Source organism: Abrus precatorius, unplaced genomic scaffold (assembly GCF_003935025.1).
Source record: "Abrus precatorius isolate BTA unplaced genomic scaffold, Abrus_2018 Scaffold9, whole genome shotgun sequence".
Taxonomy (NCBI): Eukaryota; Viridiplantae; Streptophyta; class Magnoliopsida; order Fabales; family Fabaceae; genus Abrus; species Abrus precatorius.
The window spans coordinates 14,721,824-14,793,912 of record NW_020874439.1 but is presented as its reverse complement, the minus strand read 5'-3'; the positions used below and the strand labels follow the sequence as shown (position 1 = coordinate 14,793,912).

General features: G+C 35.1%; 2 protein-coding genes and 1 non-coding gene across 3 annotated transcripts; all 3 read left to right on the top strand.

Annotated features, from left to right (window-relative positions):
• Positions 1 to 27,087: 27,087 nt before the first annotated feature.
• Positions 27,088 to 27,706, top strand: LOC113850872. The gene is made up of 2 exons (XM_027481395.1): positions 27,088 to 27,330; positions 27,434 to 27,706. Exons 1-2 carry the CDS (start codon positions 27,088 to 27,090, stop codon positions 27,704 to 27,706), a joined length of 516 nt encoding a protein of 171 aa, XP_027337196.1.
• A 25,626-nt stretch (positions 27,707 to 53,332) lies between these two features.
• Positions 53,333 to 54,741, top strand: LOC113850871. Its single transcript, XM_027481394.1, has 3 exons — positions 53,333 to 53,574; positions 53,665 to 53,853; positions 54,000 to 54,741. The coding sequence occupies exons 1-3, from the start codon at positions 53,333 to 53,335 to the stop codon at positions 54,739 to 54,741; spliced, it is 1,173 nt and encodes a 390-aa protein (XP_027337195.1).
• Positions 54,742 to 71,693: 16,952 nt separating this feature from the next.
• LOC113851655 lies at positions 71,694 to 71,800 on the top strand. Its single transcript, XR_003502227.1, has one exon. It is a non-coding gene; the product is annotated as a small nucleolar RNA R71 (small nucleolar RNA).
• The last annotated feature ends 289 nt before the right edge of the window (positions 71,801 to 72,089 follow it).

Here is a 72,089-nt window from a genome sequence, read left to right as displayed (position 1 = left end):
GTGATCATTCCAGTCTTCCAAAACACCATATAAGCCTCTGCGTGGCTACCCTTGTGCAGAAAAGTGATAATGCACAGAAGGCGGGAAAAAAATTATAAATTGCAGAAACGCTCATATTTTTGGATATTTTGTTCATTTTTCATTTTCATTAGTTTTCTGGTGTTGAGAGAGTCTGAGAGAGAGAGTGGGGACGAGCACCAACCTTCAAATCTTGAGGAATCGGATTGGAGATTGGCTTGAAGATTCTTCTTCGTTCATCTTCATCTTCTTCTCTTTCTTTCTCTTCTCATTTTGTAATGGTTGCTTGAACTCTTCATAGTTAGGGATTGTGAATCCAAAATGAATGTGTTGAATCGATTTTAGATCTGAACTTTGAGTATTGGATTGGATTGAGTATTTGATTCTGCTGTTCATGTAGTGATTGAATGAAAATTCGGTTAACTGATCTCAGAGGAACTTTTATCAATGGAAATTGAACTTGTTTCTCATATATGAATCAAGTACCAGGATTATTGATTTCTTAGGGATAAGATATCTTGATTTTGCAATCTTCTGGTTTCTAATGCTTAATGCAACATTCAATTGAATCAGATCTAAGGAATTAGAATGATTTAATTAAATGTTAGATTCATTGAGTTAAGGAATTAACCTTTGATTAATACAACGTGAAACTGATTGTCATTCCATCTAAATACTTGAAAGTTTAGAGCTTTATTGAATTGACACTGAAGTTTTGGTGAAACAAATCCCTAGCTACATTTCTTACCTCTGTCAAACACACATTTTCATGTTCCTTGTTCTGTTTTCTCTTCTGTGTTTAATATCAATTACTTTTCTTTCCAAACTTCATCTGAAATTTGTGAAGCTCAACTAATTGTGGACTTGTGAAGTGATAATTGAGAACTTTATTCCTAGAGGATGATATTTGGGACTCAAACACAGTTCTAATAATTTTATAACTTGCTACAATAACACTAGTACACTTGCTAGTCAAAATTACTTCTGTTTAGAAGGTGACAGGACTTAAATTCTAAAATTTGACATTAGAGTCATTTACAAACTTTGGTCAACACAAATTATAATTAGATAAAACAATACAATTTCTCAAATAACTTTAGTCCCTACAGAGCAGTCTTTTTTCCAATACCCTTAGATTATGATCCTAAGACGGACCTAACACCTTTGTCTCTTCACTTTCATCACCTAAAAATATTAGTAAGGGTGAGCACCTCCTGCCCCACTAAATCTTTGGTTAACAAGAGCAAGATAATTACATGTTTATATACATAATGCTAGAAATATTATTTTACACCGGTTTGTATCAGTAATAACATCGGTCACCAAATCACCATCACAAAAGGGCACATAGGACAAACAATCAGTTATGTTTACCACTTCAGATTATGCATCTTCCTACTAATTTGCACGTCACAATACATGTATTATACCACGTCAATCGATATGTCACAACACATGTGTCTTAATCGCACCTGTCAATGTATTACAACACATGTTCCATAACAACATCAACCGATATGTTACAATGCATATATAACAATTGTACAATCTCTGTACTACTTCATACACATCTCATTTTTACATTTATTTCACATTTATATTCAATGCCCCTGGGATCCCTTGAGAACTTCACAACTTAGATAGCCGCTGGTTAGCCGCAGCAACACGCATACACGTGTGCCTCTCCAGCACATTTTAGCAAGGTATAGTCAGGAGTCTCGTCAGAAAATGAGTGTGTGGCCTATGAATGCTTTAACTTTCAACAAATTAGTGTGCACTCGTTCACACTGAGCATTCACCACCCTCATTTCCTCAAGATTTTTCAAATCTTCTCTGGACTTTATATCCCTAGTTTATCTCTGAGCTATCTAAACTTATCACCAATATTTCTCATTTTTTTTTCACACCCTTTTATAGGGCAACGTATCATAATACGTGAGTTTTGACCAAATAACTTGGTGTATTACAATACATATATTATGAGTACACCCCTTGGGTCATACTGCAATACCGCTATTGCAATCACATTTATTTATCTATCATGACTCCCGTATTATAATCACTTTTTTCAGCATTTCATTTAATTCATTCACACGTGCGCTCACTGCACTTAGCCACGCTCACTGTGGCACTATAATCACGTCATATAGACAACTTTTCCTTTATTCAAGAATATTCAAACACTCTTATTAATAACATGGTTTCACTTATTTGACATACCCAATTATCAAACAACATAAATATATCATACTTCACCAATTACCATCAATTAATCTCAACATGCCTCAAACATCACAACATTCGACAATTCACGGAACCACCAACCAACTCATCCATTCACAATACTCTAACATTTTTTATTACAATCTAGTTTAACCAATATCTACATACCACAATCATCAACGAATACTCGACACAAAAAATCCTCAAGTAGTTCATACACCACACAGATTAATATAATGTGATCCTAAGGTCTAGCATAATTCATTATTCCAAAAGTATCAAATAGCATATTCTAACCACTCCTATCCATGTCTAGTTAGTAAAATCCTAATGTTCCTTGAAGACCTTTTCATTCAAAGCCTTTATTACAATTTACATTTATATTGTTATTAAGTAGTTATGGATTCTCCATTTTGAACTACCCAAGAGATATTAGAGTTTGAGATTTACTCCCCTTATCTTGGAAAGAAGACCCTTCATAAAATCTACGATAAAATAGCTCCCCACATGGATTTTTGTCCCTCTAAGCGTCCTAAACTCAATTTCAACCTTCAATCTAGCTTCCAAATAACTTTCACGAACCCTAAACTCTTCAAAGGATTTGTTAAAGTTGTTTGAGTATATGATGATGATGATGTGTATTAGATGGTGGTGTGAATGCATGATGTGGACATATATATATATAGTAATTAAAATATTATTACAAAATATGAGGTGTTACAGGAATAAGTATAGTTTTGATTGTTATCATCTCAAATATATAACAATTATTTAATTTTAATTTTTAAAACTTGTATTTAAATGAATGATTATAATATTTTTATTAAAAAATTATTTATATCTTAAATCATTTTTAAATAAATAAAATTAGATAAATTTATATATTTATTATTAATTAATTTTATATTTTAGTAAAAAATTTATTTATAAAAATAAATAAAATTTTATTTAAAATTTGCAATAAACAAGTCATAAATAAGTTAATAAGCTAAATTCAAAATTTAATATTTTTTATTAAGTCAAGATCAAGATTTGCAATTTTAAAGAAGCATTCCCTTGAGAATCTCCTCGCATTGCAGCAGGGCCGTTTAGAATTTTTTTAAGCCTTAAACAAAATTTTTAAGAATTTAATATAAAATGTTAAATAATTTTTTCTATAAACTTAAATGAGTAATAAAATAGCTCAAATAATTGATATTTATATATTATTTTTAATAATTTTTAATGTATATATAGACATTTTTGCCGTGATAAAATAAAATAAAATCAAAATTACGTAGATATCCTATAATAAAAAGAATTACACAAATGTCTTGTTTAGCAATTAAAAGAAGACGATTTAAATTGATTTCTTTTAAAATTAAAAAATAATTTGAATCAATTTTAGTTTATTGTACACTGCGCTATATTCACTTTTGTCGAAGTCGATTCTAATCGACTGCGATTGTTTTCTTTTTTTTTTCTATGTCGACTTGAATTGACTTCAATGTAAAAGGGACGTCTATTTGAATCAACTTTGATGGAGAAAAATGTTCAACTTTAATCGACATTTAGGCAATGTGATCTGGTGGTTGAATGTAATCAAACCATAACATCAGCATTTGATATGACAGGTGAATTTAGTTAACATTATTTAGATGTATAAAGTTCATTAAAATAAATAAACAAAATAAAGAATCAACAATTAAAACTTTTGAAATATAATTAACATTCATTAAATTTAAATTTATTCTAATTCACCAAGTTATAATCTAAATGTTTAGTTGCCTTAAACTATAATTGTTTAATTTATTGTAATAAATAGTAAAAATCCTAATATAAAATACAATAACACAATTATAACTCACAATTGATTAAATCCAACTAAATATTTAATGATAGATTAAATTAAAAATTAAGATAAAATTAAATAAATTTTTTGAACATTTACGCAATATTTTACTCAACAAAATTAAGTTAATTTAAATTATTATTTATCTTAATTGTAATTGCATTGTGCTTTTTTCTCTTCCTTTCTTTCTACAAATTCTTCTCATAAATATTTCTTCCTTCGAGGTAGTTATGACGAGTAGGTAGCACGTTCAAATTGATTGAAGTTGAACCTCTCCAAGTCGACTTTCTCTTTACTCTACAATAAAATCAATTTAAATTAACTTCTCCTCTATACTAAAGTTGATTCAAGTTGACTTCTTCTCTACATTTAAATTGATTTAAGTTAACTTCCTTTCTAAACTAAAGTTGATTTAAATTGACTTTCACATAGTAAAAAAAAAAAATCACAGTAAATTAAAATCAGCTTATATAGAAACAAATACGGTGCAGTACATAGCAAACTAAAATCGATTCAAATTATTTTTTATTTTCAAAAGAAATCAATTTAAATTATTTTTCATTAAATAAAACATAAGACATTTATGTAATTTTTTTCATTATTAAGATATTTATGTAATTTTAATTTAATTTAATTTAATTTTATTATGATAAAACAACTGTATATATACAAATACTATAATCTAAAATTTACTATTTATTTATTTTAAATAAAAATATAATTGGACTTTTCAATTCCCGCGTGATCCAATTTCTTAATTTATCCTTTTACGAAATACTACTACTTGTGTTGGCACAATAGCTATTCGTCGTTTTGCGTGCCTACGATGAAGTCGCATAGCATTGTAAAGAGTCGTAAATGCGACGTTTGTTTTGAGTTTTCAAGAGTGGAGGCAGAATCCATTTAAGTTCCCAACAGAACTTGCTTGCTACGGAGGAGTTACGGTCTCATAATGATGACAACTTCTGAAATTGACCTTCACTACATTTCTTCCTTCGCCTGCGCCTTCGATTAAGTCGAAGCATTGTCTACGTGGCGCGCACTTGTTAGTCATCAGTTACAAAAATAAAAAAGAATAAACAAAGTCAGCGTACAGATCATCAAATTTATAATAATACATACAATCCTTTAACTTTTTAAAGGATAACTTTGGTTTTTTATTTGATTTTCTTTTAACCATTAATGAAGTTATAATATTTAAACTTGGTCAGCATGCATTTTTCTTTCAATTTTTTAAACAGAGTTTATTTTATTTTCTTCAAGTTAAATTCACGTACATTTTACTCCTTCAATTTAACGAATGTGATAACATATGTCATGACAAAAATAATTAAACAAAAATAAATTGAATGTATTACTTTTAAGCTTAATTGTATTTTCTTTTTCTATAAATGAATTTAATTTTTATAATTTTAATTATTTACATTTAATTTTTTAAATATTCAAATTAAGTCTTACACTCTTAAATTTTATTTAATAATAAAAAATAATGAAAGTATGATATTTTATTAATTTATGTAAATAAATAAAGAAAAACTATGCAAAATATTTAAATAAAAATATAATATAAAATATAATAAAGGTATTAACTTTTAGATGAATAATTTAATTTAAACATTTGAAAAATTAGAGAAACTAAATATAAGCAATTAAAATTAAGAGACTAATTCTTTTTTTATAATAAAGTAGACTTCGCTTATTTAGAGTTTGGGTTTGGGGTCTCTTCGCTAAGGTTTTGTTGCAAGGAGAACCTGCCGTTCCTACCATCATCATGTTTATCTGACGAAACGTTAAGAAGAAGAAGATATAAAGATTTAGAATATTAAGAACATGCTGGTTTCTATTTTTATAAAGAGTTTTTTCTTTTGAAAAATAAAAATATACTTATATTTTGTTTTTAAAAAGAGATTTAAAAAGAAGAAGAAACAAGCATGCTCTAAGAATAAAAGAATAAAAGGATCCCCCGGGTATGTCAATGAATCTTGAATCTAATGAAATTTCACTCTTAATTAAAATAGGTGATTTTTTTTACTTTGATAGTATAGAAACTAAATCATAGAAAAATCAATTTTAACTTCAAAAAGTATGGATCTTGTTCTAAATTATAAGGAAATCCTTTCTTCTACCATGGATGACCTAAATATATCAAATGAAGTATATTATTTGAATCATAATGTAGATAATAACATGTTTGTGGTTGACCTTAAAATTTCTTTGGATAACTATAAATTTTAGTGTTTTTAATCAAACTTCACTCTAATAGTCAAACTTCTAGAAAAAAAAAAAAGTTGTACGTTTAAAATACCTAAGGCAGAAAATTTAAAACTTATAAGAAAAAATTAGAGAGGTGAATTTGTGAATGCTTGAGATCTTAATAATGATGTTTTCTTGGTCAAATTTTTTATTATGACTAAATTATAGACTAACTTTGTTTGAGAGACCTTGATTAGTGTTAGATTATTATATCTTCGTTCAAAGATAGAGACCTATATTTAGGCCTAGAGATCAATCTTTTAGAAAGGTAATTGTTAGAGTTATAATTCTAAACCTACCTATTGAACTTTATAGTATCAATTTTTTATGGCAAATTGATCCAATGCTTTAAACCATGCTTAAAATTGATTCGTATACAATTGTTCAATCTATGGATAGATATGGTAGAATTTATATTGAAATTGATCTTAGGAAGAAATTAATCATGCCTTTTAAGGTGTTGAGTTAGTGTTTCAATGTTGAATATGAAGTCATGCATTTAATTTATTTTTCTTATGAAAGATATAGGCATAGGATAGAGAACTATTTAGAAGTCAATCCACAAGAAAGGGTTGAGATTAATAAAACTCAAGAAGTAGTAAAAAATAAGAAGGATGATTGTCATGTTGTAGATAATAAGTATGATTACATGGAGAGTGATAAAATTTTCTCTAATACTAATGTTGTTGGAGATCAAGTTATATTTGGTCCTTGGATACTAGTTTAAAGGCCCCAAATGAAAAAGAATAAGTCAGAATAAGGTTCAAGGCATGTCCAATAATGAATAATCTATTAATAGGAAGGGTTAAAGTTGGAGGTTTGATGTTCTAAATAGTGCTTTAGGTGAGGAAGAAGATGGAAAGAAAGTTCAAGTTGAAAGGATCTAATTTTAGAATGATAATAAAAATATTTAGACTAAACCTTCTTACACTCAGGCTCATAAATTAGTTAGTAAAGCTCAAATAGCTTCTAAGAAGTTTGAAAATTCTAAAAATTGATTAAGACCAAATTGCATCCCATAATAACTTTTTCATAAGACAATAAAGATAGACTTTTATCTATAACTAATTTGAATAATGACTCGTCTACAAAAAAAACTCCTTTCTAGATAAGCAGAAAAATATTGAAATGGATATCATATGCCTCACATGACACCTTTAATTTTAGTTTCAAGATACATAATAATTTATGTTGAAATAGAAGAATAAAATAAATTTCATTCAAAATATGTAATATAAAAATGTGAGAAAATTTAAACTTTTCCATGAATAAATCCTTTCACAAACTAACCAAGGTAATAAAATGAGAAAAAGATAAATTGTAACTTAATAATTACATTATAGTGAAACATTTAAGGAATATAGATATACTAAATTTCATTTATATATAAATAATAAATTTTACAATTGTCGACAAAATACAATAGGACTTAGAACATATATTTACAATATCAAAATATAGACTACGTCCTATGGGTAGTCCGCATCTGCACCCAACATACTGAGGACTGAGTCTTAGTCCTCGTTGCTGTGTCAGCCCTCTATCTCAGGTAGCTTTGGCGTCAGGTCCTCATCCTCCTTGAGGTCACTAGAATTAGCTATGACCTCAACACTTGTTATCTGCTTGAAAGTATACTGGGCAAGTCTTTCAAGAAAGTCATGATCGTGGAAAGTGTTAAACATTATCTATAATTCTTGAAGGCCTAACAGTCCCTCGGTAGATATAGAGACTAAGAGTGTGTCGAATCCATAATCTATTTAGTGTGTATATATGTGACAATGTGGATATGTGCAATTGAAGTATACTATGATGTGAATACATGTGTGTATGCATGATGGAAGTGAATGCTGTTTGTGCATTGAGATTTGAATGTGTTGGACTGATTGGAAATAGGTTAAGTATATGTTGTAGAAGCATTCTCGTTGTAGCGAGAAGGCCTTGGGTGAATGGCGTAAATCTGTCGCGTTCTCGCTGTAGCGAGAAGGCAACAAAGAAGGGTGCATTTTGTGTTGCAGTCTCGCTGTAGCGAGAGGGCCTCCCTATAGCAAGATTCTATAGAAATCAGAGTGCAGTTTCCTCTGAGATTTTTGCTATAGTGAGATGAGGTGTCACTGCAGCGAGGGAAGCGAGGGAACCTCACTGCAGCGAGAGAATCACGACCAGAGGGGTATTTGAAGGGTTTAGGATTTATGAAATGCATTCCCACTCTTCTCTCTTTATCTCTTTTTCGATTCCCATCCCTATTTCACCTATTAAATTGCCTCCAAAGCTGTTTGGGAGCTAGATTGAGGGTTGTAATCACGTTTGGAGCATTTGGAGGTAAGTGTGAGGGTTAGGGTTTATGTTTTTCCATCCTTTCTCGGTTCTTTCCAGTTTCTCATGGATTCCCTCCATTTATTTAGGTCGAGATACTGTGTGGGAGACGTTTTCTACCATTTGATTATATTAGGTCTTCGATTTGAGGTAAGAGGGGGACTCTACCCTATCTTTTTATGGTTGAAATTCGTTGTATGATTATGTTTGCAAATGTGATTGATATTGTGTACAATGTATGATGAAATGATTTGATTGGGGTAAAGTTAGAATAGAAATTGTGTGGTTGGATATAATGTGGTTGAACATGGGTGGATATGCCCTTGATTGAGAATGTGGGTGAATGTGTGCATTTACATGCCATTGATTGATGTTGAATAATGTGAATGGTTGGAAATATTTGTGAATGGCATGTTGACTGAGAATGTGGATATGTTAGATTATGTTGAGAAATTATGAATGGTTCAATGATACACTGGGAGTGTGGAAGATGGGGGCGGTAGAAATACTTTTGAGAAGAGAGGGTGGTGGTGACATCAACAGTGAGCGTGGGTGGACCACAGGGTACGTACTCTTCTCCTGACTCAGCCTCTTAACCTTTGCCAAGGGGCCTATGACCGCACACAATGTATCTGTGAGGCAGGAGTTATCCGACGACCATCTATGGTGTTAATTGAGTAAGTCCCTGAGGTTAAGGGCATCAATAATCTATGATTGAGAATGAAATGATGGAATTAATGCCTTGTACTTGTTGATACATGATTTAAAATATGTTAGAAATTGTGTGGAATGGGCAAGGTGAGACTTTATGCTTATTTATGTGTGTGAGAGTGTAGAGTACTCACCCTTACATTTATGTTAGATATAGTTGATATAGTATGTAACACCCCTCACTTTGCTGATATGTTTGGATAATTCTTGTGTTTTGTTCATTTGCTCATTCTTTAAAATTCCAACTTGCTAGTGTTGGAATAACTAGCAAAGTGCAAAAAATTGCTCGATTAATTCTTTTGAGCTTTGATATGATTTTGTGATTGTTCTACTTATTGTGATTCTAAGTGATTGCACGCTATTCATGTGACTCCATTATCAACCAATTTGTCTAGTTATCGAATTTTGAGAGGAGAGAAATGAGCCAAAAGAGGCCATATTCTATTTTCATGTAAAAATGCATTATGGACAAAATTGAGATTGCACTACAATGCTTCATCATTTTCAGTTATTGCTACCCAAACCAGACGTGCAAAACTTCCATCCAAAGCCTAACTCTCTTTTTATTGAATTTTAGTGCAAATCTTAGTTAGTGGCCTAGGAAAGCTTGAGATTTTCTTTAATCATTTTAGCCACCACAATCATTACACAAAATCTTACCAAATCTGACCTTATCCACTTAATTTACATGCAATGTAATCATTAAGGTGTCGCCTCACTTGCAACATAATTCTTGAAAATGTTTGGCTAGGAAGTCCTTTTAATGTTACCATGTTGGCCTACACCATGGTTACGCAAATTAGCAAAATCTTTGGAAAATTGCACCATGAAAACATGTCTTGTTCAAATCACTTCAAATTCCCCATCATCCAATCAAAACACATGCATGGCTGCACAAAATCTTACCCTTGGCTTCTCGTGCCACTTTTTAGAAAGTGAGCCCCAAAATCATGTACTTCATTTTTTTGTTGCATGCAATTCATTCTAAGTAAAGCAAAGACATTTTCTCATTCACTCTCAAGGAAACTGAGGGCCTCCCTCCCAAAACCGACAAGCTTTCTCTCATTTTCACTCTACATTCCTGATAAGTGTCATATTTTAGTATTTGTCAGTATATATTTTGACACTTATTTAATTCTTTTTCACATAGTCAGTACTTAATTCCATGCAATTTATATTTTAATGTATTTAAGTTCATGTCATTTAAATTTAGCAACTTTAGCCTTACTTTTGTCAAATAATAGAAGATATTTGATCCACTTTTATTGTGTGAATTTTCTTGAAGGAAAAGGCTTGATAAGGTGTTCACATTTACATTGTGTCTTCAAAACACCATTTATATGCCTTATTTTGAGCGTTTTTACCATTTCTTATTGAGAGAAATGATTTGGGCTTGTTTTGCATGAATGTTGTACTTTTTTATTTTTAACCAATCTGACCTCTATCATCTCTTTTAGCCATAACTTTTTCTACAGATATTATGTTTGGTTGATTCCACTTGCACTGAATTCTACACATTTGGGGCTTTAAAATACATTTATGATTTACTGGATTTAGAGTTTTTTTTTTTCTATTTTTTATGATTTTTTGAAGATGAGTTAGATTTGCTGAAGTCATCCAGAATTTCAAGTCTTGCTTAAGCAAGGTCGCTTAACCAAAAATTGTAGAATTTACAGAAGACTTTTTGTTGGTTTTCTCGCTTATACGACCTCGCCTAGGCGAGAATTGACACGCTTGAGTGAGAAATTCTGCAATCAGGCTATTTTCGCTTAAGCAAGAATTCACTGATTGCACTACAAAAATAGAAGATTCAACTTGAAAAGAGGGAGTTGAAGTGGGCTTTGAAGCCCTAACACATCATTGACCTAATTTTGGGAGTGCAGAGCAAGAGGAGAAGCATGGTGAACCAGCTACATCATTAGGGAACCAATTTCTATCTCTTTCCCATGTATTTCCTTGTTGTTTTGTATCTATGAACAGCTAGAACTTTAGGGCATGGTGGTGAATCCACATTTTATTGAATTTTTGCTTACATTTTTGTTGTTCTTTAATAGAAAAAATAGACTTAGAAAGTGTAAATAACATTGTGATGAATCCATACTTTATAGATATTTTGTCTGGTTTTTTATAGAGTTTTAATAGGAAAAATAGACTTGGAGATTGTAAATAACATAAAAACCTCATTTAGGTCAAATATTATAGCTTTCCTAATTTTTGTCTTATTTCTGCTAAATTTTGTGAATATATTTTGCAATTTTGATCATTTGAATAATTGTGCAGGGAATTCTAGACAAATTTCATGAATTTTTGGCTCTTGGGGAAAATATGAACTGAGAGTAATCACTCTCAGGTACCATAGTGATCACTCTAGGGAGATGATTCCAAGGGATAGGCCAGAGTAATCACTTTCAGAAGCAGCACTGATCACTACAGAGCTAAAGAGAATCAAAGTGCCTGCGCGTAAACACTCTAAGAATTGAGAGTGATCACTCCAGAAAGCTCTAGAATCACAGAGCCTTGTGCGTAATCACTCGCAGAAGTGAGAGTGATCACTACAGATACGAAAAAAGCCTGAGGAATGCTATGCGTGATCACTCTTATTTGCAAGAGTGATCACTATGAGGTCGCGTTAGACTTAGTATATATAGCTTTTTAGAAATTAGGGTATGAGCTTTTACACACTTTAAGATTTCTTACCAATTTAGGAATGCTTGGAGAGCCTAGGTCGGCCTTGGGTGATAGCCAACGGTCCAACCTAGGGTTTGATTTCCATTTTCTTCTTACTTCTCTTTGATTTTTCATCTTGATGTTATTGATTTCTCTTTAATTTTACTTTGTAATGGTGAGACCCATCCTCATGGAGGGCTAAACCTTTGTAATCCTTAGTAAGTTCATATGGATTCTTGAATTCCTTGGTTTTTGAATGTTAATATTGTTCTTTTCTTCCATGAATTTCTTCCTCACAAACTCTTGAATTGAATTAATGGTTGAATGAGGGGAGCATTGCGTAATGAACCCTAATTCATTTTAAGGAAATTCTAAATTTGAATTGCTTAATTCTTGTCTAAGTCCAAGATTGCGTAATCAAGGAATGAGAGATTGGAGTTCATTGGATTGCTTAATTCATATGAAAACATAAGGTTGATTTTCGCTTGTTAAATCAACCTAATTCTGGAAGGAGAGGAAGAGTATTAAATCTTGAGAGGAATAGGGATAGAGTTTATATGAATGAACTAGGGGTTACTACATTTTATCAATTGAACTTTGCAATTTAATTTTCTGCTTAAGTTGATTGAACTTGAAACCACAAAACCCCTCTTCTTACTTGCTTTTTGAATACATTGCACACTACATGTTTGATATATGGTTACTCATCCAATGATTCATGGGAGATGATCTAGGTTAGTACCTTAGTATTACATTAATTTCTGTTTATATTTTGATGAGGATTCATGACAAATCTTTCAATCATCAAATTGGCGCCGTTGCCAGGGAATCATTGGTGCTTGATTAGATATTAAACATGCTATGTGTTTTGTTTTGTTTTTATGTTCTGCATGTTAGTGTGTTTGTTTCATTTTGATTTTTACATTGTGGTAGGATAAACATAATTCTAAATGTGTAGTTGCTTTGTCATATGAATGTTGTTGCATTTTTCTGTAGACTTTTCGCTACACAATTCTGCATAATTCTTGCATTTTTGCTGCATAAACTTCTGCATTTTTTTCCTTTAAATTTTGCAATTTTGCATTTCATTTTGTCTTTAGTTTTCTGCACTTTGCTTGTTGCATTCTGCATTTTTCTGCATTTGTTTTCTACTCTATTTTTTTATTATATTTTTAGTTTTCTGCTGCATAATTCTCTGCTACATCATTTTTTGCACTTTTGCATTCTGCATTAATTTCTGCACTTGCATTATGTTTCTGCATAATTTTTCTGTTTTGATATTCTGCATTCTGCATAATCCTACATATGTTATGTAACTGTTCTATTTCTAGTCTATTTCAAATTTTTGCATACTATTTCTACATGTATTTTTCTGCACAATTTCATCAAATTCTGCATTATTTTCTGCTGCAACATTTTTTTTTTTTTGTATTTTTTTTCTGCATCACTTTGCTGCATATTATTTCTGCATAATTTTGTAGCTTTTTAGCTAGACTCTTTTCATTTTGATTTAAATATTATGGATGAGAAAACTTTGAGAGAACTTGCTTCACCTGATGTATCTTTTCAGACATTATGCATCCAATATCCTAATATAGATACACCTTGTGTGCTTAAGTCTGGATTGATTCATTTGTTGCCTAAGTTTCATGGTCTTACAAGTGAGGATCCATTTAAACACCTCAAAGAATTCCACATTATTTGTACCACCATGGGACCAGCTGGAGTTCCTGAGGATCATATAAAGCTGAAAGCATTTCTATTCTCATTGCAAGATACAGCCAAGGATTGGTTCTACTATTTACCACCTGGATCAGTCACTAGCTGGGATGGTCTAGGAAGAATGTTTTTAGAAAAATATTTCCCTGCATCTAGAGTGACTTCAATCAGAAAAGAAATTTGTGGTATAAGGCAAATGGACAAAGAGAGTTTGTATGAGTATTAGGAGAGATTCAAGAGGCTTTGTGTAAGTTGTCCACATCGTCAAATTAATGAGCACCTTCTTATCCAATACTTCTATGAAGGTCTTATATCCATGGATAGACAGATGATTGATGCAGCCAGTGGAGGAGCCTTGGTAGATAAATCTCCTATTGCAGCAAGGCAATTAATTGAAAATATGGCTTCTAATAATCAGCAGTTCAATACCAGAAGCAATCCAGTGGCCTTAACTAAAGGAGTTTATGAGATGGAAAATACTGATGCTGTTGATCATAGAAAATTAGAGGACAAGCTAGATGATTTAGCTTCTTTGATCAAGCAGTTAGCATTGTCACCAAGGGCTGCAAGGTTATGTGAGATATGTGCTTCACATGAACACCCCATTGATTCCTGTCCTACATTGTATGAACCTTCAGGTTGGATGAGTCACCCGAACTTGAAATGGGGGAATTTTACACAGCAACAACAACAACATCATCAACCTCAACCACAAACTACTGTACCTTGCAAGAGTGAGCCTTCATTGGAAGAATTGATGAGGGAAATGGTAGTTAATGATCTGAATTTTCAACAGAGAACAGAAGCAACCATTCAAAACTTGGAAAATCAGATTAGACAATTGGCTTCTACTTTGAACCATTTGCAATCTCAAGGTTCTGGTAATCTATCTGCACAACCACCTGTCAATCCAGAGGATGCTAATGCCAACACCTTGAGATTAGAAAAGACCATTCAAGACTCGTAAGAGCAGTAACCAACTAATGAAGATCTTAATGCTACTGCTCTAGCAAGTGATTGCAACAAAAATAGTAGCCCAGCAAGTGCAGATTCTGCTCCTACTCCTTGTGCTACTTCTGCTAATGCAGCAGAAAATTTTGAGCAACTTGCTCCTCAATCATTTCATTCGGTTTGCCATATTGATTTGTTGAATAATTTAGTTGATGATAATTTGGCTGAGTTTTCTAAATTTTTAGATTGTATTAATTATTCTAACTTAGCCAATTATCCTGATTCCTTTACTTGTAATGTATGTAATGATTCTGCAAAATGTAGCTTTTGTGCCGAAATTGATACATATGTGTATGGTGATTTTGATGCAGCTATTGCAGATTCTAAGAAAGTAAATCATGATGCAGCCATTGCAAGTTCTAAGGAAATGAATGATGATGTATTTGAACCTTCAAAAAATTCAGAATATACTGATTTGACTGCAACAATTACCTATATATCTGACTTTGTTGAAGTGCAAGTTGCAGATTTAGCTCCAATTTTTTTATTGCCTCCTTCTCTAAAGTTGCCTCCTGCATATGAGTTGAAGCCATTTCCTGAGCAATTGAAGTATGGATATTACATCATTATATATCCAAGAGTGTAGCAGCCAAAGTATAGCAAGAGTACAAAATATTCTGAACATCAAGGCAATCAAGAATATGAAGAGAAGCTTATTGAGTTTATAAAGCAGCTGGAAGTCCCTCCACAATTATTTCTTCCATGTTCCCAATTAAATGAAGTGCTACAAATTTATGAGAAAAAAGAGGAATATCTAGGGATACAACTGAAACCGCTACCAACAAAAGTATCTCCTAGAATCAAAGATCATAAGGCGTTAAGCTAGTGACGTTAAAAGAGCACTGTGTGAGAGAAAGAGATTGAAATTCATGGACCCAAGTTTGCTTATATTCAAGAAAAGATCAAGTGCAACAAGAAAATGACCACTCTTAGCACTTAAGGTAGTCACTTTATAAAGGAAAATGAGAGTGAACATCAATTTGACCCCTAAATTGTGAGCCATCATCCATGAAAAGGGAGTGATCTCTTTGCCTTTGTTTCATATGTTTTTAGTCTAATTTCACTGCACAGTAATAAAAACAAAAAACAAAAAACAAAAATATTTTCATTATCTTTCTTTTTTAATTTAGTCTAGTTTTTTAATTCCAATTTTATACTCTGATTGCACTTTCCATTCAACTTATGATCATTCTCTGTTTTGTACCTATTTATCATTCCTACCATACTGAACATATTTCTTGTTAGGAGAACTGTACTCACATGTTGCTAAGAAATTATCACCTTTGCCTTGGTAGAGAATTGGGCCTTAAATTTCTTTTATGTGTGCACTATTACATGTATTTTTGCATCTATCTTCTAAAACTTTCCCTTCTTCTTAATTGAATATGCATTGTATATTTTTTCATCTAGATGATTGAGACCTTCTTTGTACACACTCTTGCACCTAATTTTCCTTGTTCCACTTTTCTTTTTTTTTTTTTTTGCCAAACTTAGTCTGCAAACATATCTCCTTACCTTAAGAGAGGTATTTCTTTTAAGTTGCATCAAGAGTGAATGCAAGAAACTAAGTTTGGGGTGCTGATTATTACTGTAGTTGCCTGAGGACAAGCAAAATCTTAAGTTTGGGGTGGTGAACATCATACATGTTAATAATACATGTAAAAAAAAAAATTAATGTTTGAAATTGAAGAAGAGAATGATTGTCAAAGTCCATAAAAAAATTGATGATGAATGAATGAAAAAGAAAGAAAAAAAAAATACAACAAGGGCCTTGAGTTGAAAAGAATTCCACATAAGGCAAAATAATGAAAAAATGGTGAAAGAATGCTTGAATCTCATTTGCTACATCATTTAATTCATTCCACTCTAAGTTGTTGTATTCACTCACTCAAAAGAATTCCCCTCTCTTAAAAACTCACTTAAGCTTTTGTCCTTCCTTGATAAAAAATTGAACCTAATCTAACCGCATTTGTGACTAACAATGCCCTTATTATAGGTGGTTCATTGTATCTAGACAAAGGAGATTGAGAATATGGGCAAGCATATGGTAGGGTGAGGTAAAATGCATGAATTGAGAGAAACATTTAGCCTGAAACATTAATGAGTGAAGAGTGAAACACTATATTGTGAGAATTGCATAAAACCTTGCTGGATTTTTGTTTCACTTTAGTGGGACTTTGCATGAAAATAATTGATATGAGAGTTATTGCTTTGTTGAATGAATCCATGATTTTGGAAGTGCCAATTGGAGTGTAAGATCGGAATGGAAATCTTTGCAAAAATTTCTTGGATAAATCCAACCCTTTACATTCAATTTTCTTGAGTTTTGATTTGCTTGAGGATAAGCAAAAGTTTAAGTTTGGGGTTGTGATGAATCCATACTTTATAGATATTTTGTCTATTTTTTATAGAGTTTTAATAGGAAAAATAGACTTGGAGATTGTAAATAAAATAAAAATCTCATTTAGGTCAAATATTATAGCTTTCCTAATTTTTGTGTTATTTCTGCTAAATTTTGTGAATATATTTTGCAATTTTGATCATTTGAATAATTCTAGGAGGAGAGGAAGAGTATTAAATCTTGAGAGGAATAGGGATAGATTTTATATGAATGAACTATGGGTTACTACATTTTATCGATTGAATTGCAATTTAATTTTTTGGTTAAGTTGATTGAACTTGAAATCACAAAACCCCCTTTTTACTTGCTTTCTGAATACATTGCACACTACATGTTTGATATATGGTTACTCATCCAATGATTCATGGGAGACGATCTAGGTTAGCACCCTAGTATTACATTAATTTCTGTTTATATTTTGATGAGGATTTGCGACAAATCTTTCGATCATCACATGAAAATCTCATTTAGGTCAAATATCATAGGTTTCTTAATTTTTGATTAATTTACATTGATTTATATAGATTTATTTTGCAATTTTGATCATTTGAATAATTGTATAGGAGTTTCTAAACTTATTCTATGAATTTTTGGCTTTTGAGAAAATACGAGGTGAAAGTAACTACTTTTAAGTACTATAGTATTCACTGCAGCAAGCCATTTCCAAAGGGCAGGCCAAAGTAACTACTATCACATACAATAGTAGACACTATATAGAGCCAAGAAAGTTGCAGGCCTGCACGTGTCTACTATACTTTCATTTACTATAGTAGCTACGCGCGCTATGCGTAGCCACTATCACTTGCACTAGTAACTACTAAAGAAAGAATGCAAAGGCTTGGGAGTTGCGCGTGGCTACTATCATTATGATAGTAGTTACTATGGAGGATGTCAACTTCACTATAAATAGATTTTTGAAAATTAGGGTGGGGGACCTTTTGACACTTTAGATTTTTTACCAAATTAGGATACTTTGCAGAGTTTAGGTTATCCCTGGGTGACAGCTAAGGGTTCAACCTAGGGTTTGGTTTCATTCTTTACTAATTTCTCTTTGATTTCTATATAGATGTCATTGAATTCTCTTTACTTTAATTTTGTAATTGTGAGACCATCCTTATGGAGGGCTAAACCTTTTGTAATCCCTAATGAGTTCACGTAGGTTCTTGAATTCTTGGATTTTGAATGTTAATACAATTCCTTTTCTTTCATGAATTTCTTCTTCCTAATCTCTTGAATTGAATTAATACTTGAAAAAGGGTGTCATTGCATAATTAACCCTATTTCGTTTTAGTGAGATTCTAAATTTGGGTTACTTAATTCTAGATTTATTTCTAAGGTTGCTTAATCTTGGGATGAGAGATTGGAGTCCATTGAATTACTTAATTTTATATGGGAGTTTAAGGTTGATTTTTGCTTGTTAAATTAACCTAATTTAGAGAAAGAGGAGGATTATTAAATCTTAAGAGGAATAGAGATAGAATCTATATGAATGAATTAGGAGGCACTTTATTGATTTAACTTTATAATTTTGCTTCTTGATCTTTATATTGAACTTAGAATCACACAAACCCCCCCATTTATTTGCTTCCTTAGTTGATATTTTCAACATGTTTGATGTATATTCTCAACCAATGTCATTGGAAATAAACTAGGCTTGCATCCTAGACTACATTAATTTTTTTGTATATTTTGATGAGGATTAGCGACAAAATCTTTATGCAAATCAAGTGATAATCAATTGGATGTAAGCATACTCTGAATGTTTTGATATTTTTAATGTAAGTTTGTTCATTTGCCATGAGTTAGGTGTGCTTATTTTGATATTAATGCTTGTTTCTACCTTATGGGGAATGATTCATGATTCAAGAATTCGAGGAGAGTTGGGAAACTACCTTGGAACCCAGTTAGGGTAAATACATGCAATAGGTTAAGACTCTAGGAATAGATTTTAATCTATTATATGCTATATAACACTTTCTAGTAATGCTGGATTATTTATTGATTAGGTAAGAAATTATCACTCAATAAATATATCTTAGAATCTTAGGTGAGAGGAATCCAATGAGTGAATATAATAAGAGTGCATCATAGAACTTTGATAATTATTCAATGTGTGTTATAACCAAAATATGAAGAGGATGATAAATGAAGTCCAATCCCTAATCTTATCATAGTAGTTTAATTTGTTTTTATTTGTATTTTTTTTCTATGAACCAAACTATCAAAAAACCCAAAATATCACTTAGTTGTACATTTGTAAATATTTAGAAATTTGTTAATTTTAAATTGGATAGCTGAAATTGCTTAAGTGTCCATATTCCCTGTGGATACGTGATGAATCCAAATTTTATTGGAGTTTTACTTGTCATTTTGATGTTTCTTAATAGAAAAAGTAGACTTAGGAAGTGTAAATAACATAAAAACATCATTTTGGTCAAATATCATAGGTTTCTTAATTTTTGGTTAATTTACATTGATTTACATAGATATAGTTTGCAATTTTGATCATTTGAATAACTGGCAGAAATTTCTAGACTTTTTCCATGGATTTTTAGCATTTGAGAAAGTTTGAGATGAAAGTGTTCACTTTGGATCCCATAGTGAACACTACAGCAAGCTAGATCCAAAAGTGTAGACTAAAGTGATCACTATGAAAACATAGTAGACACTATAGAGACCCAGTTTGAAGAAGTGTTGCGCGTGTTTACTATGGAACCATAGTAGACACTCTAGAGCAGCCAAAGTAATCACTCTGATACCAAAGTGAACACTCCAGAGAGGCCAAAAGCACAAGACTTGCGCGTAGCTACTATAGAACCATAGTAGACATTCTGGAGCAGCCAAAGTAATCACTCTGATACCAAAGTGAACACTCCAGAGAGGCCAAAAGCACAAGACTTGTGCGTAGCTATTATAGAACCATAGTAGACACTCTGGAGCAGCCAAAGTAATCACTCTGATACCAAAGTGAACACTCTAGAGACGCCAAAATCACAAGACTTGCGCGTGGCTACTATAGAGCGATAGTAACTATTATGGAGTACTGCACGTTATCACTATGAAACCATAGTAGTTACTATAGGCAAAAATTTCTGCACCATAAATAGAATTTGAGAAATTAGGGTACAGAGCTTTTACACACTTTTGGCTTCTTTTGCCATTTTGAGAAACACTTGTAGAGCCTAGGGTGGCCTTGGGTGACAGCCAAGGGTCCAACCTAGGGTTTGAATTCCATTTCTTCTTCACTTTTGTTTAATTTTTCTTCTTGATGTTATTGATTTCTCTTTACTTTCATCTTGTAATGGTGAGACCCATCCTCATGGAGGGTAAAACTTTCTTGTAATCCTTAGTGAGTTCATATAGATTCTTGAATTCCTTGGCTTTGAATGTTAATATAATTCCTTTTCTTTCATGAAATTCTTCTTCCTAATCTCTTGAATTGAATTAATGGTTGAATGAGGAAGACATTGTTTAATTAACCCTAATTCATTTTAATGAGATTCTAAACTTGAATTGCTTAATTCTAGGTTTATTTCTAAGGTTGCGTAATTTTGAGAGGTTGGAGTCGATTGAATTGCTTAATTCGTATGGAAATATAAGGTTGATTTTCGCTTGTTAAATTAACCTAATTCTGGGAGGAGAAGAGTATTAAATCTTAAGAGGAATAGGGATAGAGTCTACATGAATGAACTAGGGGTTACTATATTTTTCCGATTGAACTTTGCAATTTAATTTTCTGCTTAAGTTGATTGAACTTGAAATCACAAACCCCCCCTTTTTTACTTGCTTTATGAATACATTGCACACTACATGTTTGATATTTGGTTACTCATCCAATGATTCATGGGAGACGATCTAGGTTAGCACCCTAGTATTACATTAATTTTTGTTTATATTTTGATGAGGATTCACGATAAATCTTCTGTTCATCAATACGGCAACCATTTATACTACATTGGAAACTTAGTACACTTGCCAAAACCCATAACAAGTTTTCTAACGTTGTTGTCGAAGAATGTTCTAGATAATTTTGTGATTTCATTTCTATCCTTTTTAAAATTTAACTCATTTTCTCCATTTTTTGTATAGTTATTGCTTATTGGTTTGTTTGACCCCTTATTGATTTCTTTTTAAGTTTTGCTCTTGTTTGCAAGGAAAAGTTGTGTTGAAGAGTAGTCATGAAAAATGCATCAAGAGAACAAGTAGAGAAAAAAGTAATCTTTCAAACTTAACCACAACCAAATCTATCATATTCTAGAGAATCATGTATGAGCAATAGCGAGGACCACCAAGAAGGACCCTTGTAGACTATGCAATGCAACAAGTTCCAAGACATTTTTCAAATATTGCAGCTCCACCTTCTAGAGTCATGTGCCAGAATCAACCCAACGTCGACACTCGTGACCTGCTCAAAAGTTACTCGGGTCAGCCTTTCGAGGTGATCATGGTTATGGTATGTACACAGGTAGGTCATTATTGTCATAGTCCTAACCGTACCTCTATAAATATATATATACATAGGGTATGGTGAATCCTAATCATTTATAGGAAAATCTAAAGGGATACTATAATATAATTCCATTTCCAAAATGTAAATATGGCTGGGTATACTATCACAGTCTATGGCCAGCTTAAAATAGCAAGTTCTCTGATACTCATTAAATAGCTAGTTTAGTCTACATTGTACAAAACTATCTATTAATCTAATTTTCCCTTGGGGTGTCGTCATCCTTGTTCCCTGAAAAGTTTAGTAAGGATGAGCATCTATTTCATCATTAAACATACATTCATATCAAAAGTTATTATCACAACATGCTTATGAGCATAGAATAGAAGAACACTTAATAAATTCAACCACAAAATAACATAACAACAATCTTCACATAGTCACAATACATAATTTTTCACAAATCCTTAGATCTCTCTCTTACATATGCACTCCTAGTACACTGTGATCACAAAAATATGATGCCTCTAGTATTTCTTGAGGTCTTACTCAGCTAGGTAAATAATCGCCGGTTAGCCCATGCACACAGATACAACGTATACAATAATAGCTCCCTTAGCAAAGGTATAGTCAAGAAACAAGTTTGAGGCCATATGACGCATTTGCTATTAGATAGTGTGTACACATACACAAATGTCACCACCACTATACGTTTCCCCCACATTTCTCATAATCTCTGAACTCTTTACCCTCAGTGTATCTTTGTAATTATTCACACTAGATTCATCCAGTACTTTATACTCATCCCATATTCAGCACTTTATACTCATCGTATATTCATTTTACTTTCCAATCACAAGATCGTGCTTAATAAAGAACTTCCAGACTAAGTCCTTTCCACTCACAGCATAGAAATACAATTTCTAAACATGTATTATCATTTTCATACATCCTTCTTATTATGTATTTCATATGAACATAAAATTCTTACTCAGACAATTAATCAAACACTTATATCATCAGCTTTTCCTCATAAGTACTATTATTTAAACATATATTCTCATACAATAATCACGTAATAATGCTCCTGTTACTTTGCAGAATGCAACTCAAAAAGAGTCAACTAGCAAGTGTACTAGTGAGGTTGTAACAAGTTATAAAATATAGAAACACTTTTGACTCCCAAGTATTGTCCTCAGGGATTGGTTTTTCCAAGTATCAATTCACAAATTAACATCTAGTTGAGTCTTACAAATGTTTGGAAGATTTTCATTATATGAAAATTAGAAATGACAAGTGCAGAAATGTATGAACTTGAATTATAGTAAAGCTATGAATTTTGAATGTAGTTAGGGAATTACTTCACCAAATTTTCAATGACAATTTGATCAAGTTCTGAACTAGTAAGTGTTTTGGTTATTTGTAATCAATTGCACTTAGTTTTAACCAAAGGTCAATCCATTTGATGAATCCATATTTTTACTAATATTTTAGTGTAATTCTAACCCATTTGATAAGGAAAATATTTTAGAAAAAGCAGAAAAACTTAGAAAAATAGAATAGTTAAAGATTTTCCTTTAATATGTAGTTATTTTAGCATTTGTGAGATTTTTGCTTAGAAATTAATAATTTAATCTTGTTTTTGTAGGAATAATCTGAGTAAGGTTCATGGAAATGGAAAATCAATGGAAAGGAAGAAGAAAAGTAGCAATTCTGGACTCAAAGCACAAGAATTATGGAATGCAAGCTGGGCCTGATCACTATTGTCAATGAAAGTGATCACTCCAGGCATCAAAGAGGAATACACACTGGGCGTTAACACTCTTGCTGGCGAAAGTGAGTACTCCAGAAAAGCCTCAGATTTAGCGAGCTCTGCGTTACCACTTTTACCAACAAAAGTGAGTGTTCTAGAGAAGACTTAATTTTAGTGAGAAGTGCGTAACCACTTTTGCTGGCAAAAGTGGATGTTCTAGAGAGGAGTGTATCAAGGCAAGTTGTGCGTGGTCACTCTTACTCACAAAAGTGATCACGCGCAACCACTTGACCTCTTGCATTGCAACTCTTATCATCGAAAGTGATAGTTCCAATTTCTAGAAACTACATGAGCCTCTATATGGCCACTCTTATGAAGGAAAGTGACAACGCCCAGAGTCAGGAATTCTATAAATACCAGAATAAGCTCAAAACTTGGGGTCTTTTGTTCATTTTCCATTTTTTCTAATAGATTCTCGTTAAGAGTGAGTGAGAGAGAGGATTGGGGTTGAACGTCAAAGCTCCAAGAAGAGAAATTGGATTGGAGCTTGTGAAGATGGCTTCTTTGCGTTTCTTCTCTTCTTCTCCTTCTTTCTCTTTCTCTGTTACAATGTTTGCTTAATTCTTCGTAGTTAGGGGTTTATGGACCTTAAATTAATGTATTGATTCGCTTCTTACTTCTGAAATTTGAGTTCTTGGATTAATTGACTTGTTAATTCTGCTGTCATTTCAATCTTTGAATGGGAATTCATATGATTAATCAAAGAGGAACATTTGCCAATGGAAGTTGGATTTGCTTCTCTGATCTAGATTAGCAACCAAAATTAGGGATTTCTTAGGGATAAGGGAACCTAATTCTACAATCCTACGGTTCTAAATCTTAATGCAACTTGAAATTGAACTTCACGTAAGGGATTAGGGTGGTTTAGTTACTCGTTAGGGTCAATGATTTAAAGGATTAAACTTTGACTATTAATAAGAGAAACTGATTGTCAATTAATCAATTACTTGAATGTTCAGAGGCATAGTTGAATTGATATTAATATTCTAGTGAAATAAATTCCTAACTATCATTCATCCATTTCTAATCTCAACATCAAATTCCATACTCTGTTTTATGCAAGTTCTTTACCTTTTAATTGTTCTTGTTTCTTGTTTTCTGAATGTTACAACTCTTGCAAATTCTTATAGTTCAACTAGTTATTGTTCTGTGAATTGATAATTGATTTCCTAATTCCCTGTGGAGACGATACTCTGATCTTAAAAATTATTCATTACTTGCTGCAATTCGTAGTTCACTTGCTAGTGTTAGAGATTGGACAACACCATTGACTTAATAATCCTATTGTTCAACTTAATCACCCTAATTCCTTTGGTGTAATTCAATTAAACATTGCATTAAGAGTTAGAAATCATAGAATTACATGATTATGAGCACTTAATCCTAAGATACCATTAATCTTGGCATTTAATTCAAATATGAGAAACTAGTTCAATTTCTATTGATAAAAGTTCTCTAAGTTCAATTAATTAAATTGTCATCTAACAAATGCATTAAAACCAGAATAAATTGCTCAATCTAACTAGAAACTCAAAGTTCAGATCCAAATCTAACATCTCAAATTCGAACCCATAGATCCTTAACACAAGAGTTTAGAACAACATTACAAATGGAGAAAAGAAAGAAAGAGAAGAAGAAGAACTATAACACCTCAAATTTTGTAATAATATTTGGATTATTTGTATAAGTATGTGTATACATATATATATGTGTATTGTGATTTAAATGCGAATGTTGACTTGTGGTTGGGCTGAATTTGTTGGAGATATAGGTTGAGGTTGTGTTGCAGGGGTATTCTTGCAGTAGCGAGAAGGTCCTGGGCAAACTCATGTCTCTCGCTATAGCGAGGAGGGTGCAGGTGATGGGAGGGCCACTGTCGCGTTCTCGCTACAGCGAGAGGACTCTCACTGCAGTGAGAAGGCAACATAGGAGTATTTTTTTGGGCTTAGTCTCACTATAGTGAGAGGGTCTCACTGTAGCAAGATTATGCAAAGAACAAAGTGCAGTTTTGTCTCATATTTTTGCTGTAGCGAGAAGGGGTCTTGCTATAGCAAGGGATGCCTTGCTGTAGCGAGAATATCACGATTCTTAGGGTATTTGAGGGGTTTAGGGTTGGGGAAATGCATTTCTCACTCATTCCCTTCACCTTTCCTTCGATTCTCTCAACCCCTCATCCTATTTCACAGATTAAATATCTTCCAAGACCGTTTGCACCCTAGATTGAAGATTGTGATCGTGTTTTGGGCATTTAGAGATAAGTTTTATGAGTTAGAGTTTTTGTTTTCACTCTCTCTTTGTTTCCTTTGGCTTCTCATTGAGTTTTCCATGTATTTAGGAAGAAAATCTATACAGAGAGCAGTTCCACCATCGATTTTGTAGTGGGTCTTCATTCTAAGGTAAGGGGAGACTTTACCCTATCTCTTTGTGTTATAATTTATTTATATTGTTATGTAATGGAATGTGATTGAGATAGAACGTAGGAAAATGTGTGTTTTTAATGGAAATTTTGTTTTAATCATTATGTGGTAGATTTTGAATGATAGGTATGATGAAGTGCTTTAAATTGAAATAGGGTTATGGTAGAAAAATTGGGTGTTTGAGTATAATATGGTTGAATATATGCGTACATGCTATGTGTGAGAATGAATCCGATGATATGATTGAGAATATGAGTGAATATGTGTGAATAACATGTTGATTGTGATTGTAACGTGTTTGGAATGATTTGAACTATGATTGGTTACAACGATACACTGGGAGTGTGGAAGATGGGAGCGGTTGAAATACCTTAGAGAAAAGAGGGTGGTGGTGACATCAACAGTGGGCGTGGGTGCACCACAGGCCATACACTCTTCTTTTGAATCGGCCTTTGACTAATTCTTTTGGTAAGGGCCATGACCGCACACGTTGTATCCGTGAGGCGGGGGTTAACCGGTGACCATCCATGGTGTGAAACTTAGTAAGTCCTTGTGGTTGAGGGCGTAAGGAAACTATGATCACAGTGCCACAGTGAGCGTGACAAACGTTCAATGTGCACATGTGAGTGTGTGGAATGATTGAAGGTGCAGTGAGTGCACCTGTGTATGAATTGATATGTAAACATAAGTCTATGTTGTTTGAAAGAATGAATTGATGCTCGTTTAAAGTGTAATTTTATCATATTAGGATTGTTATGATATAGATAAGGTGGGTCTCTATGTTTGTGTGTGTGATAGTGTAAAGGACTCACCTTTAAATTTATTTTTCATGTCACAAGATAATCAACATCAAGCTGAGTGAAGGGATGGATGATACTGCTATAGGACTTAGAAAATTATTTTAAAACTTGTGGTGTATTAGATAGGTTTTGTAGCATTTATTTTGATTTCAGACATGTAACCTATCTCATATTTTGAAATACTTTATTTAAACGGTGTATTTGAAGTTATTTGAAAGGAAATTTCATTATTATCTTCTTTCTAATTTGCGAAAATATAATTTATTTGAAAATGATTCTTTGAAATTAATTAAGGTGTTACAACTTTTGTATCAGAGTAGTTCATCTAAACTGGACTGGGGTATTGCAGCTGATGCGTCCAAGTTGTGTGAATGTTCTTGTTTGCCTAAATTGTGAATGTTTATCATTGATTTGACCTGATAAATTATGGGTTGTTGTATTTGTTTGCTAGATTAGATTAAAAATGGCTGGTAGAGGTAGAGGAGTGGGTATCACCAATGACCTCCTAGAGCGGATGACTCAAGTTCTAGAGGCTTTTGTGCATAATCAAGATGGAGAGTCAGGTGAGTATAGAGGACTGTTTGCCTTCACTAGGCACAACCCTCCAAAGTTTGAGAAAAAGTTCGACCTAGAAGGAGCCCAAAGATGGGTGGCAAATGTGGAGAAAACCTTTCACTCCATATGGGGAGGTAGAGGACTGGTGGAGGTTTGCCAGTCAGACATTACCACAAGAAGGTGGCTACATTCAATGGGAGGCATTTAAGGCGAGGTTCCTGGAAAACTATTTTCCCCAAGATCTTAAGAAGCAGAAGGCACGAGAATTCCTTAGCTTAAAGCAAGGAAATATGACAGTGGGAGAGTATGCGGTGAAGTTCCAGGAGTTGATGAAATACTGGCCTCACTACCAATATGAAGATAAAGAAGAGGATTTGTGTGCTCAATTTGAGCATAGGTTGAGACCAGAGATCCATGCTGCAGTCAGTGTATTTCAGTTGACTGACTTGCCCACCTTGGTGAGCAAGTGCAGAATATTTGAAGCTAACTCGAAGGGAAAGACAGTGGACACCAGAGGGAGTGGTTAGATGAGGCAAGATCGAAAACCTCCTAGGTTCTCTAAGGGGCTATACTTGAGTTCCAGTCATTCTCAGTCCAGAGGGACTTCATCACAAGAAAGGAGTGATAGACGATGCTAAGTCGCTATCAAAACAATGAAGTTTTTTGAAAGATTTTGTAGTATAGAGCCAAACCTAGGTCAATTCACGAAGATACATTCTCAGTCAAATTCAATTTTAGATTTTCTTTTAGAAAATGCAAATAAGGTTTTTTGGGTTTTGAAAATTGCAAATTAATTGAATTGAATTACGAACAGAATAAAACTATAAATATAAACCTAAAATATGTTACATCAAATTCTCCCACAATTAAGACTTTGCCCTCCGGGGCAAATCACAAAATCAAAGCATGGGGGACTTAAAATATCATGGCTAAAATGGAAATCATTCCTCACACTTCAAATTTACTAATGAACTCATCAAACCAAGTGAATGAACTACAAAAGTTGTGTGCATCCCGAAACATAGTAGGCCAATATAGTCTAGAATCTAAGATCTTCTGGGCTGTATGCTGAGGTCCAAAGTGTCCACCACAAGCCAAGAATGGAAAAATCTAAGCACTGACTGGAACTCAAGGTCATACACACATCGTCTAATAACCTTATCACTGCATATGCACATCTTCTATAAGTATGGATCATCCTAAATATAGTATTTGGAATCATTCTTTAGCTTGGCAGTGATGAATCCACACTTTATAGATATTTTATTTGATTTTTATAAAGTTTTAATAGAAAAAAATAGATTTAGAGGCTGTAAATAACATTAAAATCTTATTTAGGTAGAAAACAATAGCTTTCTTAATTTTTGTCTTATTTCCATTAATTTTTGTGAATATATTTTGCAATTTTGATCATTTGAATAATTGTGCAGGGAATTCTAGACAAATTTCATGAATTTTTGGCTCTTTGAAAAAAATATGAACTGAGAGTAACTACTATCAGATACCAGAGTAATCACTCCAGGGAGCTGGTTTCAAGGGATAGGCCAGAGTAACCACTTTCAGATATTAGAGTGATCACTCCAGAAGCCCCAGACCCCAAGTGTCCTGCGCGTAAACACTCTCAGAAATGGGAGTAATCACTCCAGAGACGCCCAGAAGGAAGTGTCATGCGCGTGTTTACTCTCAGAAATGAGAGTAATCACTCCAGAAAGGGAAAAAGCTAAAGTTGCTGCGCGTGTTTACTCTCTTGTTTTACAGAGTGATCACTATGGGGCCATGTCAGACTTAGTATATATAGACTTTTAGAAATTAGGGTACGGGAGGCAATTTTCCTTAGATTCTTTTACCACTTTTGGAGCATTTTGCAGAGCTTAGGATTCTTGGGTGACAGCCAGGGATCCATTATAGGTTTTAATTTCCAATTTTCCTTGGATTCTCCTTGATTTTACATTAATGTTGCTTATGTTTCTACATTCTCTTCTTTCATTTGTGAAGCCCATCCATATGGAGGGCTAAATTCTCTTGTAATTCCTAGTCAACTCATATGGTTCTTGAATTCTTGAGTTTAATGGCAATATCACTCTTTCTTTCCTTGGATTTATTAACCCCAATCTTTGAATGAAATGAAATTTGCATGAGGGGAACATTGCTTAATGAACCCTAAATTACCCAACGAAATTCTAATCTAAAATTGCTTAATTTTGATTAATCTTTGAGATTGCTTAATCTTAGGGATAGAGAATTGGAGCCCATTAAGATGCTTAATTTTAATTGGGATACTAAAGTTAATTTTCGCTTGTTAAATTAACTTAATTCAAGGGAAAAATAGAGGATTATTGAATCATTTGAAAGAATAGGGATAGAACTCATTGATTGACTAGGGATTACTCTTTTTAATTGATTGAATTTCATTAGTTTACATTCTGTTCTTGATTAAAATCTAGAAATTGACAAACCTCCCCCCAATTTACTTGCTTTAAAATATATGTTTACACTTGTTCGATGTATGTTCCCAACCAAAAGTTCCTTGGAGATAACCTAGGACAACACCCTAGTATTGCATTTATATCTTGCATATTTGATGAGGATTAACGACAATCTTTGTGCATAACGAGTAGTGAAAAATCGTTCCATCAGGCAGCCTGAGCTTTGGAAAAGTATATCAGAATCTCCTTGGCAGCCAAATAATTCATTAAGTCTGCATACCAAGGATCATGCCCTCTAATGTTGTAAAGTTGCTCATCTGAAAAGGTGTCTCTAATGGAGAGATCCTCAAGTGGTTGTTGAATTCTGCTTAAATTGTGTGCTACTAAGTTCTCTGCACCACTTCTATCTTTGATCTCAATGTCAAACTCTTGCAAAAGAAGCATACAGTGAATTAGTCTCAGTTTAGAATCTAATTTCTTAAGCAAGTACCTCAGAGCTGCACGATTAGAGAAAACAATTACTTTAGAGCCAAGTAAATATGAACAAAATTTATCTAAAGCAAAAATAATGGCTAAAAGTTCTTTTTCTATAGTGGTGTAGTTTACTTGTTCTTTATCCAATGTGCGAGAAGCATAGGCTATAACATGGGTTGCTTCTCCACTTTATGACCAAGGACAACACCAACTGCGAAGTTTGAAGCATCACACATAAGCTCGAGCAGAATTTCCTAACTCAGAGGCTGAATGATAGGAGTAGAAGTGAGGCGCCTTTTTGGCTTATCAAAAGCGTCCTTGCAGGTCTGATCAAAGATGAAATCAGCATCTTTCTGCAAAAGGTAGATAATGGGGACACAATTCTGCTAAAATCCTTGATGAAACGCTTATAGAAACTTGTATGGCCAAGAAAAGAGCGCACTTCTTTCACATAAGTAGGGTAAGATAAAGAAATAATTACATCAATCTTTGCTCTATCAGTCTCAATACCTGTACTTGACACTACGCCCTAATACAGTCCCTTTGATCACTATAAAATGACATTTCTCATAATTTAAAACCAAATTGAACTGTATGCACCTATCTAATACTCTAGACAAGCTATCTAAACATGCATAAAATAAAAATCCAAAAACAGTAAAGTCATCCATGAATACTTCAAGTGAAGTGTTTAGGAAGTCTGCAAAGATGCTCATTATACTCCTTTGAAAAGTACTAAGCACATTACACAGTCCGAATGACATCCGTCTATAAGCAAACAAAGGTACCAAAAGGACAAGTGAAGGTGGTCTTATGCTAATCCTCTAGGGCTATGTGTATCTGAAAGTAATCAGAAAATTCTTCTAAAAAGCAGTAATGAGATTTCCCTGTTATCTGCTCCAAGACCTAATCAATAAAAGGCAGGGGAAAGTGGTCTTTGCGAGTGGCCTGATTCAACTTCCTATAATCAACACAGACTTGCCACTCATTCTGAATTTTGGTCAGAATTAGCTCATCAAACTGGTTTTCTGTGACTGTTATGTCGGTCTTCTTGGGTACAACATGGATCAGACTCACCCACTTGCTATTGGAGATCAGGTATATCATGCCAGCAGCTAACGTTTTGCTAACTTCTTCTTCACCACCTCTAGAAGGGTGAGATTCAACTTCTTTGGGGCTGTCTCACATGTTTTGCATCTTCATCTAGCAGAATTTGTTCATACAAGTGGATGGGCTAATTCTTGGAATGTCGGCCAAATTCCACCTAATTGCTTGCTTGTGGTCTAGTAAAGTTTGCAATAACTTTTCCTCTTGTGTAGCATCCAAATCTACTAAAATGATCATTGGCAACTTATTTTCAACCTCTAAAAATGCATACTTCAGGTGCTTGGGCAGAGGCTTCAGTTTAAGTGTAGGTGACTGCATAATAGAGGGAAGTGTTCTAGTGAAGAAGTCTAATTCTACAACATGTATCTGGCAGGTTCAAGGGTATGTGTACTTGCTGTAATCAAGCTAAAGCTTCCCAAACCTACTACTGCATCACATGAAACATCATCAGCTATTAAATATGCATCTATTTTAGCACACACTTTACACAAATCCACTAACAGACAACACAGTATAGCACAACTCAGTGTTGAATCCACATTTTACTAAATTTTTATACATCATTTATTACTTTTTATAAAAAAGAATAGACTTAGATAGTGTAAATAAGATGAATATTCCAATTAGGCTAAATAATATAGGTTTCTTAGTTTTTGGTTAATTTACATTGATTTAGATAGTTTATTTTACATGTTTTGATCATTTGAATAATGTGGCAGGAATCCCCAAGCTTATTTTGAAGAATTATTAGATTTTGAGGAATTTGAGGTGAAAGTAACTACTTTCAAGATTGATAGTGACAACTATAACAAGCCACTTCCAGCAAAGGGACCAAAGTGATCACTTTCAAAGCTTAAAGTGACAACTATAGCAGCCTAGAATCCACTAAACTTGCGCGTGGTTACTATGAAAGTTCATAGTAATCACTCCAAAACATGCAAAATTGAAGGTGCTGCGCGTGGTTACTATGAAAGTTCATAGTAATCACTCCAGAGAGGCAAAACCCAACTGATGCTGCGCGTGTTTACTATGAAAGAATGAAAATAATTACTTTGGAGGGCGCTAGCTTTAGTATAAATAGATTTTTGCCAAATTAGGGTAGAGAGTTCTTACACTTTTTGAACCTTTTCTCTTCTTTACTAAAATTTAGGACATTTTCCAGAGCTTAGGGCAACCTTGGGTGACAGCCAAGGGTCCAACCTAGGGTTTGGTTTCTCATTTCTCTTGCTTTTACATTAATGTTAATGAGTTTTTTGCATTTCCCAACTACGTTTTTGACCCCCATTTCCATGGAGTGCTAAATTTGGTGTAATCCTTAGTAAGTTCACACGGATTCTTGAGTTCCTTGATTTTAATAATAATATAATTTCTTTTTTCTCATGAATTACTTCTTCCTTGTCTCTTGAATTGAATTAATGGTGAATGAGGGGCTATTGCTTAACTAACCCTAATATGTTTTAAGGAGATTCTAAACTAGGGATTGCTTAATCCTAGGTTTAATTCTAAGGTTGCGTAACTTTGGGATGAGGTATTAGAGCCTAGCAAATTGCGTAATTTTGTTAGGACTATAAGGTTGATTTTTACTTGTTAATCTAACCTAATTCATGGGAGAAAGGATGAATGTTAAATCTTGAGTGGAATGAGGATAGAATCTTTGTGGATGAACTAAGGATTGCTGCTTTCTATTGTTTGAATTAATTAAACTTGTTTGCTTGTTGCTCTTTACATTGATTTGAAGCTACAAAACCCCCCATTTTAATTGCTTGTCCAATTAATGCCTTCAACATGTTTAATGAAGATTAATAGCCAATGTTCACGGGAGACAATCTAGGGTAACCCTAGTACTATATTAATTTGTTTAAATTTTGATGAGGATTTGCAACAGATCTTTTAAACACAACATGAGAAAGTTCGCTCATCAAATTGGCGCCGTTGCCATGGCAGCTAACTCTCAATAGTTGGCTACAAGGAAAAATTCCATCATTTCTAGGAGTGTCAATGAAATTCAAACTTTAGATTCACACAAGCTAGAGCATAAGCTAGATGAGTTGGCTTCTATGTTAAAATAGTTGGCATCCATCCAAAAGAATTCTGCTGCATATACACCTCCACCTTCATCCATTCCAGCCATGCTTTGTGGGATTTGTTCATCTATGGATCACTTCACTGATAGTTGCTCCACATTGCAAGAAATTGAATCTTCGGAAGTTAATCCTCAAGCTTATGTTGCTAATATTTATGCTAATAAATTTCCTTTTCAGCAGCCGCAGCAATAACAAAGCTGGGGTTTATCTTCTAATAGATATAATCCCGGTTGGAGGAACCATCCTAGCTTAAGGTGGGGAGGAAATGCACAGCATCAAGGCTCTAGCCAACCAACCAACAACCATTTCCAACTGCATCAAGCTGGACAAAGCAAGCCATATTCAGCCCAGCAACATCACCATCCATCATCTTCATCTCAACAGTACCATCAAGCATCCTCTTTACTGGCTCCTGCATCTCAAAAGAGTGAGTCATCCTTGGAAGACCTTGTGAAGCAACTCACTATGAATAATCTCATTTTCCAGCAACAGAGTCAGGCTTTCCAACAACAGACTCAAGCAAGTATTAAGACCTTGGAGAATCAAATGGGTCAACTTGCTTCATCTCTTAATCAACTTTAATCTCAAGGTTCAGGCAATCTCTCTGCACAAAATATAACAAACCCAAAGAATGTGAATGCCATTACCTTAAGGTCTGGTAAGGTGATGCAAGAGCCAGAAATGCCTAAGGAGAAGGATCCTAGTTGCATTCTAGCTGCAGAAGATGAAGGAGGAGAGATTAAGAGCTAAGAGCAGCCTGCACCTATGCCCACACTATGTCAACCAAAAGTGGTAGACAAAGAGGAGAGGTCCATTCCTATTCCCTTCCCTCAAAGAATGGTTCAGCCTAGTAAGAAGCAAGAAGAGGTTGACAAAGAAATTCTGGATACTTTCAGAAAGGTTGAAGTCAATATCCCCTTGTTAGATGCTATCAAGCAAATCCCAAAATACGCCAAATTCCTTAAGGACTTGTGCACTCATAGAAGGCGGCTAAAGGGTAATGAAAGAGTGAACACGGGGAGAAATGTATTAGCCCTTTTTGAGAGGCAGAAAACTTCCATGCCTGAGAAATGCAAAGATCCAGGGATGTTTACTATTCCCTGCATTATAGGCAACAATAGGATAGATAATGCCATGCTTGATTTAGGTGCATCTATTAATGTTATGCCTTTATCTATCTTCACATCTTTGTTTCTTGGACCATTGCAGCCCACATGTGTCATCATCCAGTTAGCAAATAGGAGCAACACTAATCCAGCCGGCCTTGTGGAGGATGTTCTAGTGAGAGTGAATGACTTGATCTTTCCTACTGACTTTTACATCTTGGACATGCAAGAAGAAGAGCCAATAAAAGGAGCTGCACCAATCATCTTGGGGAGGCCATTCTTGAAGACGGCCAGGACCAAAATTGATGTGCATGCTGGAACTCTCACTATGGTGTTTGGAGAGAGTGTGGTTCGCTTCAACATACTAGATGCTATGAAGCACTCACCTGAGGAGCTTTCAGTTTTCCACATTGATGTTCTTGATAGCTTGATAAATGATAGTTTTGTTGAATTTTTAGGAGACTTTTTCATTGATTTTTTTGATTGTATAGATACCATAGATACTAAAATTTGTGAATATTGTACTAATTCATCTTTGTGTGATATTTGTATTGCTGATTTTCTAGATTTAGATTCTGCAACTTCTGACATTAATGACATTGAAAAATTAAAAGGGATAGAATGTGGTTCATTGAGTACAACAAGTATAATTGAATCTAACACTTGTGGTTTAAATGTTGCAGAAATCATTTCAAATGAAAGTGCTAAAGCACTGCCTTCAGTTAAGCAGCCTCCCATCTTGGAGCTTAAACCCCTGCCTGAGCATTTAAAATATGCTTATTTGGAAGCAGGTGAGAAGCTCCTTGTGATCATATCCACTGAGCTTGATGAGGACTAAGTGGAGTAGTTGCTCGATGTGATTCGGAAGTATAGAAAGGCTATTGGATGGACCTTGGCTGACATTCCTAGAATCAGCCCTTCCCTGTGCATGCACCGAATTTTGTTGGAAGAAGGATCCAAGCCAGTGAGACAGCCTCAGAGGAGGCTAAATCTGATCATATTGGAGGTGGTGAAGAAGGAGATCACCAAGCTACTCAAGGCAGGCATCATCTACTCGATATCAGATAGCACATGGGTGAGTCCAGTGCAGGTGGTGCCCAAAAAGTCAGGGATTACAGTGGTGAAGACTGGAAGGATGAGCTATTGTCCACTAGAGTGTAGAACAGCTAAAGAGTCTGCATTGATTACAGGAGGCTCAACCAGGCGACCAAGAAAGACCACTTTCCTCTACCTTTCATAGATCAGATGCTGGAGCGCTTGGTAGGTAAGTCTCACTATTATTTCCTAGATAGATTCTCTGGTTATTTTCAAATATGCATAGCTCCTGAGGATCAGGAGAAGACCACTTTTACATGCCCATTCGGTACATTTGCATATAGGAGAGTGCCATTCGGGCTTTGCAATGCTCCCGGTACATTTCAAAGATGCATGTTGAGCATATTTTCTGATTTGGTTGAGCATTGTATTGAAGTCTTCATGGATGAATTCACTGTATATGGGTCATCATTTTTTGCATGTTTAGGAAACTTGGATAGAGTTTTACAAAGATGTATAGAGACTAACCTTGTTCTGAACTTTGAGAAATGCCATTTTATGGTTAGGCAGGGGGTAGTCTTTGGTCATATAATATCTAAGAAGGGAATTGAGGTAGATCCTACTAAGCTTAATGTCATTTCACAGCTTTCTTACCCCTCTTGTGTGCGAGAGGTACGTGCATTTCTTGGTCATGCAGGTGTCTATAGGCACTTTATCAAGGATTTTTCTCAGATAGCCCTTCCTCTTTCCAAGTTACTGCAGAAAGATATTGATTTTGAGTTTGGAGCCAAGTGTAAAGAGGCGTTTGATTGTCTTAAGACAGCCTTGACCATAACTCCAATCATTCAGCCACCAAACTAGACACTTCCATTTGAGCTCATGTGTGATGCATCCAATTTTGCTGTGGGTGCTGTCTTAGCACAGTGGTTTGGTAAGGATCCACATGTCATTTATTATGCATCTAGGACTTTGGATCCTGCACAGTGTAACTATACCACAACTGAAAAGGAACAATTGGCCATAGTATTTGCTTTGGATAAATTTAGATCACACTTGCTAGGGTCAAAAGTTATGGTGTTTACTGATCATTCTGCTCTTAAGTTCCTTTTGAAAAAGACAGATTCAAAGCCAAGGCTAATAAGGTGGATGCTTCTACTTCAAGAATTTGATGTAGAGATAAAGGATAGAAGTGGAGCACAAAATTTGGTGGCAGATCATTTGAGCAGGACAGAAGGAGTTCCTGAACTCACTCCTCTAAAAGATGATTTCCCTGATGAGTAACTATTAGAGTTGTGTACTTCAAAGTTGCCTTGGTTTGCTGATATTGTAAACTTTTTAGTTGCAGGATTTTTTCCAGCAGATGTACCAAGGAGTAAAAAGGAAAAGATCAAGAATGATGCCAAGCATTACCTCTAGGATGACCCCTATTTGTGGAAGTTCTGTAGTGATCAAGTGATTAGGAGGTGCATTCCTGATGAAGAAATTGCATCAGTTTTGCATTTCTGCCATGCATCCACTGTAGGAGGCCACCTTGGGCCCCAAAAGACTACAAGGAAAGTACTGGATGCAGGTTTTTATTGGCCTACAATCTTCATGGACTCTTGGCAAGTGTGTTCTACTTGTGAGAGATGCCAAAGAACTAGAGGAGTAATCACCTTGAAGCATGAAATGCCTCAATAATCCATTTTATATTGTGATGTATTCGACGTTTGCGGTATAGACTTCATAGGTCCTTCTCCTCTTTCCTTTGGTTTCTTATATATTTTGCTTGTTGTAGACTATGTCTCTAAGTGGGTAAAGGCTAAGCCCATAAGAACTAATGATTCTAGAGTGGTTGCAGATTTTGTGCATACTCATTTGTTTTGTAGGTTTGGAGTACCTCAAGCTTTGATTAGTGACCAGGGTACCCACTTCTGCAATAGAACCATTGAGACTCTACTGAGAAAGTATGGAGTAGTGCACAAAGTATCTACACCTTATCACCCCCAAACCAATGGGTAGGCTGAGCTCTCCAACAGAGAAATTAAGAAAATCTTGGAAAGGATTGTTCAACCAAATAGGAAAGATTGGAGTAAGCATCTTGATGATGCTCTTTGGGCTCATAGAATAGCGTATAAGGCTCCTTTGGGAATGTCACCTTACAGAATTGTCTATGGAAAAGCCTGCCACCTCCCAGTAGAAGTAGAACATTGTGCTTATTGAGCAGTGCGAGCCTACAATATGGACATAGACAAAGTTGGAGAACAAAGGAAATTGCACTTGCAAGAATTAGAAGAACTTCGCCTTGAATCATATGAAAACTCCAGAATTTATAAGGAGAAAATAAAGGCCTTTCATGATGGAAAAATAGCAAAGAAAGAGTTTTTCATAGGTCAAAAGGTTTTTCTGTTCAATTCCCGTTTGAAGCTCATGCCTGGAAAACTCAGATCTAGGTGGATTGAACCTTTCATTGTGACTTCCATTTCTCCCTATGGAGCAGTGGAGGTAAAAAGTGAATCCATAAACAAGGTTTTTAAAGTGAATGGCCATCGCCTAAAGCCTTTCCATAGGAATCCTACACTTGAGGCTAATGTGGAGGAAGTTTTCCTAGAGCAACCTCCAGCTGTTCTTGATTCTTTAGTTATTTTGGAGTGAGAGCTCCATAAAACGTCAAGCTAGTGACGTTAAAGAAGCGCTTTGTGAGAGGCAACTCATAGTTTTTATAGCACTTTCTAGTTCTCCTTTGATTTCAATAAGCATTCTTTCATTTGAGCTGTGTTACTAGTCATATTGCTTAGTTCATGTTGCACAAACACTTTGTTCAACACTTGACTCATTATTTGACTGATGATTTGTTCATAATTTTTGTAGAGGAAAAATTGCTTTATTTGGACTCAATTTATGAATATATTCATGGAAGTCCAAGTAGAAAGGGAAGAATAATCATTTCCATGGCACCAAGCATTCACTTTAGAAAGAATTTTGAAGTTTGCCATGAAGGTAATCACTTTCCTAAGCCATAGTGGTCACTTTCCACTAAGGTATGTGACTTTACTCTCTGTAGTTCTCACTTTCAATTTCCATAGTGACCACTTTGAAGGCTTTTAAATTCATTGGTCTGCGCGTAACTACTATGAAAGTTCATAGTAGCCACGCGCAGCACTCTAGGAAAATACACATGAAGGGCGTCTTTGTAGTGGTCACTTTGAACTTTCATAGTAACCACTACAGAAACCATTTTTGAACATTTGATGCGCGTAGCTACTATGAAAGTTCATAGTAACCATGCGCAACCTCTTTTGAAATAACTAAGAAAGGCACCTCTGCAGTGATTACTATGAAAGTTCATAGTAGCCACGCGCACCCCATTTTTGCTAAACCCCTTGCGCGTGTCTACTATGATTCTTGAGAGTAACCACGCCCAACATTTTCATATAAATAGGGCCGCTCTCACGTTCACTCTCACTCTTCATTTCTAAGAAATTTTCACTCTTCTTCAAATTTCCTGAGCTCCCACTCCCTCGAATTCAATTCCTTGCATTTGAACGTCAATTCCCTGCACTTTTGCACTTGATTTGAACTCCAATCCAGGTAATTTCCTCTTCCTCACTCTCTGCATTAGGGTTCTTCATTTTTTCAATTGGGGATTTTTTATTAGAACCAATTTTAGTTGAAATTACTGGTTAGAATCAGTTTCTGCAGGGACATGATTTTAAGTTAGTAGGGTGATTAATTTGATTATGTGTGTGCAAATTGACATGCTTGAACCCTAGGGTAGCTACTTTCATAATTCGTAGTGATTACTCTGTATGTAATGCTGAAATTCTGCTTCCCCTAGGTTCGTTTTAGTCTTGACTATGATTTCTGTGCATTGAAATTCCAATTCTCATGATTAGAAATCAATTTGCATTTTTCCTTTGTGAATTTGAAGTGTTTTTTGCTCTGGAGTAGTCACTATCAACATTCATAGTAACCCTTCTCTGTGAATATATTGTGTTCTGCTCATTTCATACACTCATTGCTGATCTGATTTAGTTGCACTACCATGTAATTACATTTTCACTCACTTCTTGTTCTGAATTCTAGAAATTTGATTTGAAATTAGACCCATATTGTTGCACTTGCTTTTTACCTTAGCTGATCTAGTTGAATTCATCCTATGCATAGTTGTTCTCTACACATTACATGTCACAGATTGATTCAGAAGTTGGTAATTAGTTTGTTGGATCCAAATGCACTATGTGTTTAAATTTTACATTCAACTACTATCAAATGAACCTCTTTTTCAGACCATGATTCAATATATGACATGTGCTTTTCTGCATTTTAAACACATGAATTATGAATTTCATTTTGAAACTGTTTTTGCTGTCATAGTAGTTACCTGCCAACACATAGTGATCACTTTGGGCTGAAAACTATTTCCTTCTACATTGGACCGAATTTGTTGCTTGAACTTGCAAGTGTTATGTGTCTACATGCTATTTTCATGCTGCTAAGCTTCACTAAAATGATAGTGGCCATTTTTATGATTTCAATATTGCAAAAACTGGCATAGTTCATTTCATAGTGACCACTCTGCATGTGCCTAAATGTCTGTTCTGTCACTGTCAAAGTAGTTACTATCAATTAGCATAGTAGTTACTTTTGTATGCAGAACTACTCTGATTTGCCTCAATTTTCTCTGATTCATGCACATTTGCTGTGAAATTATGCCCACACACTACCTCTGCATTCTGTCATGCTTTATTGCCAAAGTAACTACTTTTATTCCTCATAGTAGCTACTTTCTTCTGCAACAGTGCTGTAAATTGCTTGCATTTTCTCTCTTTCATTTCCAAATGATGTGAAATTCTTGCTACATGGTTAATTCTGCACTATCACTCATTTATCCCTTTTTCTATGTGCAGATTAATGGCAAACACTCCTAGAAAGAACGCACCCAGGGCCAAGATAACTGCTGCTTCTTCCTCCAGGCCTCAGCCTGCCCATGATCCCAGATTTAGGTCCCTGACTCACGAGAATTTCTTCAAAGCAAATATTCTCAGGGGACACATTGTCTAGGACAGGAATTTTGACTTGCAAAAAGGGACCTACCCTCAATTTGAGTAGGAAATCCAAAAAAAGGGATGGGATTTGTTCACCACATGTGCTGGACATGGGTGGAAGGACATCACCTAGGAGTTCTATGCCAATGCCTTCAGGGTTAAGGGAGATGATTTCCCCTACAGGCACTCCATGGTAAGAGGCAAGGTGATAGACTTCAACCCTGCCAACATCTAGAGGATCCTCAACATTCCTCTTCCTGAAAAGAGGCCTGGACAGCTGGACTACACTACTGTCAGCTACTTCGAGGAGAAGGACTACAAGCCAATCCTTCATGCAATATGCAAGGCTAGAGAGAACTGGGAATTTGACATGAAGCTTCAGCCCAAGAATCTGACTGCAAAGCACCTCTTTCGACCTGCCAAAGTCTGGAGCATCTTCATCCTGAGCTCCTTCATGCTAGTCATGCATTCATCTACCCTGGTAGTGAAGAGAGCAGAGCTAGTTTATGCTATCATGACAGGGATGCCCATCCATGTTGGTGATGTTATTAGCAATGCCATCATGGAGATACTAGCTAGGAAGAAGGATTCTATGGATTTTCCCTCCATTATCACTATGCTCTGCCAGGATGCTGGAGTTGACTTTGGGGAATATCAGCAGAAAATCAGACAGCTCCCTACATCACCACAGCTATGGTGAAGGAGTTGTTTAAAGCTAAGAAGAGCTCAGCCCCAGAGATGCCTCCCCAAGCTGCAGGAAAGAAAGGCTTCCCTTCTAACATGAAGGACCAGCTGAAGGAATAGCTCTGCGATAAGATGCTATACATGTTGGTCAAAAGGCTGCTCTGACCCTGATAGAGACTATGTTGCTCAACATAGGGAAGAAGGTGGGGATGATTGCTGAACAAATCTATTATGCCCCCACCTTCTCAGCCCCTTATCCTCGAGCAGCTGTTCAGAATGATCTTCCGCCTTTCACACCCACAGCAAAAGAGGAGGAGGAAGAGGAAGATAGCAGCTCAGAGGGGGAGCAAGTACCAGATCTAGCAGCAGCAGCACAGGAGCAAGATGATGAGGACACCGACACTGATGCAGCTGATGATGACCTCTCCTCCAACTCTGATGAGGATGCAATATAGCTTAAAATTTCTATTTTTGTTATTTATTTAACCTTCTCTTTCATTGTACATATTTTTTTCTGCTAATTTCCCTGTAATTAGTACACTTTTCCATTTATTTTCCCTGCCTTTAATTTCCCTTTATTGCTTCTACTCTTAACAACAACTTAACTCTTTTATGCTATATATATATATATATTATCTGAGTTTAAGTTATTTTTTTCTGTTGGTGCTGAATTTATTGTCTCTTTGTGCAGAGAATGCCCTCAGTTTCATCAAGAGGAACATCATTTTTTTTGCCCATGAGTTGAAGCACTATCATTCATGAAAGGGGGGGGGGTGAAGTTCTTTGCCTCTATTTCATATACTCTTAACCTCATTTTTCCTGCACAATTACACATCAAAATGCAAAAATTTATCTTTGTTCTTTTTCTTTTTATTGCATCCAATTTTGTAATTCCAATTCTAGACTCTTACTGCAATTTTCATTCAATTCATGAATACACTCTACTTTTGTAAATAATTTTCTCTCCATGTCATGTTGAATATCTTTTCTTGCAAGGTGAATTATCCTCACATGTGTTAAGTAGTTATCACCATTTTTACCATGGTAGAGAATTGAGCCCCTAATTATCTATCTGTGTGTATATTCCACGTCATTTTGCATCTATTCTCTAGAACTTGCCCTATTTCTTAATTGAATATGCATTATGCAATTTTTATCTAGATGATTGAGGCCTCCTTTACACACACCCACTCACCATTGCCCACCCTTGCACCTTCATGTATTACATCCCCTTCTTTGGTCAAACTTAGTCTGCCAAACATTTTTTCTTCCATCAAGAACATATTTCTTTTGAGTAACATCAAGAGTGAATGCAAATACTAAGTTTGGGGTGTTGATTTTGATGGTAGTTACTTGAGGACAAGCAACCTCTCAAGTTTGGGATGGTGGACATCATACATGTTACTAATACATGTCAAAATTTTTTTTGCTTAAATTTAAAAAAAAAAAAAAAGAGTGGTTGCCAAAGTCCAAGAAATCATAAAAGAAAGAATGAAAAAGGAAAGAAAATAAAATGAAGCAAGGTCCAAAAGATTGAAGAAATCTTCACATAATGAAAAATGATGAAAAACAAGGTGAAAAAAAATGCTTGAACCTCTTAGGCTACCTCATTTGATGCATTTCATTCTAATTGTTGTATTCACTCACTCAAAAGGATTCCCTTATCTTGAAAACCCACTTGAGCTTTTGACCCTCCTTGATCAAATTGAACCTTACCTGTCCTTATTGTGACCAACCAAGTCCTTTTGATAGGTAAATCATTGTATTAAGGAAAAGGAGATTGAGAATATGGGCAAGCATATGGTAGGGTAGAGCAATTTGCATGTATTGAAGGAAAATACCTAGCTTGAAACACTGACGAGTGAAGAGTGAAACACCACCTTGTGAGCTAGATAATTTCTTTGCATTGTGCGAAGTATGATGAACCTTGTTGAATTTTTGTTTCACTAGTATGGGACTTTGCATAAAATTAATTGATACGAGTGTGCTTTCTTTGTTGAATGACTCCATGATTTTGAAATGGAGGAAGTGTATATTAGAGTTGAAAGATTGGAACAGAAAAATATTGAGAAAATTTTTTTTTGGATAAGTCCAGTCCTTTTTACTTAAGTTCTTGAATTTTGGTTTACTTGAGGACAAGCAAAAGTTTAAGTTTGGGGTTGTGATGAATCCACATTTTACTAAATTTTTATACATCATTTATTACTTTTTATCGAAAAGAATAGACTTAGATAGTATAAATAAGATGAATATTCCAATTAGGCTAAATAATATAGGTTTCTTAGTTTTTGGTTAATTTACATTGATTTAGATAGTTTATTTTACATGTTTTGATCATTTGAATAACGTGGCAAGAATCCCCAAGCTTATTTTGAAGAATTATTGGATTTTGAGGTGAAAGTAACTACTTTCAAGATTGATAGTGACAACTACAGCAAGCCACTTCCAGCAAAGGGACCAAAGTGATCACTTTCAAAGCTTAAAGTGACAACTACAGCAGCCCAGAATCCATTAAACCTGCGCGTGGTTACTATGAAAGTTCATAGTAATCACTCCAGAGCATGCAGAATTGAAGGTGTTGCGTGTAGTTACTATCAAAGTTCATAGTGACAACTCGAGAGGGTCCAAAATGTCCCAGTGCTGCACGTGGTTACTGTGAAAGTTCATAGTAATCACTCCAGAGAGGCAAAACCTAATTGATGCTGCGCGTGTTTACTATGAAAGAATGAAAGTAATTACTTTGGAGGGTACCAGCTTTAGTATAAATAGATTTTTGCCAAATTAGGGTAGAGAGTTCTTACACTTTTTGAACCTTTTCTCTTCTTTACTAAAATTTAGGACATTTTCCAGAGCTTAGGGCAACCTTGGGTGATAGCCAAGGGTCCAACCTAGGGTTTGGTTTCTCATTTCTCTTGCTTTTACATTAATGTTAATGAGTTTTTTGCATTTCCCAACTGCGTTTTTGACCCCCATTTCCATAGAGGGCTAAATTTTGTGTAATCCTTAGTAAGTTCACACGGATTCTTGAGTTCCTTGATTTTAATGATAATATAATTTCTTTCTTCTCATGAATTACTTTTTCCTTGTCTCTTGAATTGAATTAATGGTGAATGAGGGCTATTGCTTAATTAACCCTAATTCATTTTAAGGAGATTCTAAACTAGGGATTGCTTAATCCTAGGTTTAATTCTAAGGTTGCATAACTTTGGGATGAGGGATTAGAGCCTAGCAAATTGCATAATTTCCTTAGGACCATAAGGTTGATTTTTGCTTGTTAAATTAACCTAATTCATAGGAGACAGGATGAATGTTAAATCTTGAGTGGAATGATGATAGAATCTTTGTGGATGAACTAAGGATTGCTGCTTTTTATTGTTTGAATTAATTAAACTTGTTTGCTTGATGCTCTTTATATTGATTTGAAACCACAAAACCCCCCATTTTAATTGCTTGTCCAATTAATGCCTTCAACATGTTTAATAGAGATTAATAGCCAATGTTCACGGGAGACAATCTAGGGTAACCCTAGTACTACATTAATTTGTTTAAATTTTGATGAGAATTTGTGACAGATCTTTTAAACACAACATGAGAAAGTTTGCTCATCACTCAACATGCTCTATCGTTACACGTCTACCTACCTAAACGTGTAACTCGGCTCTATAATGATGCAAGACATATATTTCAACATGATGCAACACGACTAAAATCATTTCAACACAGGTAAGACAAGTTTATAATAAATCAGCCAAATCTCAGTTTTATTAAATCAGTTATCAGCAGTTACAACATAGAAAAACAATTTTCAAGTATTAAATCCTTTATATCTCAGCTTTTATCAAAGAGATCTAACAAAACCAACTCAAACCTTTCTTTAATAGCATATCAAACTGTTCAAAACATAGTTCATAGGCTAAAGTAAGCTCCCCTTACCTTAGAACGGTGATTCACACTAGATCTACCAAATATTACTTGTTTTAATGCAAGATTCACCGAAGATTCGGCTTTAGAATAAAGTTTCCCCTAAGAACACCATGAGAAAGAGAAGGAGAAGAGAAATATACGGTGAACTAACTTCAAACTTAGAGAAACTTACTTCAAATCCCTTAGAACAGACACAGAATCACAGATCTGGAGAGAAATCTAAGTTTAGGAAGGTTTAGTATGAGAGAAAATGGTGATATATGGCCTTGGGTCTCTCCAGAACCTTTGAGAAGTGTGAAGAAGTGAAAATTGTGTGCAAGGACCCTTATTTATAGAAAGAAAAAAAAATTGGCACTGTTCACACCAGAGTACTGTTCACCCCGGAGTTAGTATTCACTGACACTGTTCATGCAGTTTGCATTGTTCAATTTTTTTTTAAACTCCATCTAAATCTATTCCAATACCAAATAATCATTCAATTAACATTTAGTGAGTTCAAAATATTATAGATTTTCTCAATAATATATTACAGGCCTAACAGTGTCTTGTCAATGAAAGCTCCACCGCTTGCGGTATCAAGCATACTCCTCTCCATCGGACTAAGGCCTTCATAGAAATACTAAATTAGCAACTGGTCACTAATCTGATGGTGTGAACAGGTTGATAAATCCACATTTTACTATATTTTTAATATAGTTTTTGTTAATGAATAAGTAGTAAAGTACTAAATAAACTTGGAAATACCATAAAAATTGCATTGATATTCTTAATTGTGTACCTAGTTTGAAATTTTGGATTTTATTTTAATTCTAGAGAAATTTAGCTTAAAAAGAATAAATTTTTGTGCAGAAGTGATAAATCCATATAGTATTTTACTTTAGTTTTTAATACTTGATATAGAAAACATGGAGAAAGCTGAAAAACTAAAAACAATAATAGAATGTTTAAGTCGTTTCCAAATACTTAGTTATTTATATTTTGTGAATTTTCTGTGTAAAAAGTAATGATTAGATCATATTTTTTAGGAAATTCTGAGCTAAGTTCATTAGGCTGGAAGATCAAGAGAAAGATAGAAGAAAAATAGCAATTTTAGAGACAAAGAACAAGAATTGATGAAGCCAGTGTTGGGCGTAATCACTAATTTAAAGAAAAGTGATCATTCCAAAGCCAAATTTCAAGGATTGATTTGTGCGTTATCACTTTTATAAAGAAAAGTAACCATGCCCATGATGAAGTGATTCTGCGTTATCAGTATTTCTGATAATAGTGATCATTCCAGAGCTAGGTGAGAAGATCAACTTGTGCGTAATCACTATTTTGTACAGAAGTAATCATGCGCAAGGATGATTTGGTTCAATAGGTTGCGCGTAATCACTATTTCTTAGTGAGTGTTCTAGAGAGTGCTTTAATAGAACAAACTGCGTGGGCTCCTATTATGAACAAAAGTGAACACGCGCATTACCAAAAGGCAAAACAAGCTTTGCATTGCTACTTTTGTGAAAAATATTGATTGTTCCAGTCATGAAGGTTAACAGAAAGGCCTCTGCGTGGTTACTTTAGTGAAAAATAGTGATCATGCCAGAAAGGTGAGAAATTCTATAAATAAGAGGTAGCTCAGATATTTTGTATCTTTGGTTCATTTTTCATTTTCATTTCATTTTCTTGTCTTGAGGGAGTCTGAGAGAGAGATTGGGGACGAACACCAAGCTTCACATCTTGAGGAATCAGATTGAAGATTGGATTGAAGATGATTCTTTGCTCATCTCCTTTTTCTCTTTCTTTCTCTTTTCATTTTGTAATGGCTTTCTAAACTCTTTGTAGTTAGGGATTTATGGATCCAAAATGGAAGTGTTGAATTGATTCTGGATCTGAACTTTGAGTATTTGATTGGATTGAGTAGTTGATTCTATTGATCAAGTAGTTGTTGAATGGAAATTTGATTTACTAATCACAGAGAACCTTCTATCAATGGAAGTGGAAATCGTTTCTCAAATCTGAATCAATTACCAAGATTATTGATTTCTTAGGGATAAGTCATCTTAATCTTGCAATCTTTTGGTTTCTAATGCTTAATGCAACATTTATTTGAACTAGATCTAAGGAATTAGGATGATTGAATTGAATGTTAGGGTCATTGAGTTAAGGAAATAACCTTTGATTAATACATCGTGAAACTAATTGTCATTCAATCCAAATGCTTGAAAGTTCAGAACGTGATTGAATTAACACTGAAGTTTTGGTGAAATAAACCCTAACTATGTTTCATACATCTATTTTAATACATAAACTTGTATCTTTGTTCTGTTACATTTTTTGAATTATGTACTCGTTTATTTGCTTTTAACATCACAAATTGCATTAGGCTCAAAGATGATTCCAAGATTTTATAACTTGCTACAACAATACTAGTACACTTGCTAGTCAATTTCGCTTTTAGTGCAACTATTAAGAAAGTAATAAGAAGCTTGGGTTAAGACTTTAAAGTTGATATTGAAGTGAAGAAGTAGAAAGATTGAGCTTAAAAGATCAAAAATCAAGTGATAAATGCTGAGCATAGCCACTTTGCGTGCATAGAGTTAACACTTTGAAGAAGAGAATTCATAAAGATCAAGTGCGTAGCAACTCTAAGTGCTGAAAGTTAACACTCTATAAAGAGAATTCGTGAAGGGCTTGCGCGTTCACACTCTAACTACTGAGATTGATAACGCCCCAGGCTAATTTGCTCATGCACCCTGTGCGTGTTCACTCTGGCTATTGAGAGTAGCCACGCGCAGATTCTCAAGTCCACTGTGGCTACTGGGAGTAGCCACGTGCAAATTTGCATAAACACTCTTACCACTTAAAGTGTTTATGCAACATAATTGAATTCTGGAAACTACCTTTAAGTGTCAACTTTGGATGATTTGAGTTCCTACTTTAGCCATATGAGCTTCTAGAAGGCCTTTCATGTTATAACTCTCAGAAATTATAGTGTAGAATTAGAAAAGGTGGGAAAATATTATAAATAGTAGTTAGGAATTTAGATTTGTGACTTTTGGTATTCATTTTGTTATTTTTCACTTTCTAACTATTTTAACTTCCAAGGGAAGTCAGAGAGAAGGAAAGGAAGCAACTTTCAATCTTCATTGCTAGAGGAATCAGGGTAAAGATTAGGTCTTGGAAGATGTTCTTCTACTCCTTGTCTTTTTCATCTCTTACTTTTCCTTCTTCCATTATAATGTTGTTCTAAACTTTTTTGGTTAGGGATCCATGGATCCAGATTTGATATTGTGATGTAATTGTGGATTTGGACCTCGACATTTTAATTGAATTGAGTATGTGATTATGTTCTTAATGCAATTGTGAACTAATTCTTCATTCAATTGTTAGAGGAATCTTCATCAATAGAAATTGAGTTTATTTCTCATATCTGAAATTGAGTTTATTTCTCATATCACGGTAAATGCATAAAGGAACTTTCTCTCAACCATCCGAGAGGAGCTAAAAGAGGAAGGAAGAGTTGGGAAAAATACCAAGGAATCAATGACATCAAAGAAAGAGGTAACATCAAGGAACAATGGATTCAGGTTAGTGCTCTTTAAACCCTTAATTGTATGAGAACCATATATTGTGTTGTGAGAGTAACATAATTCAAGATCTCAAAGGAAAAGGTAATTTCATAATAGTCATTGCACAATAGAAATTACATAATGGATTAAAGAAAATTCTAGCAGTTGGTATTAGAGCTAGGTTGTGAATTTCATTGATTCTCCATACGAGATTGGTTCTCCATTAAACTTTTTCCCAAATTACATGAACCCTAGGTATTTTATATGATGGATTGGCATTATTTTGATGTTGAATAATTGCTTTGGATTCAATAATTGAAAACCCTAAGGTTTGGGAAGCTAGAAACATTGGATTTTGAATCTTAACATAAGCAGGGCCACACATCAGGAACAAGCACGACCATGCTTCAGCGAAGCACGGCCTTGCATAATGGAAGCACGACCTTACATATTGTAAGCATGGCCATGCATCAATTATAAGCACGGCCATGCATCAGGAAGCACGACCATGCTTCAAGAAGCAGGGGCATGCATCAGAGATGAGCATAGCCTTGCTTCATCGAAGCACGGCCATGGATTAAGTAAAAGCATGGCCGTGCATAGAAATTTTACAGCAGAATAAGGAATATAATTCATAAAATATATAGATAATTTTAGAATTACATCAAAGTGAATTTACTCACCAAAGTGATTAAATTCTCAAGTTAATTAATTCTAAATTGCATTATCATAATGAGAAATTCACAATTGAGTGCTTAATTTTAAGGGTAGCTTGTTAGTCACCAAAGTGGCCTAGCTTTAAAAGTTCTTTAAGCATTTAATTGTGTGTTATAAATTGTTCAAAATTGTTTGATGCTATATAGAAACAACGAGTGAACAATTTAGCTCATTAATTATAACGCTAGGAGATCGCCCAAAGGTGGATCATTTCATATGATTAATGACATTAAGGAGACATGTAAGCACTTCATAATATGTTTGTATATCCAAAGATGACTTGCATATTGGTTTGAGTGACTGGTTGTCAATTAAAGTTGTTTATTAGCATCATTATAGATAAATTGTGTATTTAGGCATTACCCAAAGGTAAATTTAGATGCATAATTGATGACAGTTGACTGTCCAAATCCATTAAGTTTATTCAAAGCATAAGTGTTTAAGCATGTGTTAAATGGATTCAATCTCTATGAATGCGTATGGCATAAGCAATGGCATAGTTAAGTTCAATGGGCTTAATTATGATGATTGGGCTGAACAAGTTCGATTCCAGCTAGGTGTTATGAACCTAGTGATAGCATGCATTATTTGTGCACATTTTCAATCCTTTAGAGTGTGTAAATTACCTTTCATGTTCCATTATTTCACAAATTATGGCATTTCCTAGTTAATTGGATGATAGGAACTCAATTTCAATTAATGTCTAAATTCTGTTTTTAGACCTGCACTCACTGTTTTGATCGTAACTTTTTCCACAGATGTCCGTTCGGTATGATTTAGTTGCATTGGATTCCTCATTTTCTGGGCTATAAAATTCATATGCAGATCGTCCAAATTGGAGCTGTTTTCTATTTTCTATGAATTTTTGAAGTTAAGAAAATTGTGCAAGAATTTTTGTATTTGAATTTTGTTCTTGTAATTTCATTTCATCTGTATTAACATTTCATTAGCTTGTAATTTGGCCTATTTAATCACACTTGTGGGCCCTTCCTTTTAGTGTTGGATCTGATCATAAGTGGTGCCTATTAATATGTTAGAGGCTCCACTTTGCAAACGTTTTGGGTTTTGTTTTTGTTTTTGTTTTGACACATTTTTAAATTCGGTTTTGGCTCCTAAAATTCTCTCTCTTCTCTTAGTGTGACTTTTCGTTTTCTTCTTTCTTCTTCTCTCTTCTTGACTTGGCTGAGCATTGGATTCAATGGAAGGCTAGGCTTCTTGGATTGATACACAAGGAATAGGGAATTGCAAGGAAGATTCAGAGTGGCTCCAAGTTTGAATTCTCTTTTCTCCTCTTCTCTTTCGTTTTCAAGATATTGACAATGTTTGGGGATAGGAATTGAATTGAATTGCGATTGTAGTTTGATTCATGAAATTGAATTAGATTGATAGATCTATTAGTCAAATTCGTAATCTAGTTTGTTAGCAAATTCGATTGAATTAGTTAATGGATTAGATATTCAAACTAGGGAAACAATGAAGGATGTTGTTTGCATGAACCTACGACTTGTGGATCAATTAATTCTCATTTGATTTCTCTTTTATTCCAGAATTTTATGCGTTTGATCAGATTATTCTTAAACTTTCAAAATTCCCCAATCTTTTGTTTCATTTTAACAATTCGGCAAAGAAGAATTAAATACAAACGTGTCCTCGAGAATTCAACCTTGGTTGACATTATTCTACAAATAATTGCGAAAACCTTGTGCATTTGATAAGTGTTCGATAAAACTAAATCAAATTTGGCGCCGTTGCCGGGGACACGTTGTAGCTTTTGATTCATTTTCGAGTTGTTAGTTGTGTAGCATTTCCGTTCTGTGTGTGGTATCGATTTTGATAGTTTCTGCGTTCTGTGTTCAAGTGTTCTTCATTTTGTGCGAATTATATCTGTGATTTGTGTTTAGTTCATTTGCATTGGATTATGTTGTATACCTGTAGCATTGTGTCGTTTTGAATTCTGCAATTGTGTAATTCTGTTCTGAAATTATGTTTCTGTTTCATTTCGATAGTGCATTCTGTTTTCTGATTGTGTAATTCTGTGATTTTGCATTCTGTGTTCATTTGTATAATTGTGATTAAGTCCAATTCTTGTGGTGTATGTTGCATTGCCCTTACTGTTGCTGAAAACAGAAATCACAAAAACAGAGGACTAGTAGAAATCATTATGCATTGCTGAATTGCACTATTCATTTACTATTCACTAATTTTGAAAATTCCAAAAAAATAGTAAATGGTCGAATTTTGAAAAAGCTTTTGTACACAAGGAGATACATCTTGGTGGTGAAGAAAAATTTTGTGCAACTTAAAAGTGTCATAACTTTTGCTAGGAGTGTCAGAATTTTTTCCACCGCACATGACTTTGGGGTAGAATAAAATTTCCTATTCACTGCAACCTGCACCGCCGGTTGAGGTTTCCCCGATTTTCAAAAATCGCATGTTTTCTAAAAGTTTTTTTTATTTTTTAGTGTTTATTGACCTATTTTTCTTGATTTTAGGCATCCAGTTGACCTAGTTGTTGTACTAAAAAACATCTGAAATTTTTTGTGGTGTCATCTTACATCAAAAATAGATTTATCATCAAGTTAGATTCCAATTTTCCCACCTCTGCTTGGTACTTGCTTTGTAAAGTGACATTATTCATGCATTGTGTGCTTGCTGTTTTTGATGTTTGTGATCTTGTATGACTAGGTCTAGGTCTGAGCATTTATTTGACATTGATCCTGAGATAGATAGGACATATCATAGACTCCAGAGAGGTCAAAGTAGTGTGCATCATAGTAGTAGTGATAAGAGTCATAGTAGAGAGCATTGTAGACTTGATCTGAGCAGTGATTCTTATTTTAGTGATTCTGAATTTGGCACTTCTATTTCTAATATATTGTCCACCCATTCTGATACCATGGCACATAATAATCACGAGAGAACACTTAAAGAGTTAGCTGCACCTGATGTTACCTACCAACCATTAGGCATTCAATATCCTGATATAGATGTTCCTTTTGAGCTTAAGTCTGGACTAATCCACCTTTTGCCTAAGTTTAATGGTAGTACAGGTGAAGATCCTCACAAACACCTTAAGGAGTTTCATATAGTGTGCTCGACCATGAGGCCGCAGGGAGTTCCTGAAGATCATATCAAGCTGAAGGCCTTTCCTTTCTCACTGGATGGAGCAGCCAAGGATTAGTTGTATTACTTGCAGCTAGCGTCTGTCACATGCTGGATGGACATGAAGAGGATGTTTCTGGAGAAGTTCTTCCCTGCATCCAAAGCTGCAACTATAAGAAAGGAGATAAGTGGCATCAGACAGATCTCCCAAGAGAGCTTGTATGAGTACTGGGAGAGGTTCAAGAAGTTGTGTGCCACCTGTCCACACCATCAGTTTAGTGACCAGTTACTCATTCAATACTTTTATGAAGGCCTTGCTCCAATGGAGAGGAGTATGCTTGATGCAACCAATGGTGGAGCCTTGATGGATAAGACACCTAGTGCAGCAAGGGCTTTGATTGATAACATGGCAGAGAACTCTCAACAGTTTAGCACAAGAGCCATGACACCTATGAGAGAGGTTCACAATGTCCATCAAACCTACCATATGCCAGCAGAAAATAGACTTGAGAGCAGAATCGAAGAGCTTACCACATTTGTTAGGCAGCTAGCTGTTGCCCAACAAGCTGCACCACAAAGGCCGAGAGATTGTCAAATATGTTCTTCCATTGAGCACGCTTCGGATTGTTGTCCCTTGCTTCAAGAGGGAAATCAACAAGCCTCTGTCCAAGGAGTTTTTAGTGGAAGACAAGATCAATATAGAGCTTCTAACTTCCAGCAACCACAAATGAGGCAGCAGCACCCCTACAGGTTTCAGTATCAATCTCATAACCCTGCATTTAATTATCATCCTAACATGAGATATGGTGTTTCTGAATAGCAACAGGGCACTGGACAAGCAAGTGGAGCTTATAGACCACCTCCTATGAGACAATAACAGCAAAATTCTGAACCTTCATTGGAGGACCTGGTGAAGCAAATGGCAAAGAGCAACCTGCAGTTCCAACAAAATGTGAATGCTTTCATTCAAGACTTGCAGACTCAGATTGGTCAACTAGCTACCACTGTAAATCAGTTTAAGTCCCAAGGTTCTGGACAACTCCCTTCTCAACCAGAGATTAATCCTAAAAATGTGAGTGCTATTGTGTTGAGGAGTGGGAAGGAGCTGTTGGATGGCCAGAAAAATAAGGAGATGCCATGTGATGTTGAGACTAAGATGCAGCAAGAAGACAAAGGAAAACAAGCTGCGGCTACACCTTCTTGAAGTGATTCTGAAGTTGTGTATAAGCCACCTCTCCCTTTTCCCAATAGAGTGGCTAAGCCTAAGCTAATAACAGATCTTGATAAGGAGCTTTTTGAAACCTTTAGAAGAGTAGAAGTGAACATTCCACTTCTAGATGCCATAAAACAGATTCCGAAATATGCAAAATTCCTCAAGGAGATGTGCACCAACAAGAGGCGACTCAAGGGAGATGAGAGGATTAGCATGGGTAGAAATGTGTTAGCCCTCATTCAACCAAACCTTCCACAAAATGCAAGGATCCTGGCACTTTTACAGTCCCGTGTACCATAGGGAATTCCTCCTTCAGCAATGTTTTACTTGATCTTGGTGCCTCCATCAATGTGATACTTACATCAATATATAGGTCCTTGAACCTTGGTCCATTGAAGCCAACTGGTGTAGTCATTCAATTGGCAAATAGGAGTACCACACACCCTGCTGGAGTAGTGGAAGATGTCCTTGTAAGAGTGGATAAGTTGATATTTCCTGCATATTTTTATATTCTGGACATGGCAGAAGAGTCTAGCATTCCCACATTGATCCTTGGTAGACCATTCCTTAAAACAACAAGGACAAAGATTGATGTGCATTCAGGAATTCTGTCCATGGAGTTTGGTGATGATGTTATGCATTTTAATATTTTTGAGTCCATGAAACATCCTACAGAGTTGCATAGTGTATACCATGTAGACATCATTGATTTATTAGTTGATGAATATTCTGATGCATTGATTGATGATTATTCTTGTACATGTACCTCTGTAGAATTATGTAAAGTATGTGCTGAAATTGATGAATTCTTGTTAGGTGATAATGATGTTTCGTTGGATGATGCAACAGGAGCAGATTTAGGAAGCTTTGGCTTGATTACAACAAGTACACATACACCTAACACTGCTCCCACATGTGCTGCTGCAGATTTGGATGTTTCCACTAGAACAGTTCCTTCTATTGTGCAACCACCTATACTTGAATTGAAACCTTTGCCTAAACATTTGAAGTATGCATTTTTAGAGGCTAATGATAAATTACCTGTGATTGTTTCTGCAGATTTGGATGCTGCACAAGAAGAGAAGTTGTTGCAGATTTTGGCAGCCCACAAATAAGCAATAGGCTGGACTCTGACGAACATTCCAGGAATTAGTCCATCTACTTGCATGCATAGGATCTTGCTAGATGATGATGCAAAGCCTGTGAGACAACCCCAAAGGAGATTGAATCCCACTCTTCTAGAGGTGGTGAAGAAAGAAGTAAGCAAATTACTGGTTGCCGGCATTATTTACCCTATTTCGGATAGTGAATGGGTGAGCCCTATACATGTAGTACCCAAGAAGACCAGCATAACCATTGTGAAGAACCAGCAAGATGAATTGATTCCCACTAGAATTCAGAATGGGTGGCGTGTTTGCATTGATTATAGGAAGCTAAATGTGGCCACCTGCAAAGACCACTTCCCCTTGCCTTTTATACTAGCTAGAAGCTATCGCTTCGGGTCGAAGCACTAAAAGAAAAGGACCGGGAAACGCGGCAACTTATTGGACATAGAAGTGGATGTCGACATCCCTTTAACTCTAGGTAGACCTTTTCTAGCCATAAGAGAGCTTTAATTGATGTTCAAAAGGGAGAACTTATTGATAAGTCTGTAATTAGGCCCTCTTTTACAGCCCATATATTCATATTTGACCTTTTCTTTATTGTAGTTTTACATTAATTTATATATTAATTGTGCAGTTTGGTATAAAGAGGCCACAAGTGGATTTTGGATGCATTCTATGCCCAAATTGATGGAAGATTAGAGCTTCGCAGAAGTCAACACGCCCAAACCCATTCAATAAGCACGGGGGTGCTTTGAGCCCATGCATGGTCATGCTTAAGGCTATGCATGTAACACCTTAAATTTAATTTCAAATAAATAATAATTTCACAAATTTGGAATAATAAAAGTTTCATAAAATATTTCGAAATAGGGAAAGGGTTACAAGTTTATATCAAATAACTATTACAGGACCATTTCTAATACAACAGTCTCAAAATAACATGTTAAGCCCTATAGCAGTTCCATCCAACCCATCATTGAGTCCAGTGCTAATTGTCTTGATTACCTAAAAAATGAATGTAAGGGTGAGTACTTTACACTACCAAACACACAAACAAGTATAGAGTCTCACCTTACACATAACTCACATTATTTCTAATACACCTCACACAATATAATCACAAACAGCATTATCACGCATTTCATTTCCATTCATAACCGATGCACTCATGGCACCAAAATATTCATACACGTGCGCACTCACTGCACGCAGCCACGCTCACTATGGCACTGTGATCACAAATTTTCACTATGGATGGTCGCCGGTTACCCCCGCCTCACAGATACCACGTGGGCAGTCATGGGTCGCTCAGCAAAGGTAGTGTTCAGAGGCCTAGTCAGGAAGAGAGTGTGTGGCCCATGGTGCACCCACTCCCACAGTCGGTGTCACCACTACTCCCCCTTCCCTTAGGTATTTTTACCATCCTCATCTTCTACACTCCAGTGTATCACTGAACCATTCACAGCACGTTGCACCAACGTTAATTACGACCATGCATGGGATCGAAGCACGCCCATGCTTGTTGGAAGGGTCTGGGCGTGCTGACTACTGCAAAGGTCTAATCTTCTATCAATTTGGGTTTTCTTTTAAAAAATGCAAATAAGATTTTTTGGGTTTTAAAAATTACAAATTACTCGAATTTAATTACGAACAGAATAAAATTGAGTAAAAATGAATTAAGAAACATCGATCCACAGAATACTAAATGCGTGTAACTCTAACTATCACAATATCTAAAGATTTAAATTTGAGTTTGAACAATCACCCAATTCAATTATTAATTCAATCGAATAACCTAATTAAATAGAGTTACAAATTAAATCAACTAATCATTTACTCTAATCTCTATTAATTATCAAATCAAGCATCAATCGAGTCCTAATTTGAATTCTAAAAACAGAAAAATTAATGCACAATTCTGAGATTAGAAAGAAAAAAAGAACAAACCCCGGAGCAATTTAACACAGAACTCAAGTCTCCCTGCATATTTATGTGTGTTAGCACGATTTAATCATTTTCAGAGATAATTCAATGCATTTTGCAAAATTTTACAATGTTGATTAAATAAGTTTTGAGATAAAAGTACTTATTTTTATTTTGTTAAAATAATTCATCTTTAAATGCATGTTTCATTTATAGAAAGATGAAACTTTCTAATACTTTGAATTATTTATAATCCTGTTAGTATAATTGATTTCCAAATTTCTAAAACACCAACAAAGGTGGTGTAGTGGTGGATAGGCTAGTCTTACCTATTCGGAGGAACTAGGTTAAAAACTTACTAAGACAAATTTTTATTTTTTAGATTTTAAGTATGTGAAATGTCCATGATGCCCCTACATGATTTTAATATAGGTGGCAATCCAACGTTCTTTTTAGGGACATGCAATGTAGGTGGCAAAACCTCACCAAGTTACTTGCTTTTCTCTCCCTCTGTAAAGCTTTCTCACTCTTTCTTAGTTTATCTTCTCTCTCCCCACCATTTTCTCTCATTTTCTAGCAAGCTTAGGGCCAAAAACCACCATCTTCCATAGCCAAAAGACTTAAGCAATCCCCCCCTCCATGCTTTTAGCAAGATCTTCCTACTTTTCCTTCTACAAAACTTGAAATCGCAACCTCCATTGCACCAAGAAAAATCATTTTTCGCCCTTGCAAGTTGAAAGGAGTGTGTTGATTGCTCTCTGAACATCCAAGCAAGGTAAAAACACTCTTTCATCTTTCTTTCTCAATGTTTTCACCAATCAAAGCAAGGAGATGAAGTTTTTATACCTCATATATTAAAAAGCATGGAGCTTTCTGCGTCCAGCCACTGTGTGAGTCAATTTTGACCATCTGAACATATTTTGTTTGGCCTAACCTCTGCATATTTGGATTGTGCAGTGAAAAATCTTTCAAAAGCAAGTGGTTTCATTCAAAACCAACATCAAAGGAGACTATTTTTCAGTGTTTTGTGTTTTCCTTGTTCTGTGTTTTCAGTGTTTCAGTAGCAAAAGAGACTATTTTTCTCACTTCTGTGATCTCCAAAACCTGACATGCAACATCCCTATGTGTTCCTTACAGAATTATCTTTCCAACAGTGTATCATGAGCTCAAATCCGATCTTCAGCTTGGTATTTGGTTTTTAATTGATTAGTTATGATTGGGTAAATCAACCTGCCTTTTTAATAGTGTTTTATTCTATTCTACTGCAAGTGTTTGTTAAAATTCCTGAAAGAACTTGATTTTTGCAAAATCCCCCTGATGGTAATTTTAATTTCTTTGTTCATGGGAACCTTTGATTGAATTTGCTATTCCTTGGGAGACGATCTAGGTCGACCCCTAGCTGCATTTAATTGCAATATTTTTTATTAAGTACGGCTCTCATAAAAAATTTGGCGCTGTTGCCGGAGAATTATCGATTTGTCAAAGGTTTTCATATTGTTTTCATATTCTGTTTTGATTGAGGTACTAATTGTTATCGTTGGGGGACCTATTATGTTCTGAATAGAAAAGAGAAAATTTAGTTTGTGTGAACAGCTCAACAATAACAGTTTGGCCTTGCTCTGTTTGTTTTTGGAATAATTGTAGTGTTACTGTCACGTTCTGTGTTACTGGTATTGTCCCTTGCTCTGCTCTATGATTGAATTATGTTCTGTGCAGACTGAAGAGTAGCATGAAATATAACATTAGCACTTGTTCTGGTGTGAGTAAGTTGTTGTTGTGTGTGTGAGTTTGCATATCACTTATGCATTGGAAATTTAGTTTGTTGTTAGTCATTGCAATGCAAGTTGTAAATTTGAATTTCAGATTGCAAGTAGCCATTCCAGGGAGTTTGAATTGAAGGTTGCGGGGTGCTGGTTGCATAATTCTGAACACTTGAGCATTTAAGCAACGAAACAGTACATCAATTTGCAATGAAGTTATGATCAGTGTAACTCATATAAATGTTCTAGTTCTAGCTTAAGTGATTTAATTCTGTTAATTGTAATTGATCTGAGTTATAACTCTGTTGATTCAGCTTTGTTTCATTATCCTTTAGTTGTATTCAGAATTTGATTGTATTCTAATCCAAAAAAAAAAAATGAATTTTATTATTATTTTATTGATGTTTTGTCAATTTAATCTGCATTTTGGTTTTAATATCAAACGAATTTATTTTGAGCTGAATTTTTGTGTGTAGTCTTCTATTAATATTAGGGGCTCATCTGAATTTTCTCATAATATTTAAATGGCAATTGCCTGTATTCCCAGTTTTACCCCTAGTTTCCACTGTTTACTCATTATATGATTCAACCGTTTGTAGTGCATAACTAGGGGCAGTTCTGAGAACTTGTATGCATTTGACCCTGAGATTGATAGAACCTACCATACCTTACATAGGCAGGCTAGGCTTGATAGACATTCATCCGACCTTTAGAGAACCCCATTGATTCTGTTGTTGTTGAATCTGATTCTACTTCTGTTTTGATATTTGAGAACATGGCTCAACCTCCCCCTCGTGAGAGGACACTTAGGGAGCTGGCTACACTTGACTTTACCTATGAGAGTCTGTGTATCCAGTATCCTAAATGAGGATGTACCCTATGTTCTCAAGACTGGGTTGATCCATCTTTTGCCAAAGTTTCATGGACTTGCAGGTGAGGATCCGCACAAACACCTGAAGGAATTTCATGTAGTCTGCTTGACCATGAAACCACCAGATGTCCAGGAGGATCACATATATCTGAAGGCATTCCCACATTCACTAGAAGGGGTCGCTAAGGATTGGTTGTACTACCTGGCACCCAGCTCTATCACCAGCTGGAATGACCTGAAAAGGGAGTTCCTAGAGAAGTTCTTTCCTGCATCAAGAACCACAGCTATTAGAAAAGACATATCAGACATCAAACAGCTCCCTGAGGAGAATCTATATGAGTACTGGGAGAGATTCAAGAAACTATGTGTGAGTTTCCCCCACCATCAGATCTCAGAGCAACTCCTTCTTCAGTACTTCTATGAGGGGTTGCATCACATGAAGCGCAGCATGATAGACGCTGCCAGTGGTGGAGTGCTAGGAGACATGACCCTAGCCGCAGCTAGACACCTAATTGAGAAGATGGCTTCTAACTCTCAGCAGTTCAGTGCCAGACAGAGTGATGCCATAGTCATCAGAGGGGTTCATGATATGGGAGCCAGATGTGCTTTACCTTCAGCCTCAGCCGACACGAAGAAATTAGAGGGGAAGCTTGATGCCTTGGTTAATCAGTCACAGGCGCAGACTTCTGATAGATTACCATCCCAGTCTGTGCAGAATCCAAAGAACGTGAGTACCATCACCTTGAGGTTCGAGAAGCAGCTTGATGTACCTTCTTCAGATTTCACAGTCCCACCTCTTCGTCCCCCATCTGCACCTTCCACATTTGTGTCTCCAGAGGCAGTTATTGATGGCAACAGTCCTGCAGTTCAGGCACCTTCATCCAGTGTTCAGTCCGCTCTACATTCCTCTTCCATTCCCATCCAGGCCTATTCAGAGTAAGAAGATGGAAGAACTGGACAAAGAAATTCTTGATACCTTTAGGAAAGTGGAGGTGAATATACCTCTGCTTGATGCCATCAGACAGATTCCCAGATATGCCAAATTCCTGAAGGAGCTATGCACACACAAAAAGAAGCTCAAAGGTAATGAAAGAGTCAGCGTGGACAGAAATGTTTCCGCTATGATAGGTAAATTCATTCTTAAGATCCCTGAAAAATGTAAAGACCCAGACACTTTTTGTATTCCATGCATCATAGGTAATAACAAATTTGAGAATGCTATGTTAGACTTAGGAGCTTCTATAAATGTGATGCCGCTTTCTATTTTTGATTCTCTTTCTCTTGGACCTCTAAAACCTACTGGGGTGGTGATTCAATTGGATAATAGAAGTGTTGTCCACCCCACAAGTTTTGTTGAGGATGTCTTGGTTCGAGTTGGTGAACTCATTTTTCCTGCTAATTTTTATATTTTGGATATAGAAGATTGTAGTTACAATTCTGAACTCTAGCAAGTGAACTAGGAACTGCAGCAAGTAATGAGTAAAATTAAGATCTAAGTATCGTCTCCACAGGGAATTAGGAATTCAATTACCACTTCACAGAACAAGAACTATTTGAGTCATACGAATTTGGAAGAGTAGTAACATGCTTAAGCAATAAACCAGAACAATACAAAGAATTAAACTTGCAGCAAAACAAAGAATGAAAGTTGTGTTGAGATGAGATATGAATGAAGGATAGTTAGGAATTTATTTCACAAGAATATCAATATTAATTCAATTAAACCTCTAAACATTCAAGCAATTGGTTAATTGACAATCAGTTTCACATATTAATAGTCAAAGGTTAATCCCTTAACTCATTGACCCTAACAATCAACTAAACCACCCTAATCCCTTAGGTGAAGTTCAATTTCAAGTTGCATTATGAATTAGAACCATGAGATTGCAGAATTAAGTTCCCTTATCCCTAAGAAATCCCAATTTTGGTTGCTAATTCATATCAGAGAAGCAAATCCAATTCCCATTGGTAAAGGTTCCTCTTTAATCAATCAAATGAATTTCCATTCAAAGATTACGTAAAGTGCAGAATTAACAACTCAATTAATCCAAAAACTCAAATTTCAGAAGCAAGAATCAAATCAATACATCAATTCGAGGTCCATAAACTCCTAACTACAAAGAATTACGCAGACATTGTGACAGAGAGAGAGAAAGAAGGAGAAGAAGAGAAGAAACTCAGAGAACCATCTCCACGAGCTTCAGTCCAATCCCTCTTCTTGAAGCTTCGAAGTTCAACCCCAATCTTCTCTCTCACACTCTCTCAACGAGAATCTAACAAAAAAATGAAAAATGAACAAAAGACCCCGAGTTAACCACGTATTTATAGAAATTCCCGATTGTGTGCATTGTCACTTTTCTCCATAAGAGTGGCTACGCAGAGGCTCATGTAGTTTCTGGAAACTGGAACTATCACTTTCGTTGCTAAGAGTTGCAACGCAAGAGGTCGAGTGGTTGCGCGTGATCACTTTCGAGAGCAAGAGTGACCACGCACAACTTGTCTTGATACACTTCTCTCTGGAACATCGACTTTCGCTAGTAAGAGTGGTAACGCAAAGCTTGCTGAAATTTTGCCTTCTCTGGAACATTCACTTTCACCAGTAAGAGTGTTAATGCAGAGCTCGCTGAAATTTTGCCTTATGTGGAACACTCACTTTTGCCAGCAAGAGTGTTAACGCAGAGCTTATTCTTCTGAGTAACTCTCTGAAACACTCACTTTCGCTGGTAAGAGTGACCACGTCTATACTTCCTTCTTCTTTTAAGCTCTGGAACGATCACTTTCATTGGTAAAAGTGTTAACGCCCAGTGTATATTCCTCTTTGGTGTCTGCAGTGATCACTTTCACTGATAATAGTGATCACGCCCAGCTTGCATTCAATTGTTCTTGTGTTTTGGAGTCCAGAATTGCTATTCTTCCTCTTCCTTTACATTGATCTTCCATTTCTATGACTTTTGCTCAGATTATTCCTACAAAAATAAGATTAATTTCTTAAGATCTAAGCAGAAATTCCACAAATGCTAAAATAACTACATATTAAAAGAAAACTTTCAATCATTCTATTTTTATGAATTTTTCTGCTTTTCTTATATATTTTCCTTATCAAATGGGTTAGAAATACACTAAAATATTAGTAAAAATATGGATTTATCACTACCTCAAACTTGAATTTTTGCTTGTCCTCAAGCAAATCAAACTAAACCAAGGGTAATTCCTCCATTTTTCAAAATCAATTCTTAAATTGCTTATTTTAGATTTTTCAATTTCCAATTCTGTGTTTTCTGCAAAATTTTCAATCAAATTCTTCATCCTAATACTTATCATGATCTTTATACTACATAATCATCATTGAGTAAGAATTGCTATCTAAGTTCATATATTTCATCAAAATTCATGTGAGTACAATTAATAAACATGATTACAGCTCACTTGGAAGTGTTTCCCTCATCACTCTAGGTATTGTTTTCTCTCTAAATTATCAATTTAACTACACTCTACCTTATGCTTGCCCATATTTTCAATTTCCTTTGCTTAATATAGTCAATCACACATCCAGAGGACTTTTTCAGGTTATAACAAGGCTAAGGTTAAGGTAGGTATTGAACAACATGGAAAACAATACATGCAATTTCAAAAGATCAGAGGCATTTTGAGTGAATGATTTTAAAACTAGCCTAGACTTGCATTATTTCTCATTAATTCTCTCAATTATGTAGCACATAGATTCTTCACGCAGCAAGATTTTAGTTTTTCTTCTTTCTTTCTTGCTTCCATTCACTATTTCCTTTTCCTGCAGCACTTTGCTGCATATTCTTCTTTTGAATTCACATTTTGCTATTTTCATCATCTTTGCTGCATATTTTTCATTTTTCTGCAGCTTTTTGCTATTTCTTTCTGTCTTTGTGAACTCAAAACTTAGATAGCTTGCTATTCCCCACCCCAAACTTAGAACATTGCTTGTCCTCAAGCAATTAAAATGTGGATGTCACCCCAAACTTTGTTTTAAAACTCATTCTTAATTAAACTCACTATGCCTCTTTTCATTTGAATGGTAAAATTGGTTATTCAGCAAGGCTTACAATGAGGTAATTTCAAGAAAATGGATATTAAGGTGAACTAAGACAATCAAGCACAAAGGAGGTCATTTAGGCTAACTAGGCATATTCAAACAAGGCCTCCATCATATATGTGAAAACTATAAATTGCATATTTAATCAAGAAACAAAGCAAGTTCTAGAGGGTGCAGCAAAATTATGATTAATCGCACATGCAAGAAAAGTATGCAGCTCAAGTCTCACTAGAGGTTTGTAAGTGAACATGTAGATCAATGAACTCACAATTCACTTTTTCAGAATTATATGCGCCTAGTGGCAAGACTGCCTCATTTTGAAAATACAAGTGTGATCTCATTTTGAGAATGGAAAAAAAATGACTTAAAAAGAAAATTCAAACATAGTTCATAGAATTATCAATTAGCTTCATTTGATTCACAGAAAGTAGTGCAATAGCTATCTTAATTTGTGTTTTTCAGAAAATTTCAGTGTAATGTGAAGCCAACTCATGAATAAAAGGTAGAGAATGAAACCCCCTTTTCATGACAACTTGTGCAAGTGTCAGCATCCATTGTGTGTGAGTGCTGTGTGATTATGACATTTTCTGCACAAAACACCAAAATTTCATCAATCATCAGAAAAATAAGGTAATTGGAATTTCAGAATTATAAAACTAAAAGAAACTGAACTTCATTACAACTGAAAAGAGTTAAATTTGTTTTGAAGAACTACTGCATTTACAGAAACAAAAATCCTAATTGTTAATATTTACATAAACTGAAATTAAAAACAAACAAAATTAAAAATCCTAATTCTATTCTTCTGCTTCATCCTCATCCTCTGAAGTTTCTTCTTCTTCTTCTTCCAACACTTCTTCCTCAACTAGCTGTGGAAAGTGAGTTTTGTGGATTGGCAGATCTTTGAAAACTGAGGAGCGAAGGCATTGAGCATTCTCTGCCAAGTCTGAAGTGTGACACATTTCATCTTTGGTCATTCCCAATTTTTGACCAAGATTTAGCAATACACATTCCAGTAGCATTATGCCAGATTTAACACTGTTGTGCAGCTCAGTTTGCCTCTCTGCTAACTGGTTTTGTCTCTCAGCCATCAGCTTTAAGGTATCCTTCATCATCATTAGCTTCTCCTTTTTGAATTGAGAAGGAATGGGATCTGCTGCAGTGCAGGAAGTGGTAGAATATATTTCCTTCACCATGGAGATAGAGATAAGAGGAACAAATCTGATCCTTTCTTGGTACTTGCCAAACTCCACCCCTCCATCTTCACAAAGTAAAGTGATTACTGAGGGAAAAGCCAGTGAATCCCTCTTGATCTTCAGGATGTTGAGTATGCATTCACTAATGATTTCCCCAACATCTATGTACATATCTGTGACTATGGCAAAAAGCAACTCAGCCCTCTTCATTGCTAATGTTGAGCTGTGTTTGACTGGCATGAAGAAATTCAAGATGAAGGTGCTCCATACTTTGGCAAAAGGCAGCAGATTCTTAGTGACTATGCATTTTGGTTTCTTTGCTTGATTCAGCTTCCAAGTTGTTCCTGGCCTTCCAATCTTTTTTAAGATCTGCACATAGTCTATATCAGGACTATTTTTAAAAGCACTGAACTCCAGCTGTCCAAGCTATTTTGCAGCATTGATGTTCAGCACCCTGTTTATGTTTGCAGGAGTGAAGTCCACTCTCATCCCCTTTACCATTGTAAGATTTAGGAAATTGATCTCCCTTGAACTTCATAGCGTTGGCATAGAATTCTTGAATAATCTCCTTCTAGCCTATACCAGCTAAAGAATAGAAGTCATCCCACTCTCTCTTTTGGATCTCTTCCTTGTATTCAGGATAGTTGTCTCCAGCTATTTCAAAATCTCTATCTGGGACAATCTTTCTTCTCAGAATATTTGCCCTAAAAAAGTTCTCATAGGCAATACTTCTGAACTTTGGATCACGTACTTCACTTGGTGAGGAAGCTGAGGCACCATCTGTTCTGGCCTTTTTTGATCTGGGAGTGCTTTTGGGAGATCCAGCTTGGATGTTTCTAGCAGATCTCCTTAGAGTGTTGTTGGAAGATCAAGCTTGAGTCTTCTTGGAAGATCCAACTGGTGTATTCATTCAAGTTCTGGCCATTTTTCAATTTTCTGTAATAAAGAACCACTTGAACAAGTTAAATTTTTGTATGTTCAGAGGTATGAGTATCAGTTGTTGCTATGGGATAAAATTTTGATTTTACACAAGTTAAATCGCAATAAGCTGTGAGGACAGTGTAAAACACTGATGCAGAAGTACAAATACGCAGCACTAAACACTCAAACTTAAAAACAATGTTTTGAATTGATATCTCTAAATTGCAGTGTCAGGATGCATGTAATATCAGAGTAAATTAGGGTAATGCAAAGGATTAATTTCATATCGTCACTTAACTTTTTCAACAAAACTTTGTACTTTCAGCAAAAGAAAATTGTTTAAGCAGAACAGAATATATCCATATGCACTTATAAAAGTACAGATGCACAGAATTGAAAAATTACATTCAGAGAATTTTAAATTGACATCCCTAATTTTGTAAACTTAGAGTTCATACTCTCACAGGAAACTATGGTCACGTAGAGGAAAATTAACAAGTCTCACCCAATTTTCGTACAAATAGGCACTCCCATCCTTCCCAACATAGTTGCTAATTAAATTTCATCACAGTCATGCACTCTAATTTTCAATTCAACCTTTTCAGAGAATTTTGTTTAGGTCAAATCAGATTTTGCATAGATTTGGTTCATATAGTGCATTGTAGGTTTGACTATCTGAACAAAATATCATAATTGACAGAGAAAACCTATTCAGAGTGTTGTCCATTCTATTATTGAACCAAATAGCCTCATAACAGTGCCCTAAATAACTCATTCGAGATTTTCTTTTAACTTCAAACTAGAAAACATTGCAGAATGTAATTCCAAACAATCATTTTCACAAATTTTACTCAAAACATTTTTTTCTTTATTGAAAATGAATTCAAAGGTAGAAATACAGATTACTGTTCTGAAAGGAATCCAAATTTGTTGTCAGAATATGTAATATAGATATATACAACAGTACAAATGCACAACATTAAGCAATCAAATTCAGAAGAATTTTAATATTCCTAATTTGGAAGTTCAGAGTGCATTAACTATCACAAAGAAACAGGGTAGCGCAGAGCAATATTTTCAGGTTTCAACTAATTTTTAAACCTAGTTTTGCAGCCCAATCATTTTTAGCAAAAGTGATTTCTTTTTTTTTTCAAATTAATGCAGAGTTGATTATCCTGGTATTTTTCAAGCATTCAATTGTATTACAAGTAGCATTTAGTTACAGTTAATCTCATTCAACAATTTCAGTTCAAACACTTTCACTAAAGTCCTTTTAAGTCAACCCAATTTTTGCAGAAATTTTGTTCAGAGCAATGGCACAATGCAGATCGAATCTCCTTAAAAATATCATGAATAACAGGAAACACTATTCAGAGTATTATCTTCTCTATTGCTGAATAAAATAAAATCAAAACAATGCCCCCTTATTCCTATTTGATATTTTCCCCAAACTTCAGACACAGAAAACCCTAACTATAGATTCAAAGAGATGAGGGTAAGCGTACCTGGTAGGAAAATGCAGAACTGTGCTAGGTCAACAAACACAACGATTGATAATGCAGAGAACGCTCAAAGAGAAATGAAATTTTAAGAGTGAAGAGTGTGTGCGTGTTTACTCTAAGGAGTATTTATAGTTACGCTTGGCACATGACCACTTTTAAAATCAAAAGTAAACGTTGCATCATTAAATGTTCCCAACGTTGTCACTTTTGTTAATTAAAGTGAGTGTTCCAAAAAGTTAATTTTTTTAGAGTAATGAGCGCGTTATCACTATTGCTAGGCAAAGTGATAACACGCAAGCAATGTTGCAACTTTTTTCACAAAAAGGAATAACGCACATAAGAAAATTCATACTTACCTGTGCGTAGCCACTTTTGCTAGGAAAAGTGAGCGTTCCAAAGAGGATATTTTCCCATCTGCCTCTGTGTGATCACTCTCATCAGTGAGAGTGAGAGTTCCAGAGGAGTGTGTTTACCTTGATGCCTCTGCGTGATCACTTTTATCAGTAAAAGTGATTGTTCTAGAGGGGAACATCAAATTTCACTCTCTGCATAGCTCCTTCCTTGAAAAAATGTTGAAAAAATGTTTTTCTTTATGAAGGAAATCACCACTTTGGCTTCGTTTGTTCTGGTTGGTATAGCTTCCACCCATTTAGACACATAATCCACTGCCACAAGTATGTATTCATAAGAAAAAGAAGTTGGAAAGGGTCCCATAAAGTCTATTCCTCATACATCAAACAGTTCCACCTCCAAAATATTGTTCAAAGGCATCTCATGTCTTCTGGAAATGTTACTAACTCTTTGGCATTTATCACAGTTTTCTACATAAGTTTTTGCATCCCTGAACAATGTAGGCCAGAAAAATCCAGCTTGTAATACTTTGGCAGCTGTTCTTGATCCACCATGATGGCCTCCATAATCTGAATTGTGGCAATGCCATAGGATATCAGCTTGTTCTTTTTGTGAAATACATCTTCTCAAAATGCCATCTACTCCAATTTTGAATAGATGAGGATCTTCCTAAATATAGAATTTGCTGTCATGAAGAAATTTCTTTCTTTGCTGCCAATTCATTCTCTTTGGAATGTGCTGAGTGGCCTTAAAATTCGCTATATCAGCAAACCAAGGTACTTCATCCACAGTTAGCAGCTTTTCATCAAGAAATTCTTCATTAATATCCAAGTAATCTGATGACATTGTATCCAATGGAATTCTGGATAGATGGTCTGCAACACCATTCTCTTTTCCTTTCTTATCTCGAATTTCTAACTCAAATTCTTGAAGTAGTAGAATCCATCTTAGCAGTCTTGGTTTAGCATCCTGCTTAGAAAACAAATATTTCAGAGCAGCATGGTCAGTATATACCAGAAACCTTGGACCCTACTAAATAAGACCTGAATTTATCAAAAGCAAATACTATAGCAAGCAACTCTTTTTCAGTGGTTGTGTAATTAATCTGTGCAGAGTTTAGGACTCTACTAGCATAGTAAATCACATGTAGTCTTTTATCTTTTCTTTGTCCTAATACAGCACCCACTGCACTGCATTGTCACTTGCATCACACATTAGCTCAAATGGTATAGTCCAGTCAGGTTTAACAAGAATTGGAGCAGAAATCAGTTTTTCTTTTAAAATAGTAAAAGCATGCATACAAGATTCATCAAATACAAATGCTGCATCCTTTACAAGCAAGTGTTTGGCAATTTTAGAAAAATCTTTAATGAACCTCCTATAAAACCAAGCATGGCCTAAGAAACTTCTAATTCCTTTCACATTCACAGGTGGAGGTAATTTACTAATCACTTCTATTTTAGCTTGATCAACCTCCATCCTTCTAATTGAAATCTTATGGCCAAGCACTATTCCTTCTTGCACCATAAAGTGACATTTCTCCCAATTCAACACCAAGTTGGTGTCTTGACATCTCTGCAAAACAATGGACAAGTTAGATAAACAATCATCAAATGAATTCCCAAAAACAGAAAAATCGTCCATAAATACCTCAATTATTTTCTCAACTAAGTCAGAAAAAATAGCTAACATGCACCTTTGAAATGTAGCTGGAGCATTACACAGCCCAAACGACATTCTTCTATATGCAAATATTCCAAAGGGACAAGTAAAAGCAGTTTTTTCTTGATCAATTAGATCTACAGCAATTTGGTTATAGCCAGAATATCCATCTAAAAAGCAGTAAAATGCATGTCCAGCTAACCTTTCTAGCATTTGGTCTGCAAAAGGTAGAGGAAAATGATCTTTTCTGGTTGCATCATTCAGCTTTCTATAATCTATACACATCCTTCATCCTGTGACAGCCCTTGTGGGTATCAACTCATTCTTTTCATTTGGTACTACAGTCGTTCCACCCTTTTTAGGTACCACTTGCACAGGACTTACCCAATTCTGTTTGAAATAGGATATATGATCCCTGCATCTAATAGTTTAATGACTTCCTTCCTTACCACTTCCTTCATGGCAAGGTTTAATCTTCTTTGAGGCTGCACAACTGGTTTAAAATTTTCTTTAAATAAAATTCTGTGCTTACAAAAGGATGGATTTATACCTTTCAAATCTGAGATGTTCCACCCTATTGCTGATTTATGGGTTCTCAAAATTCTCAGCAACTTCTCCTCCTCTTCTTCCTTGAGTTTATTGCTTATGATAATTGGATTTTCATGTTTATGATCTAAGAATGCATATCTCAAGTGAGATGGAAGTTGCTTTAATTCCAGCTTCTGACTTTTCTCTTCTTCTCCTTCATTTTTCAACTCCTCTTTGATTGATTCTTCTGCAGGTATTAAAATAGGTAGAGTTTCCAATTGCTGCTCCATTTCAAATACGTTTTCATCTTCAAAATGCAGAGATTTAGTATTTCTTGCAGCTATGGTTTCTCTTAACACAGAAATTTCATCAAATTTATTTAAAAAATAAGGAGTAATCATAGAATCCAATGTATCTACTCTCATACATGTGTTATCATCAATTGGATATTTCAAATCTTCAAATACATTAAATATTACCTTTTCCTCTTGAACTCTAAGTATTAACTCTCCTTTTTGCACATCAATGAGAGCTCATCCAGTTGCAAGGAAAGGTCTGCCCAAGATTAATGGTATGTTTGCATCTACCTCCATGTCCAATATGACAAAATCTGCAGGAAAAATAAATTTGTCAATCTTAACCAACAAATCCTCTACTACTCCATATGGATAAGTATATGATCTATCAGCTAATTGCAATGTAATGTTGGTTGGTTTCACTTCCTCTATCCCCAATTTCTTCATAATGGCTAATGGCATCAAATTAATGCTTGCCCCCAAATCACACAATGCTTTTCCAACAGTACAATTTCCTATTTCACAAGGTATGCTAAAGAATCCTGGGTCTTTTAATTTTTGAGGAAGTTTTCTTCTAAGAATAGCACTGCACTCCTTTGTCAAGGGTACCGTCTTATCATGTTCTAACTTCCTTTTCTTGGAGAGTAGTTCCTTCATGAATTTTGCATAAGATGGCATTTGCTCCAAAGCTTCAGCAAATGGAATGTTAATTTGCAGCTTTTTGAACACATTTAGAAACCTCTCAAACTGCTCTTCTTGCTTAGGATTTTGCACTCTTTGAGGATAAGGCGGTCTCTTATATTTTTTTGGATCAATTGGCTTGTAAGTGTCCTCAAATAATTGCTTCTTTGTCTTTCTTTCAGGACTTTTATGAACTTCTTCATTCTTTTCTGAATGTTCTCTCTTTAGTAGCTTGAAGTTTCCTTGCTGCAATTCTTCTTTTAAATTTCTTTCCTCTGCTGCATTTTCTACTTGCTTTTTTGCTGCAACATTATTCAGTCTCTTTTCAGCTGGTTTTGGACTTGCTACAACAGCTCCATTTCTTGTAACTATAGCTTGACATTGTTCCTTTGGATTCACCACTGTGTTACTTGAAAATCTTCCTTCGTCTCTGCTTGTTAATTGTTCAGCCAGCTGTCCAATTTGAGTTTCTAACTTCTTTATAGAAGCTTCTTGATTTTTGATGCTGGATTGAGTGACTTTCATGAATTGTAACATTGTTTCCTCAATCTCGTTCATTCTTTCACTCATTGGTCTAGCTTAATGTTGACTCCTTTGAGGTTGAGTAGAAGAATTTCCTTGAAAGTACTGCTTTTCTTGGTGATTTCCTGCATTTGAAAATGGAAGAGATGTATTAGTGCTTTTCATTGCAGAATTCTGAGGATTCCAACTATAAAATTGTTGATTCCTATTATTAAAATACTGAAATCTAGGAGGAAATGATTGTTGAGGATAAGATTGTTGCTGTCTTTGATAATTCCCCATATAATTGACTTGCTCTTGTGGTTCAGGGGTAGGTACATCACATGCACCATTAGCATGATTCCCTCCACAAAAATCGCATGTCAACTGACTTGTTACCACATTTCCAGTCTGCAAATTATTAATCTGCTGAGTCAAAGCTGCTATTTGATCAGAAAATAATTGGTTCTGCAGCTAATTCTGTGCAAGAAAAGTTTCCATCATCTTTGCTTCGTATTCATTGCCTCTTCTTGTATTCCTCAAGTTGGAATTCTGATACATGGATGAAGCCATCATCTCAATGATTCTTTGGGTTTCTTCCAAGGATTTCATGCTCAAAGATCCTCCTGCAGCTGCATCAATCATAGTTCTAGTTACTACATTCATTCCATTATAAAAAGTTTCCAGCTGCATCCATTTTGGAATACAATGATGTGGACATCTTCTCAGCAACTCTTTATATCTTTCCTATGCTTCATAAAGTGATTCTCCTTCCTACTGCACAAACGATGTTATTTCTCCTCTCAGCTTAGCAGCTTTTGAGGGAGGAAAATATTTTGTTAGAAATTTATTCACAAGTTCAGTCCATGTGGTGATACTTCCCTGAGGCTGTGCTTGTAACCAACATTTGGCTTTGTCTCTTAAAGAAAATGGAAATAGCCTCAGTCTTATAGCATCTTCACTTACTCCATTCATCCTTATAGTATCACACAACTGTAGAAAATTAGAAATATGCAGATTAGGATCATCAGAAATTCCACCAGAAAATTGCTCCTGCTGCACTAGGTGAAGTAAGGTTGGTTTTATCTCAAAATGATTG

Bases quoted from the DNA above. Each gene is read 5' to 3' on its own strand.
- LOC113850872 (XM_027481395.1), top strand. From the start codon at position 27,088: ATGGCTGGTAGAGGTAGAGGAGTGGGTATCACCAATGACCTCCTAGAG. The intron at 27,331-27,433 runs GTTTGCCAGTCA...CTTAAGAAGCAG, and splicing joins GAGGTAGAGGACTGGTGGAG to AAGGCACGAGAATTCCTTAG.
- LOC113850871 (XM_027481394.1), top strand. From the start codon at position 53,333: ATGGCAAAGAGCAACCTGCAGTTCCAACAAAATGTGAATGCTTTCATT. The intron at 53,575-53,664 runs GCAAGAAGACAA...TTTTCCCAATAG, and splicing joins GATGTTGAGACTAAGATGCA to AGTGGCTAAGCCTAAGCTAA. The intron at 53,854-53,999 runs GTTAGCCCTCAT...ATCAATATATAG, and splicing joins ATTAGCATGGGTAGAAATGT to GTCCTTGAACCTTGGTCCAT.